The 72,089-nt window shown below is 37.9% G+C and overlaps 2 protein-coding genes and 2 non-coding genes across 4 annotated transcripts; 3 read left to right on the forward strand and 1 right to left on the reverse strand.

The window, feature by feature from the left end:
- Positions 1 to 31,455: 31,455 nt before the first annotated feature.
- On the forward strand, positions 31,456 to 33,904 carry LOC130967229 (60S ribosomal protein L18). Its single transcript, XM_057892042.1, has 5 exons — positions 31,456 to 31,660; positions 31,782 to 31,871; positions 32,994 to 33,122; positions 33,218 to 33,400; positions 33,517 to 33,904. The coding sequence occupies exons 1-5, from the start codon at positions 31,658 to 31,660 to the stop codon at positions 33,673 to 33,675; spliced, it is 564 nt and encodes a 187-aa protein (XP_057748025.1). The 5' UTR covers positions 31,456 to 31,657; the 3' UTR covers positions 33,676 to 33,904.
- LOC130972367 (small nucleolar RNA snoR69Y) lies at positions 31,950 to 32,053 on the forward strand. Its single transcript, XR_009083550.1, has one exon. It is a non-coding gene; the product is annotated as a small nucleolar RNA snoR69Y (small nucleolar RNA).
- LOC130972379 (small nucleolar RNA snoR53Y) lies at positions 32,687 to 32,770 on the forward strand. The gene has a single exon (XR_009083561.1). It is a non-coding gene; the product is annotated as a small nucleolar RNA snoR53Y (small nucleolar RNA).
- A 3,066-nt stretch (positions 33,905 to 36,970) lies between the features above and the next one.
- On the reverse strand, positions 36,971 to 52,885 carry LOC130968196 (uncharacterized). Its single transcript, XM_057893350.1, has 3 exons — positions 52,272 to 52,885; positions 37,455 to 37,699; positions 36,971 to 37,338 (listed from the first exon to the last, which is right to left on the reverse strand). Exons 1-3 carry the CDS (start codon positions 52,743 to 52,745, stop codon positions 37,089 to 37,091), a joined length of 969 nt encoding a protein of 322 aa, XP_057749333.1. The 5' UTR covers positions 52,746 to 52,885; the 3' UTR covers positions 36,971 to 37,088.
- Positions 52,886 to 72,089: the final 19,204 nt, after the last annotated feature.

A 72,089-nucleotide genomic window follows, 5' to 3' on the forward strand; every position in this document is an offset into this window, starting at 1 on the left:
ACACCAAACTTAGAGATTTGCTTGTCCTCAAGCAAAAGAAAGGAAAGGAGAGGAATAGGAGGAGAGTCAAATTCGAGTGGTGGAGGAGAGGGGGAGGCCGAATGGGAATTTAAAAGGGAGCGGGTGGGCAAAAATTTTGACAAAAAGATATGATAGAAGATATGATTTAGAAAAGACAAGTATGATATTCAAAAGATGTAATTTTAAAATTGAAAAGATATGAGAGAGTTTTGAAAAAGATAAATCTAAATTTGAAAAGATAGTATGATGAGTTGAAAAAGATTTAAAAAGATATTAGAAAGATAGATAAGTTTTGAAAAAGATTTGAAAGGAAATTAAAAAGATATATGAATTTGGAAAAAGATTTGAAAAGAAGTTGAAGAAAGATTTTTTTGGATTAAGATTTTTTTGAAATTGAAATTGAAAAATTAGGATTTGTAACATGTTCATGCAAGAAAGTATGGATGAAAACATGAAATTTGAAAAAAAATTGAGTTGGAAACAAAACTTCCTCCCTTCCACATTCCTGGCGTTAAACACCCAGAATAGCATCCATTCTGGCGTTTAACACCCAATTGTTGCTTGTTTTGGGCGTTAAACGCCCAGCCAGTTACCCTGGCTGGCGTTAAACGCCAGAAAGCCTTTATCATTGGGCGTTTTTCTAAACGCCCAGGATGCTGCAATTATGGCGTTAAAAGCCCAGAATGGTACCCATTCTGGCATTTAACGCTTAGAAAGGTATCTTCACTGGTGTTAAACACCCAGAATGGTGCCCATTCTGGCGTTTAACGCCCAAAATACCCCTTACTGGCGTTTTTGTGCCAGTGAGCTCTTTTTTCTCTACTTTATGCTCTGAATCTTTCTGTAACTCTGTGAACTTCTGTAATTAAGAATCAATGTTGAAGAGAATTTATATCAAACTCCTATAATTATTATTTAAATAATAAATAAACTATGCCAATGGCTGGGTTGCCTCCCAGCAAGCGCTTCTTTATTGTCTTTAGCTGGACCTTACTGAGCTTTAATCTAGTCTCAGTTTTAAGCATTCTTGCTCAACATTACTTTCAAGATAATGCTTGACTCTCTGTCCATTAACAATAAACTTTTTGTTAGAGTCAATATCCAGAAGCTCTACATATCCGTATGGTGATACACTTGTAATCACATATGGTCCTCTTCACCGGGATTTTAATTTCCCAGGGAATAGTCTGAGCCTAAAGTTAAACAGCAGAACCTTTTGTCCTGGCTCAGAGACTCTGGATGACACTTTCTTATCATGCCACCTTTTTGCTTTCTCTTTGTAAATTTTTGCACTTTCGAAAGCATTGAGTCTGAATTCCTCTAGCTCATTCAGCTAGAGCAATCTTTTCTCTCCAGCTAATTTGGCATCAAGGTTCAGGAATCTGGTTGCCCAGTAGGCTTTGTGCTCCAGTTCTACGGGTAGATGACAGGCCTTCCCATACACAAGCTGGTATGGAGAAGTTCCTATAGGGTCTTGAATGCTGTTCTGTATGCCCAGAGAGCATCATCCAAGCTCCTTGCCCAATCCTTTCTACGGGCAATTACAATCAATTCCAGTATTCTTTTTAGTTCTCTATTAGAGACTTCAGCTTGCCCATTTGTCTGTGGATGATATGGAGTTGCCACCTTGTGGCTAATTCCGTATCTGACCATAGCAGAGTAAAGCTGTTTATTGCAGAAATAAGTGCCTCCATCACTGATTAGTGCTCTAGGAACACCAAATCTGCTAAAGATATGTTTCTGGAGGAACTTCAGCACTGTCTTAGTATCATTAGTGGGTGTTGCAATTGCCTCTACCCATTTAGATACATAGTCTATGATGAGCGGATAATTTATACGCTTTTTGGCATTGTTTTTACATAGTTTTTAGTAAGTTCAAGCTACTTTTAGGGATGTTTTCATTAGTTTTTATGTTAAATTCACATTTCTGGACTTTACTATGAGTTTGTGTGTTTTTCTGTGATTTCAGGTAAATTCTGACTGAAATTGAGGGATTTGAGCAAAACTCTGAAAAAGGCTGACAAAAGGACTGCTGATGCTGTTGGAATCTGACCTCCCTGCACTCGAAATGGATTTTCTGGAGCTACAAAACTCCAATTGGCGCGCTCTCAACGGCGTTGGAAAGTAGACATCCAGGGCTTTCCAGCAATATATAATAGTCCATACTTTATTCGAAGAATGACGACGTAACTTGGCGTTGAACGCCAAGTACACGCTGCTGTCTGGAGTTAAACGCCAGAAAAACGTCATGATCCGGAGTTGAACGCCCAAAACACGTCATAACTCGAAATTTAACTCCAAGAGAAGCCTCAGCTCGTGGATTGATCAAGCTCAGCCCAAGCATACACCAAGTGGGCCCCGGAAGTGGATTTATGCATCAATTACTTACTCATGTAAACCCTAGTAGCTAGTCTAGTATATATAGGACATTTATCTATTGTATTAGACATCTTTGGTCTCAGTTTTGTTTTATTCTTCATCTTAAGAGACTATTGATCACGTTTAGGGGGGCTGGCCATTCGGCCATGCCTGGACCTCTTTCACTTATGTATTTTCAACGGTGGAGTTTCTGCACACCATAGATTAAGGGTGTGGAGCTCTGCTGTACCTCAAGTATCAATGCAATTCTATCTTCTTTTATTCGGTCTCTATCTTATTCTTATTCCAAGATATTCATTCGTACCCAAGAACATGATGAATCTAATGAGTTAGATAACCCTCATTATTATTCTCACTTATGAATGCGTGTGATTGACAACCACTTCCGTTCTACATGCAACAAGGCTTGAATGTGTATCTCTTAGATTCCCCAACAGAATCTTCGTGGTATAAGCTAGATAGATGGCGGCATTTATGAGGATCCGGAAAGTCCAACCTTGTCTGTGGTGTTCCGAGTAGGATCCTGGGAATCCGGAAAGTCTCACCTTGTCTGTGGTATTCCGAGTAGGATTCCGGTAATGAATGACTGTGACGTGCTTCAAACTTGCAACCTGCTGGGCGTTAGTGACAGATGCAATAGAATCAAGGGATTCTATTCCAGTAGGAGCGGGAACCAACCGGTGATTGGCCGTACTGTGACAGAGTGCGTGAGCATTAGCTTTCACTGCGAGGATGGGATGTAGCCATCAACCATGGGTGATGCCTCCAGACTGATTAGCTATGCGAGTGACAGCCGCATAGGATATTTTCCCGAGAGGAATGAAAGTAGCCACAGCTGATGGTGAACCCCTATACAAAGCTTGCCATGGAAAGGAGTAAGAAGGACTGAGTAGAAGCAGGAGAAGAGCAGGCGTCCTTGAGCCATACAGCATCTTCATATACTTAACTGAAATTCCTATGCACTGTTCAATGAATCTACATAAGTATTCTATCCCTTTTATTATTTCTTATTTTATTATTAATCTTCGAAAACCCATTATCCAATTTTAATCTGCTTAACTGAGATTTACAAGGTGACCATAGCTTGCTTCATACCAACAATCTCTGTGGATTCGACCCTTACTCACGTAAGGTTATTACTTGGATGACCCAATACACTTGCTGGTTAGTTGAACGGAGTTGTGAAGAATGTATGTAAGCCGTAGTATTGTGCACCAAGTTTTTGGAGCCATTACCGGGGATTATTCGAGTTGTGTGAAAGTATAAGTCACAATTTCGTCCACCAGTCTACAGCCACCAGAATATAAGTGTTTGAGTATGATGGTGGGAAAGGCCCCATGAAGTCAATACCCCATACGTCAAACAACTCAATCTCTAAGATCCCTTGTTGAGGCATGGCATAACCTTGAGGCAGATTACCAGCTCTCTGGCATCTGTCACAGTTACGTACAAACTCTCGGGAGTCTCTATAGAGGGTAGGCCAGTAGAAGCCACATTAGAGGACTTTTGTGGCTGTTCGCTCACTTCCAAAATGTCCTCCATATTATGATCTATGACAATGCCATGGGATCTTCTGTGCTTCTTCTCTAGGCACACATCTATGGATTATTCCGTTTGCACATCTCTTAAAGAGATATGGCTCATCCCACAAGTAGTACTTTGCATCAGAGATCAGTTTTTTTGTTTGCTGCATGCTGTACTCCTTGGGTATGAATCTCACAGCCTTATAGTTTGCAATGTCTGCAAACCATGGCACTTCTTGAATGGCAAAGAGTTGCTCATCGGGGAAGGTTTCAGAGATCTCAGTGGAAGGGAGGGATACTCCTGCCACTGGTTCTATTCAAGATAAGTGATCAGCCACTTGGTTCTCTGTCCCTTTTCTGTCTCTTATTTCTATATCAAACTCTTACAGAAGCAGCACCCATCTTATGAGTCTGGGTTTTGAATCCTGCTTTGTGAGTAGATATTTGAGAGCAGCATGGTCAGTGTACACAATCACTTTTGATCCTACTAAATAGGATCTAAACTTGTCAATGGCATAAACCACTGCAAGCAGTTCCTTTTCTGTGGTTGTTTAGTTCTTCTGTGCGTCATTTAGAACACGGCTGGCATAGTAAATGACATGCAAAAGCTTGTTATGCCTCTGTCCCAATACTGCACCAATAGCATGATCACTGGCGTCACATATTAGTTCGAATGGTAGTCTCCAGTCTGGTGCAGAAATGACAGGCACTGTGACCAACTTAGCCTTCAGAGTCTCAAAGGCCTGCAAACACTCTGTGTCAAAGACGAATGGTGTATCAGCAGCTAGCAGGTTACTCAGAGGTTTTGCGATTTTTGAAAAATCCTTTATAAACCTCCTGTAGAATCCTGCATGTCCCAGAAAACTTCTGATTGTCTTAACATTGGTGGGTGGTGGTAATTTTTCAATTACCTCTACCATAGCTTGATCCACCTCTATTCCTTTGTTTGAAATTTTATGCCCAAGGACAATTCCTTCAGTCACCATAAAGTGACATTTTTCCAGTTTAAAACCAGGTTAGTCTCTTAGCACCTTTTCAGAACAAGTGCTAGATGATCAAGACAGGAGCTGAATGAGTCTCCAAACACTGAAAAGTCATCCATGAAGATTTCCAGAAATTTTTCTACCATATCAGAGAAGATAGAGAGCATGCATCTCTGAAAGGTTGCTGGTGCATTGCACAAACCAAAAGGCATCCTTTTGTAGGCAAATACTCCAGATGGACATGTAAATGCTATTTTCTCTTGATCCTGAGGATCTACTGCAATTTGGTTATAACCTGAATAGCCGTCCAAAAAGTAGTAATAGTCATGACCTGCTAGTCTTTCTAGCATCTGGTCTATGAATGGTAAAGGAAAATGATCCTTTCTGGTGGCTGATGAGCGGATAATTTGTATACTTTTTGGCATTGTTTTTAGTATGTTTTTAGTATCTTTTAGTTAGTTTTTAGTATATTTTTATTAATTTTTAATTAAAATTCACTTTTCTGGACTTTACTATGAGTTTGTGTGTTTTTCTGTGATTTCAGGTATTTTCTGACTGAAATTGGAGGTTCTGAGCAAAAATCTGATCCAGAGACTGAAAAGGACTGCAGATGCTGTTGGATTCTGACCTCCCTGCACTCGAAGTGGATTTTCTGGAGCTACAGAAGCCCAATTGGCGCGCTCTCAACGGTGTTGGAAAGTAGACATCCAGGGCTTTCCAGCAATATATAATAGTCCATACTTTGTCCAAGATTTGATGGCCCAAACCCGCGTTGCAATCCGGCCTCAGAAATTCCAGCGTTAAACGCCGGAACTGGATTAAAAGTTGGAGTTAAACGCCCAAACTGGCACCAAAGCTGGCGTTTAACTCCAGAAAAGGTCTCTACACGAATTTCCTTGATTGCTCAGCCCAAGCACACACCAAGTGGGCCAGGAAGAGGATTTTTCTGTCATTTACTCATTTCTGTAAACCTTAGGAGACTAGTTTACTACATATAGGACCTTTTTACATTGTAATCGGTACCGAATGCTACTCTAAGACATTGTACACGTTTCTTCCACAGTATGAGTCTCTAAACCCCATGGTTGGGGGTGAGGAGCTCTGCTGTGTCTTGATGGATTAATGCAATTACTACTGTTTCTTATTCAATCATGCTTGCTTCCATTCTAAGATAACACTTGTTCTTAATCCGGATGAATGTGATGATCCGTGACAATCATCATCATTCTCAACCATGAACACGTGCCTGACAAGCACCTCTGTTCTATTTTAGATTGAGTAGTTATCTCTTGGATTCTTCGGAGTCTTCGTGGTATAGGCAGGACCTGATGGCAGCATTCAAGAGAATCCGGAAGGTCTAAACCTTGTCTGTGGTATTCTGAGTAGGATTCAATGATTGAATGACTGTGACGTGCTTCAAACCTGTAATCTACTGGGCGTTAGTGACAGACGCAAAAGAGTGATTCTATTCCGGTAGAGGAGGGAACCAAACCGGTGATTGGCGGCACTGTGACAGAGTGCTCTGCATTAGCTTTCACTGCGCGGATGGGAGGTAGCTGCTGACAACAGTGAGACCCTACACGAGCTTGCCATGGAAGGAGACATGCGTGTTTGATGAAGAAGACAGTAGGAAAGCAGAGATTCGGAAGATGGAGCATCTCCAAATCTCAACCCATTCTCCATTACTGCAGTACAAGTAATTATTACATGTTCTTTTGCTTCTTACAATCAATCCTGATACTTTCTAATCTCCTAACTAAGATTTACAAGATAACCATAGCTTGCTTCAAGCCGACAATCTCCGTGGGATCGACCCTTGCTCACGCAAGGTATTACTTGGACGACCCAGTGCACTTGCTGGTTAGTTGTGCGGGATTGCAAAAGTGTTATTGCAATTTCGTGCACCAAGTTTTTGGCGCCGTTGCCGGGGATTGTTCGAGTTTGGACAACTAACGGTTTATTTTGTTGCTTAGATTAGGACTGTTTTCTTTTTGGTGGTTTAGAGTCTTTTAGTTGAGTCTAGTTCATATTCTAAGTTTGGTGTCAATTGCATGCTTTTTGTTTTTCTTTTAAATTTTCGAAATTTTCTTGTTCTTAGTCCCTTTTTGATTCTTAAAAGTTCTAAGTTTGGTGTCCTCTTTGTGTTTTTCTCTCTAAAATTTTCGAAAAAAATTGTGTTTGATCTTCTAAAATTTTAAGTTTGGTGTCTTTTTGTGTTTTTCTCTTTCCTCTTTTTAAAAATCAAATCTTTTCATAAAAATTTTTCAATCATATCTTCTTAATTGCTGTCTTCAAAATCTTTTTCTTTACTAATTGATTCAGTTCTCAACTTGCTCTGATCTTATTTTATTTTTTATTTTCGAAATTTTATTTTATTTCCCTTTTAATTTTCGAAATTTTTATTTTAAATTTCTTTTTATTTTAATTTTTTTCGGTTATTTCAAAATAAAAATAAAAATAAACAAAATTCATCTCTTTGCAATTATTCTCATTTCCCTTTTGTCTATTATGGACTCAAGTGGAATTAACCAGTCCAAAAGGACTCTGGGGTCCTATGCCAACCCCAGTACAGCTGCATATGGGAGTAGCATCTGTATACCTCCCATCAGAGCAAGCAGCTTTGAGCTAAACCCTCAACTCATTATCATAGTGCAGCAAAATTGCCAGTATTCCGGTCTTCCAGAGGAAGAACCTACTGAGTTTCTGGCACAGTTCTTACAAATTGCTGACACAATACATGATAAAGAGGTAGATCAGGATGTCTACAGACTGTTACTGTTTCCATTTGCTGTAAAAGATCAAGCAAAAAGGTGGTTAAATAACCAACCTACAGCAAGCATAAAGACATGGAAACAGTTATCAGAAAAATTCCTGAATCATTTTTACCCTCCAAAAAGGATGACACAGCTAAGGCTGGACATCCAAGGCTTTAAACAAGAGGATAATGAATCTCTTTATGATGCCTGGGAGAGGTATAGAGGTATGCTAAGAAAATGTCCCTCTGAAATGTTTTCAGAGTGGGTACAGTTAGACATTTTCTACTATGGGCTTACAGAAAAAGCTCAGATGTCTTTAGACCACTCAGCTGGTGGATCTATACACATGAGAAAGACAATTGAAGAAGCTCAAGAGCTTATAGACACTATTGCTAGAAACCAATACTTGTATTCTAGCAATGAGTTTGTTCCAAAGGAGGAGGCCATGGCATTAGTCACTGATCCTAATCCTCAGGAACAGATGAATGAGCTCAATCAACAATTGCTCCTGATGACAGAACAGTTAGCAGAATTTAAAGAAATGCTCCATGATACTAAGGTTGCTAACAAGAGCATAGAACTGCAGTTGAATCAAGCAAAACAGCAAATATCTAAACAAATAACAGAAGAATGTCAAGCAGTTCAACTGAGGAGTGGGAAAACACTGAAAGCCACTGCTCAAAAGAGCAAGAAGTCAATTAAGGAACAGTTGACAGAGGATGACCAAGCCACTGTTCAAAATCCCTCTGAGGACATTGAGAGCCCAGAGAGGAATATTGGCGTTCAAACGCCAGAAAGGGAAGGGAACTTGGCGTTAAACGCCCATTCCTTGCCCAGTTCTGGCGTTCAAACGCTAGAAAAGGGGGAAAAGCTGGCGTTTAACGCCCAAATTCCTCCCAATCCTGGCGTTCAAACGCCCAAGGAGAATCAGGCACCTGAGGGTCCTGATGATTACTCCCCTAACAAGGCTTCTTCAACCATTTCTGTAAGGAATAAACCTGCAGCATCTAAGGTTGAAGAATATCAAGCCAAGATGCCTTATCCTCAGAAACTCCGCAAAGCGGAACAGGATAAGCAATTTGCCCGCTTTGCAGACTATTTAAGGACTCTTGAAATAAAGATTCCTTTTGCAGAGGCACTTGAGCAAATACCTTCTTATGCTAAGTTCATGAAAGAGATCTTAAGTCATAAGAAGGACTGGAGAGAAACTGAAAAAGTGTTTCTCACTGAAGAATGCAGTGCAGTCATTCTAAAAAGCTTACCAGAAAAGCTTCAAGATCCTGGAAGCTTTCTGATACCATGCACATTGGAAGGCACTTACACCAGGGTGGCCTTATGTGATCTTGGAGCAAGTATTAATTTAATACCTGCATCCACTATCAGAAAGCTTGGGTTGATTGGAGAAGTCAAACCAACCAGGATATGCCTCCAACTTGCTGATGGTTCCATTAAACACCCATCAGGCATAATAGAGGACATGATTGTCAAGGTTGGACCATTTGCCTTTCCAACTGACTTTGTGGTGCTGGAAATGGAGGAGCACAAGAGTGCAACTCTCATTCTAGGAAGACCTTTCCTAGCAACTGGACGAACTCTCATTGATGTACAAAAGGGAGAAGTAACCTTGAGAGTCAATGAGGATGAGTTCAAGTTGAATGCTGTAAAAGCAATGCAGCATCCAGACACACCAGAGGACTGCATGGGCGCTGACATTATTGACTCTCTGGTAGAAGAGATCAATATGGCTGAAAGCCTAGAATCAGAGCTTGAGGACATCTTTAAAGATACTCAAACTGATCAGGAAGCGCCAGAGGAGGCAATGGAATTTTCGAAAATTCCTCAGGAGGAAGATAAGCCTCCTAAGCCTGAACTCAAACCATTACCATCATCCCTGAAATATGCATTTCTGGGAGAGGGTGACACTTTTCCAGTGATTATAAGCTCTGCCTTAAATTCACAGGAAGAGGAAGCACTAATTAAAGTGCTAAGGACACACAAGACAGCTCTTGGGTGGTCCATAAGTGATCTTAAGGGCATTAGCCCAGCCAGATGCATGCACAAGATCCTATTGGAGGATAATGCCAAACCAGTGGTTCAACCACAAAGGAGGCTAAATCCTGCCATGAAGGAGGTGGTGCAGAAAGAGGTCACTAAATTACTGGAGGCTGGGATTATTTATCCTATTTCTGATAGCCCCTGGGTGAGCCCTGTCCAAGTTGTTCCCAAAAAGGGAGGCATGACAGTGGTTCATAATGAAAAAAATGAACTGGTTCCTACAAGGACAGTCACAGGGTGGCGCATGTGTATTGACTACAGAAGACTCAATACAGCCACCAGAAAGGATCATTTTCCTTTACCATTCATAGACCAAATGCTAGAAAGACTAGCTGGTCATGATTACTACTGCTTTTTGGATGGCTATTCAGGCTACAACCAAATTGCAGTAGACCCTCAGGACCAAGAGAAAACAGCATTCACCTGCCCTTCAGGCGTGTTTGCCTACAGGAGAATGCCTTTTGGTCTGTGCAATGCACCTGCAACCTTTCAGAGGTGCATGCTCTCTATCTTCTCAGATATGGTAGAGAAATTTCTGGAAGTCTTCATGGATGACTTTTCAGTATATGGAGACTCATTTAGCTCCTGTCTTAACCACTTATCACTTGTCCTGAAAAGATGCCAAGAGACTAACCTGGTTTTAAACTGGGAGAAATGTCACTTTATGGTGACTGAAGGAATTGTCCTTGGGCACAAAATTTCAAGCAGGGGAATAGAGGTGGATAAGGCAAAGGTAGAGGTAATTGAAAAATTACCACCACCTGCCAATGTTAAGGCAATCAGAAGCTTTCTGGGGCATGCAGGATTCTACAGAAGGTTTATTAAGGATTTTTCGAAAATTGCTAAACCTCTGAGTAACCTGTTAGCTGCTGACACACCATTTGTGTTTGATACACAGTGTCTGCAGGCATTTGAGACCCTGAAAGCTAAGTTGGTCACAGCACCAGTTATCTCTGCACCAGACTGGGCATTACCATTTGAATTAATGTGTGATGCCAGTGATCATGCCATTGGTGCAGTGTTGGGGCAGAGGCATAATAAACTTCTGCATGTCATTTGTTATGCTAGTCGTGTTCTAAATGATGCACAGAAGAACTACACAACCACAGAAAAAGAATTACTTGCAGTGGTCTATGCCATTGACAAGTTTAGATCCTACTTAGTGGGGTCAAAGGTGATTGTGTACACTGACCATGCTGCTCTTAAATACTTACTCACAAAGCAGGATTCAAAACCCAGGCTTATCAGATGGGTGTTGCTTCTGCAAGAGTTTGATATAGAAATAAGAGACAGAAAAGGGACAGAGAATCAGGTAGCTGATCATCTGTCCAGAATAGAGCCAGTAGTTGGGGCGTCCCTCCCTTCTACTGAGATCTCTGAGACTTTCCCAGATGAGCAACTCTTTGCCATTCAGGAAGCTCCATGGTTTGCAGATATTGCAAACTATAAAGCTGTGAGGTTCATACCCAAAGAGTACAGTCATGTGCAGAGAAAGAAACTAATTTCAGATGCCAAGTACTACCTTTGGGATGAGCCATATCTCTTTAAGAGATGTGCTGACGGAGTGATCCGCAGGTGTATACCCAGAGAGGAAGCACGAAAGATCCTATGGCACTGCCATGGATCACAGTATGGAGGACATTTTGGAAGTGAGCGAACAGCCACTAAAGTTCTCCAGTGCGGCTTCTACTGGCCTACTCTCTATAAAGATTCCCGAGAGTTTGTGCGTAACTGTGACAGTTGCCAAAGAGCTGGTAACCTGCCTCACGGATATGCCATGCCTCAACAAGGGATATTAGAGATAGAGCTGTTTGATGTATGGGGAATTGACTTCATGGGGCCATTCCCACCATCATACTCAAACACTTACATTCTGGTGGCAGTGGACTATGTATCTAAGTGGGTAGAAGCAATTGCTACACCCACTAATGATACCAAGACTGTGCTGAAATTCCTCCAGAAAAACATTTTCAGCAGGTTTGGCGTCCCCAGAGTGCTAATCAGTGATGGAGGCACTCATTTCATCAATAAACAGCTATACTCTGCTATGGTTAGATATGGAATCAGCCATAAAGTGGCAACTCCATATCATCCACAGACAAATGGGCAAGCTGAAGTCTCTAACAGAGAGCTAAAAAGAATCCTGGAACGGACTGTGATGTCCCGAAGAAAGGATTGGGCAAGGAGCTTGGATGATGCTCTGTGGGCATACAGAACAGCATTCAAGACCCCTATAGGCACCTCTCCATACCAATTGGTGTATGGGAAGGCCTGCCATTTGCCCGTGGAACTGGAACATAAAGCCTACTGGGCAACCAGATTCCTAAACATGGATGCACAGTTAGCTGGTGAGAAAAGACTGCTCCAGCTAAATGAGCTAGAGGAGTTCAGACTCAATGCCTTTGAAAATGCTAAAATCTATAAGGAAAAGGCAAAGAAATGGCATGACAAGAGATTGTCAAACAGAGTCTTTGAGCCAGGACAAAAAGTTCTGCTCTTCAACTCTAGGCTCAGACTGTTTCCAGGAAAACTCAAATCCCGTTGGAGGGGTCCATATGTGATTACAAAAGTGTCACCATATGGATATGTTGAGCTTCAGGATATTGATTCTGACAGTAAGTTCATTGTTAATGGACAGAGGATCAAGCACTATCTTGAAGGAAATTTTGAGCAGGAATGCTCAACACTGAGACTTGAGTGATTCTCAGTGAAAGTCCAGCTAAAGACAGTAAAGAAGCGCTTGCTGGGAGGCAACCCAGTCATAAGAAAGGTGTATGAATTGTTCTTACAGAGGCAAGTATCAAAAATGAAGGAATTCACAGAGTTACAGAAGGATTCAGCTCAAAAAGCAGAGAAAATGAGCTTACTGGCGAAAAAACGCCAGTAAGGGGCATTTTGGGCGTTAAACGCCAGAATGGGCACCATTCTGGGCGTTTAACGCCAGGAATGGTACCTTTCTGGGCGTTAAACGCCAGAATGGGCACCATTCTGGGCGTTTAACGCCAGGAGTGCAGCATCACTGGGCGTTCAGAAAAACGCCCAGTAAGGAAGGTTTTCTGGCGTTTAACGCCAGCCAGGGTACCTGGCTGGGCGTTAAACGCCCAAAAGGGGTAACAATTGGGCGTTAAACGCCAGAATGGGTGCCATTCTGGGCGTTTAACGCCAGCTTGGTGGGGGGACCACTTTTTCGTTTTCAACTCAATTTTTTTTCAAACTTTCCTTTTCTTACCCAATCTTTTCTACATAAATGCACTTCAACCTTTCATCATTCACTTTCAAATCTTCACAAATCAAAACCATTCTTCAAATCTATTTCAAAATAATCTCAAATTTTCTTCAAAAACTCAACCTTTTCTCAAACTTTTTCAAAATCTTTTCAAATTTCCTCTCAAATCTCTCTTTTTTCGAAAATCTCTCCCCCCCACTCTATAAAGGAACGTCCCTCACCCTTCCTTCCTCACACCATTCGAATTTCCTCTCTCTCTCTCTTCTCTTCTTTCTTTTCTTTTTGCTTGAGGACAAGCAAAACCTCTAAGTTTGGTGTGCTTTTCCGTGATCACTAAGCCAAGATCATGGCTCCTAAGGGAAAACAAACCAACTCAAGAGGAAAGAAAGAGACTAATCCAAAGAATACTTGGAATGAAGAGAAGTTCTTAACCAAAGAACATGAAGACCATTATCACAAAATAATGGGTTTGAGATCAGTGATCCCGGAAGTTAAATTTGATCTGAAAGAAGATGAATATCCGGAGATCCAAGAGCAAATTCGAAACAGGGGTTGGGAAGTTCTGACCAATCCTGAGACAAAGGTTGGAAGGAACATGGTTCAGGAATTCTACTCAAATCTGTGGCTGACAGATAAGCAAAGAATGACTGGAACCGCTTACCATACCCACAAAACCATGGTCAGAGGGAAAGTTATGTACTTCCATCTGGACCAAATAAGAGAAATCTTCAAACTACCTCAACTACAAGATGATCCTGACTCCTTCAAAAGGAGGATGGTGAGAGTAGATAAAGGGTTGGATCAAATCCTAGAGGACATATGCCTCCCTGGGACTAAGTGGATAACCAATTCAAAGGGTGTCCCAAACCAACTCAAGAGGGGAGACCTCAAGCCAATTGCAAGAGGTTGGCTAGATTTTATTGGGCGTTCCATATTGCCCACTAGCAACCGTTCTGAGGTCACCATCAAGAGAGCAGTGATGATTCATTGCATCATGCTTGGAAAAGAAGTGGAGGTTCATCATGTGATTGCTTGTGAGATCTACACAATAGCAAATAAGAACTCCACTGAGGCCAAACTAGCTTACCCAAGCTTGATTTCCAAGCTCTGTAAAGAGGCTGGGGTGAAGATGGGGGTAGATGAGTTCATACCCATTGAACACCCAATCACCAAGAAGTCAATGGAAGGACAAGTGCAAGACAACTCCATCAAGAGGAGGGCGCAGGAATTCCTCCCTGAATTCCCAAGAATTGACTACTGGTCCAGCCTAGAAGCATCTATTAACAAGCTGCAAGAGACTATGGAGCAACTGAAGGAAGAACAGCAGAATCAGAACTGCATGCTCTGCAAATTGCTAAAGGAGCAAGAGAAGCAGGGGCGTGAGATCCAAGAGATGAAACGCCAAAAGCTCTCCTCTCAAGCTGAGGGAGCATCCACTTCTCAAAATCAAGGTTGTTGAGTCCTAACTCTGTGAACACCTCTATCATTAGAAGCCTCTGTTTTTCGTTTTTTTTTTTTTTTTTTTTTTTTTCCATTCCTATTTTTATTTTTTTATATCTATATTTGAGTCTTGTTCTTAGTTAATAATTAATAAAATTTGAGTTTATGCCTTAAAGCTATGAATGTCCTATGAATCCATCACCTCTCTTAAAAGAAAAATGCTTTAATCACAAAAGAACAAGAAGTACAGGATTTCGAAATTTATCTCTGAAACTAGTTGAATTAGTTTGATGTGGTGACAATACTTTTTGTTCTCTGAATGAATGCTTGAACAGTGCATATGTCTTTTGAATTTGTTGTTCTAGGAATGTTAAATTTGTTGGCTCTTGAAAGAATGAGGAGAAAGAGAACTGTTATTGAGGATCTGAAAAATCATCAATTTGATTCTTGAAGCAAGAAAAAGCAGTGAAAAAAAAAAAAATTTCGAAAAAAAAAGGGAAAAAGAAAAGAAAAAAAAAGAAAGAGAAAGAAAAAGAAAAAGAAACGGAATAAAGTGGTGATCCAAAGCAATAAGAGTGTGCTTAAGAACCCTGGACACCTCTAATTGGGGACTTTAGCAAAGCTGAGTCACAATCCAAAAAGGTTCACCCAATTATGTGTCTGTGGCATGTATGTATCCGGTGGTAATACTGGAAGACAGAGTGCTTTGGGCCACAGCCAAGACTCATACACTGGCTATGTTCAAGAATCAATATACTTAACTAGGAGAATCAATAACATTATCTGAGTTCTGAGTTCTTATAGATGCTAATCATTCTGAACTTCAAAGGATAGAGTGAGGTGCCAAAACTGTTCGGAGACAAAAAGCTACTAGTCCCGCTCATCTAATTGGAGCTATGTTTCTTTGATATTTTGGAGTCTATAGTATATTCTCTTCTTTTTATCCTATTTTGATTTTCAGTTGCTTGGGGACAAGCAACAATTTAAGTTTGGTGTTGTGATGAGCGGATAATTTGTATACTTTTTGGCATTGTTTTTAGTATGTTTTTAGTATCTTTTAGTTAGTTTTTAGTATATTTTTATTAATTTTTAATTAAAATTCACTTTTCTGGACTTTACTATGAGTTTGTGTGTTTTTCTGTGATTTCAGGTATTTTCTGACTGAAATTGGAGGTTCTGAGCAAAAATCTGATCCAGAGACTGAAAAGGACTGCAGATGCTGTTGGATTCTGACCTCCCTGCACTCGAAGTGGATTTTCTGGAGCTACAGAAGCCCAATTGGCGCGCTCTCAACGGTGTTGGAAAGTAGACATCCAGGGCTTTCCAGCAATATATAATAGTCCATACTTTGTCCAAGATTTGATGGCCCAAACCCGCGTTGCAATCCGGCCTCAGAAATTCCAGCGTTAAACGCCGGAACTGGATTAAAAGTTGGAGTTAAACGCCCAAACTGGCACCAAAGCTGGCGTTTAACTCCAGAAAAGGTCTCTACACGAATTTCCTTGATTGCTCAGCCCAAGCACACACCAAGTGGGCCAGGAAGAGGATTTTTCTGTCATTTACTCATTTCTGTAAACCTTAGGAGACTAGTTTACTACATATAGGACCTTTTTACATTGTAATCGGTACCGAATGCTACTCTAAGACATTGTACACGTTTCTTCCACAGTATGAGTCTCTAAACCCATGGTTGGGGGTGAGGAGCTCTGCTGTGTCTTGATGGATTAATGCAATTACTACTGTTTCTTATTCAATCATGCTTGCTTCCATTCTAAGATAACACTTGTTCTTAATCCGGATGAATGTGATGATCCGTGACAATCATCATCATTCTCAACCATGAACACGTGCCTGACAAGCACCTCTGTTCTATTTTAGATTGAGTAGTTATCTCTTGGATTCTTCGGAGTCTTCGTGGTATAGGCAGGACCTGATGGCAGCATTCAAGAGAATCCGGAAGGTCTAAACCTTGTCTGTGGTATTCTGAGTAGGATTCAATGATTGAATGACTGTGACGTGCTTCAAACCTGTAATCTACTGGGCGTTAGTGACAGACGCAAAAGAGTGATTCTATTCCGGTAGAGGAGGGAACCAAACCGGTGATTGGCGGCACTGTGACAGAGTGCTCTGCATTAGCTTTCACTGCGCGGATGGGAGGTAGCTGCTGACAACAGTGAGACCCTACACGAGCTTGCCATGGAAGGAGACATGCGTGTTTGATGAAGAAGACAGTAGGAAAGCAGAGATTCGGAAGATGGAGCATCTCCAAACCTCAACCCATTCTCCATTACTGCAGTACAAGTAATTATTACATGTTCTTTTGCTTCTTACAATCAATCCTGATACTTTCTAATCTCCTAACTAAGATTTACAAGATAACCATAGCTTGCTTCAAGCCGACAATCTCCGTGGGATCGACCCTTGCTCACGCAAGGTATTACTTGGACGACCCAGTGCACTTGCTGGTTAGTTGTGCGGGATTGCAAAAGTGTTATTGCAATTTCGTGCACCAGTGGCTGTATTGAGCCTTCTGTAGTCAATACACATACGCCACCCTGTAACTGTTCTCGTAGGAACCAATTCATTCTTTTCATTATGAACCAATGTCATGCCTCCCTTTTTGGGTATAACTTGGACAGGACTCACCCAGGGGCTATCAGAAATAGGATAAATAATCCCAGCCTCTAGTAACTTAGTGACCTCTTTCTGCACCACCTCCTTCATGGCTGGATTTAGCCGCCTTTGTGGTTGAACCACTGGCTTGGCATTATTGATGAGCGGATAATTTATACGCTTTTTGGCATTGTTTTTAGTATGTTTTTAGTACGATCTAGTTAGTTTTTAGTATATTTTTTATTAGTTTTTAGTTAAAATTCACTTTTCTGGACTTTACTATGAGTTTGTGTGTTTTTCTGTGATTTCAGGTATTTTCTGGCTGAAATTGAGGGACCTGAGCAAAAATCTGATTCAGAGACTGAAAAGGACTGCAGATGCTGTTGGATTCTGACCTCCTTGCACTCGAAGTGGATTTTCTGGAGCTATAGAAGCCCAATTGGCGCGCTCTCAACGGCGTTGGAAAGTAGACATCCTGGGCTTTCCAGCAATATATGATAGTCCATACTTTGCCCAAGATTTGATGGCCCAAACTGGCGTTCAAAGTCACCCTCAGAATTCCCAGCGTTAAACGCCCAAACTAGCACCAAAATGGGAGTTAAACGCCCAAACTGGCACAAAAGCTGGCGTTTAACTCCAAGAAGAGTCTCTACACGAAAAATGCTTCATTGCTCAGCCCAAGCACACACCAAGTGGGCCCGGAAGTGGATTTTACTCATCTTTGTAACCCTTAGGCTACTAGTTTCCTATAAGTAGGACCTTTTACTATTGTATTTTTCATCTTCTGATCTTTGGAATCTTTTGATCACTTTAGATCTCTAGATCATCTTTGGACATCTAGTTCTTAGATCATTTGGGGGCTGGCCATTCGGCCATGCCTAGACCTTGTTCTTATGTATTTTCAACGGTGGAGTTTCTACACACCATAGATTAAGGTGTGGAGCTCTGCTGTACCTCGAGTATTAATGCATTTACTATTGTTCTTCTATTCAATTCTGCTTGTTCTTTGTCCAAGATATCACTTGTTCTTCAACTTGATGAATGTGATGATCTGTGACACTCATCATCATTCTCACCTATGAACGTGTGACTGACAACCACCTCCGTTCTACCTTAGATTGGGTGAATATCTCTTGGATTCCTGATACACGATGCATGGTTGATCGCCTGACAACCGAGTGCTCGCCTGACAAACGAGCCAGCCATTCCGTGAGATCAGAGTCTTCGTGGTATAGGCAAGAACTGATGGCGGCATTCAAGAGAATCCGGAAGGTCTAACCTTGTCTGTGGTATTCTGAGTAGGATTCAATGATTGAATGACTGTGACGTGCTTCAAACTCCTAGCAGGCGGGGCGTTAGTGACAGACGCAAAAGAATCAATGGATTCTATTCCGGCCTGACCGAGAACCGACAGATGGATAGCCGTGCTGTGACAGGGTGCGTTGAACATTTCCACTGAGAGGATGGGAGGTAGCCACTGACAACGGTGAAACCCTTGCATAAGCTTGCCATGGAAAGGAGTAAGAAGGATTGGATGAAGACAGTAAGAAAGCAGAGAGACGGAAGGGAAAGCATCTTCATACACTTATCTGAAGCTCTCACCAATGATATACATAAGTATCTCTATCTTTATCTTTATGTTTTATTCATATATCATCTATACCCATTTGAGTCCGCCTAACTAAGATTTACAAGGTGACCATAGCTTGCTTCATACCAACAATCTCCGTGGGATCGACCCTTACTCGCGTAAGGTTTATTACTTGGATGACCCAGTGCACTTGCTGGTTAGTTGTGCGAAGTTGTATTGATCACGATTTCGCGCACCAAGTTTTTGGCGCCGTTGCCGGGGATTGTTTCGTGTATGGACAACTGACGGTTCATCTTGTTGCTTAGATTAGGTATCTTTCAGAGTTCTTAAGAATGAATTCTAGAGTTTCATGATGATCTGTTGAAGTCTGGCTGGCTGTGAAGCCATGTCTAATCTTATTGGACCGAGGTTTCAACTGATCATCACAAGAGCTTGTTGATCTCTATCAATCTTGCTATTGGAGCAATGATCTGCTAAGGCTTGGCTGGCCATTGGCCACGTCTAGTGTTTTGGACCGGAGCTTTCTTTGAAAGCTTGGCTGGCTGTGAAGCCATGTCTAATTCCTGGACCGGAGTCTTAGACTAGCATTGCAATGATTCCTGGAATCCAAACTGAGAATTTTGAAACCTTCATTTTCTATTCCCATATAATTTTCGAAAAAGCACAAAAAAAATTTCAAAATCATAAAAATCAAAAATATTTTATGTTTCTTGTTTGAGTCTAGTGTCTAAATTTTAAGTTTGGTGTCTTGCATGCATTGTTTATTTGATCTTGGTTCTATTTTCAAGTCAAAAGTACAGGGAACTGAAGATTCAGAACATGCAGCAGAGGAATTACACAGAAAAAGCTAGGCGTTCAAAACGCCCAGTGAAGAAGGACAGACTGACGTTTAAACGCCAGCCAGGGTACCTGGTTGGGCGTTTAACGCCCAAAAAGGTAGTGCATTGGGCGTTAAACGCCAGAATGTGCACCATTCTGGGCGTTTAACGCCAGGATGGCACAAGAGGGAGGATTTTGTTTTCAAATCAATTTTTTTTCAAGTTTTCAAAGTTTTTCAAAATCAAATCTTTTTCAAATCAAATCTTTTCAATCAAATCTTTTTCAAAATCAATTTCTTTCCTTTTTCAAAGATACTTACTAACAATTAATGATTTGATTGAACATCTCAAATTTGTTGCCTTTTCTGTTGAGAAAGGTTTAATGTTTGAATCATATCTTTTCTTGTTAGGCAAGTCATTAATTTTTAAAATCAAATCTTTTTAAATTATTTTCAAATCATATCTTTTCAATCATATCTTTTTAAAACCATAACTTCTCAATCAAATCTTTTTAATCACATCTTTTTCAAAATAGTTTTCAATCATATCTTTTTGATCTCTAACTTCAAAACCTTTTTCAAAAATTACTTGATCTCTTTCTCACTCTTGATTTTCAAAAATCAAATTAAAGTTTTTCAAAATGTTTTTAAAATCTTTTTATTAATTTTCAAAAATTTCTTCCTCTCTTCTCACATCATTCTATTTATGGAGTACCACTCCCCCTCAATGCACAATTCGAACTCTATCTAACTAAGTTCGAATTCTTCTCCTTCTTCCTTCTAATTTTCTTTTCCTCTGACACCTCAAGGAATCTCTATACTGTGACATAGAGGATTCCATATTTTCTTGTTCTCTTCTCTTTCATATGAGCAGGAGCAGAGACAAAGGCATTCTTGTTGAAGCTGACCCTGAACTTGAAAGGACCTTGAAGCGAAAGCTAAGAGAAGCTAAGGCACAACTCTCTGTAGAGGACCTAACAGAAATCTTCAAAGAAGAAGAACCCATGGCAGCCGAAAACAACAACAATGCAAGGAAGGTGATGGGTGACTTTAATGCACCTACTCCCAACTTCTATGGGAGAAGCATCTCTATCCCTGCCATTGGAGCAAACAACTTTGAGCTTAAGCCTCAATTAGTTTCTCTAATGCAACAGAATTGCAAGTTCCATGGACTTCCATTAGCCACTGACAACGGTGAAACCCTTGCATAAGCTTGCCATGGAAAGGAGTAAGAAGGATTGGATGAAGACAGTAGGAAAGCAGAGAGACGGAAGTGAAAGCATCTTCATACACTTATCTGAAGCTCTCACCAATGATATACATAAGTATCTCTATCTTTATCTTTATGTTTTATTCATATATCATCTATACCCATTTGAGTCCGCCTAACTAAGATTTACAAGGTGACCATAGCTTGCTTCATACCAACAATCTCCGTGGGATCGACCCTTACTCGCGTAAGGTTTATTACTTGGACGACCCAGTGCACTTGCTGGTTAGTTGTGCGAAGTTGTATTGATCACGATTTCGCGCACCAATTATCCTCCAGTAGGATCTTGTGCATGCATCTGGCTGAGCTAATGCCCTAAAGATCACTAATGGACCACCCAAGAGCTGTCTTGTGTGTCCTTAGCACCTGAATTAGTGCTTTCTCTTCTTGTGGCTCTAAAGCAGAGCTTATGATTACAGGAAAAGTGTTACCTTCTCCCAGAAATGCATATTTCAGGGATGGTGGTAATGGTTTGAGCTCGGGTTTAGAAGATTTCTCCTCTTCCTGTGGAGTTTTCAGAGGTTCTTTTATTTCCTCTGGTACCTCTAGATCAGGCTGAACATCTTTAAAGATGTCCTCTAGCTCTGATTCGAGACTTTCAGCCATACTGATCTCCTTTACCAAGGAGTCAATAATATCAACTCTCATGCAGTCCTTTGATGTGTCTGGATACTTCATTGCTTCAACAACATTCAGCCTAAACTCATCTTTATTGAATCTCAGGGTCACTTCCCCTTTTTGGATGTCAATGAGGGTTCGTCCAGTTGCTAGGAAAGGTCTTCCTAAAATAAGGGTTGCACTCTTGTACTCCTCCATTTCCAGCACTACAAAGTCAGTGGGAAAGGCAAATGGCCCAACTGTGACAATCATGTCCTCGATTATGCCTGATGGATATTTAATGGAGCCATCAGCAAGTTGAAGACAAATCCGGGTTGGTTTGACCTCCTCAGTCAAGCCAAGCTTTCTGATCGTGGATGCAGGAATTAGGTTGATACTTGCCCCAATGTCACATAAAGCTGTCTTGGTACAAGTACCCTCCAATGTGCATGGTATCATAAAGCTCCCAGGATCCTTAAGCTTCTCTAGTAAGCTCTTTAAGATGACTACACTGCATTCTTCAGTGAGAAAGACTTTTTCAGTTTCTCTCCAATCCTTCTTATGACTTAAGATTTCTTTCATGAACTTAGCATAAGAGAGTATTTGCTCAAGTGCCTCTGCAAACGAAATCTTAATTTCAAGAGTCTTGAGATAGTCTGCAAAGCGGGCAAATTGTTTATCCTGTTCCGCTTGGTGGAGTTTCTGAGGATAAGGCATTTTGGCTTTGTATTCTTCAACCTTGGTTGCTGCAAGTTTATTTCCTACAGAGACAGGTTGAGAAGCCTTTTTGAGGGAGTTATTATCAGCACTTGTAGGTGTCTGATCCCTCATTGGCGTTTGAACGCCAGAATGGGAGGAGGAATGGGCGTTTAACGCCAGAACTGGACATGGATTGGGCATTCAACGCCAACTTTTCACCCTTTTTTGGCGTTCGAACACCAGAACTGGGTATCCACTAGGCGTTTAATGCCAGTTTTTCACCCTTTTTCTGGCATTTGAACGCCAGAATCATTCCTCTCTGAGCTCTTACTGTCCTCAGAGGGATTTTAGGTGGCAATTTGCTCATCCTCTGTCAGTTGTTCTTTTCTTGGCTTTCTGCTGCTTTGAGTTGAGGTATTTAATGTTTTTTCACTTCTTAATTGAACTGCTTGGCACTCTTCTGTTATCTATTTTGGTAACTGCTATTTTGTCTGATTCAATTGTGATTCTTAGCCTTATTAGCATTTTTGGTTTCTTGTAGCATCTCCTTAAATTCTGCTAACTGTTTTGTTATAGAAGATAGTTGCTGATTGAGTTCAGCAGCTTGTTCCTGAGGACTAAAGTCAGTTGATACTGCCTTAGCTTCTTCTTTCATGGAGGACTCACTATTTAAGTACAGATGTTGATTTCTAGCAACCGTATCTATAAGCTATTGAGCCTCTTCAATCGTCTTTCTCATGTGTATAGATCCACCAGCTGAGTGGTCTAGAGATATCTGAGCTTTTTCTGTAAGCCCGTAGTAGAAGATGTCTAGCTGCACCCACTCTGAAAACACTTCAGAGGGGCATTTCCTTAGCATCTCTCTGTACCTCTCCCAGGCATCATAAATAGATTCATTATTCTCTTGTTTAAAGCCTTGGATGTCCAGCCTTAGCTGTGTCATCCTCTTTGGAGGGAAATATTGATTCAGGAATTTGTCTGACAACTGTTTCCATGTTCTTATACTGGCTTTGGGTTGGTTATTTAACCACCTCTTAGCTGGGTCTTTTACAGCAAATGGAAACAGCAATAATCTGTAGACATCCTGATCCACTTCCTTATCACGTACTGTGTCAGCAATTTGTAAGAACTGTGCCAGAAACTCAGTAGGTTCTTCCTGTGGAAGATCAGAATACTGCAATTTTGCTGCACCATGATAATGAGCTGAGGATTTAGCTCAAAAGTGTTAGCTCTTATGGGGGGTATACAGATACTACTCCCATATGAAGCAGTTGTGGGGTTAGCATATGACCCCAGAGTCCTTCTGGACTGTTCATTTCCACTTAGGTCCATGATGAAGAAAGGGAGATGATGTGGATTTATTTTATTTATTTTATTATATAATAAAATGGATATTAAAATAATAAAATAAAATAAAAAAAGAATTTGAAAATATTTTATGAGGATTTTCAAAAAAGAATGAGGAGAGAGGAAGTGGTTAGGAATTTTTGAAAAAGATATAATTTTAAAAATTTTGACCAAATCAACCTAATGAATTCGAAAATTATGAGCAATTAAAGGAAAAGATATTTTTATTTTTGAATTTTATTATGAAAGAGAAAAACACACAAAAGACACAAGACTTAAAATTTTTAGATCTAATGCTCCTTGTTTTTGAAAATTTTGGAGGGAAAACACCAAGGAACACCAAACTTAAAAATTTTAAGATCAAAACACAAAGAAGACTCAAGAACACTTTGAAGACTCACAAGAACAACAAGAACAAAAAGAAAGAACACCAAACTTAAAATTTTAAGAAAACCAAAATAAAATTTTCGAAAACTAAAGAAAAATTAACAAGAGAACACCAAACTTAAAATTTGACATAAGATTTAATCAAAGAAAAATTATTTTTGAAAAGAGGATACCCAAAAACATAAGCCAACGCTCTAACCAACTGAGTTATAAAAGAAAAAGTATTTTCTTGAAATATCTTTTTGAACTTTTCGAAAATCACAAGAAAAACAAGAAAAGACACAAAACAAGAAGAACTAAAGATCAAACAAAAAATAAACAAGAACAACTTGACGATCAAGAAAGAACAATGGACACAAATTCGAAAATATGAAGAACAAATAAGGACATGCAATTGACACCAAACTTAAAATATGAAACTAGACTCAAGTAAAAATAGAAAATTAACTAGGAAAAATAAGATTTTAGAAAATTTTTGAAAAGAAAATAAAGAGACTCTAAACTAACAGAAGACAATTTTTCCTAATCTAAGCAACAAAATAAACCGTCAGTTGTTCAAACTCGAACAATCCCTGACAACAGCACCAAAAACTTGGTGCACAAAAATTATAATCACAATTTTGCAATTCTGCACAACTAACCAGCAAGTGCACTGGGTCGTCCAAGTAATACCTTACGTGAGTAAGGGTCGATCCCACGGAGATTGTCGGCTTGAAGCAAGCTATGGTTATCTTGTAACTCTTAGTCAGGATATCAATAATGGTTCTTAGTTTTAATTGCGAAAAGTAAAACAGCATGAAATAAATACTTGTTATGCAGTAATGGAGAATAGGTTGGAGTTTTGGAGGTGCTTTGTCTTTTGAATCTCTGCTTTCCTACTGTCTTCTTCTTCACGCACGCAAGGTTCCTTCCATGGCAAGTTGTATGTTGGTAGATCACCGTTGTCAATGGCTACCATCCGTCCTCTCAGTGAAAATGGTCCATGTACATGGCTAATCATCTGTCGGTTCTCACTTGTGTTGGAATAGGATCCAGTGATCCTTTTGCATCTGTCACTACGCCCAACATTCGTGAGTTTGAAGCTCTTCACAGTCATCCCATCCCAGATCCTACTCAGAATACCACACACAAGGTTTAGACTTTCTGGATCTCAAGAATACTGCCAATTGATTCTAGCTTATACCACAAAGACTCTAGATTCACGGATTGAACGCTCTGTTGTCAAGAGAGGCAGTCAAACTCATGAACCAGGAACCCAAGAGATAAACACTCAATCTAAGGTAGAACGGAAGTGGTTGTCAGGCACGCGTTCATAGGTTGAGAATGGTGATGAGTGTCATGGATCATCACATTCATCATGTTTAAGTGCGAGTAAATATCTTAGAATAGAATCAAGCGTGATTGAATAGAAAACAGAAGTAATTGTATTAATCCATCGAGACACAGCAGAGCTCCTCACCCCAACCATGGGGTTTAGAAACTCATGCCGTAGGAAATACAAATTCAGATGTAAAATGTCATGAGGTACTGAATGAATCTCTAAAAGTAGTTTTTATACTCAACTAGTAACTTAGGTTTACAGAAAATGAGTAAGCTAAGATAGATAGTGCAGAAATCTACTTCTGGGGCCCACTTGGTGTGTGTTTGGGCTAAGCAATGAAGCTTTCATGTGTAGAGGCTATTCCTGGCATTTAACTCCAGCTTTTGTGCCAGTTTGGGCATTTAACTCCAGCTTGTATCCTGTTTCTAGCGTCTAACGCCAGAATAGGGTAGAAAGTTGGCATTAAACGCCAGTTTGCGACATCACAGCTTGGAAAAAGTATAGACTATTATATATTTCTGGAAAGCCCAGGATGTCTACTTTCTAACGCAATTGAGAGCATGCCAATTGGGTATCTGTAGCCCTAGAAAATCTATTTCGAGAGCAGGGAGGTCAGAATCCAACAGCATCTGCAGTCCTTTTTCAGCCTCTGAATCAGATTTTTGCTCAGGTCCCTCAATTTGAACCAGAAAATACCTGAAATCACAAAAAAATACATAAACTCATAGCAAAGTCCAAAAATGTGATTTTTGTATAAAAACTAATAAAAATATACTTAAAAATAGCTAGATCCTACTAAAAACTATATGAAAATACCCCTAAAAAGCGTATAAAATATCCGCTCATCAACGGCTTCGCACTTGTCTGGGTTAGCCTCTACCCCCCCCCCCTTTGTGTTATCATGAAGCCTAGGAATTTTCCGGCCTCCATGGCAAATGCACACTTGAGTGGGTTGAGCCTCATGTTGAATTTCCTTAGTGCTTTGAAGACAGCTTGGAGGTCTTCCATAAGGCTGCTTGGTTCTGCCGTTTTTACTAGGACGTCATCGACGTAGACCTCTACCGTCCTGCCGATGAGGTCATGGAAAACCTTGCTCATTAGTCTTTGGTAGGTGGCCCCTGCGTTCTTTAATCCAAATGGCATTACTTTGTAGCAATAAGTGCCTCCTGGTGTTATGAATGCTGTCTTTTCCTGATCAAGTCGGTGCATCGGGATCTGATTATAGCCGGAGTATGCATCCATGAAGATGAGGAAACGATATCCAGCTGCCGAGTCTACCAAGGCGTCGATGTTGGGAAGGGGAAAAGAGTCTTTGGGACATGCCTTGTTCAAGTCAGAGTAGTTGACACACATCTTCCATTTTCCACTAGCTTTTTTGACCAGGACGACGTTGGATAGCCATGTCGAGTATTCGAGTTCTTTGATGAACTCTGCTTCAAGTAGCCTGGCTGTTTGTTTGGCCAAGGATTCGAGTTCTTTGATGAACTTTGCGGCCCCTGTGGGTTCTTGCCTTGCTTTGACGGTCCTGCTTCGATCTTCTTCCGAGCGCTCCCGCTCTCGTCTTCTTGGCTCTCGGATAAGTCGAGAGAACTCATTCAACCTTCCTTCTCGGATGGCCTATTCTAAGGCATCTTTGAGGTCAAAACATTCTTGGGTCTTGTGCCCGAAACCCTTCTAATAGTCGCAGTAGAGGCTTTTGTTACCTCCCGTTCTCTCTTTCAACGACCTGGGTCTGGATAGGATTCCCTTGTCTGCGATTTGCTGGTAGACTTCCACTATGGGCACCGTGAGTGGCATGTAGTTCGTGAACCTTCCCACCCGTGAGGGTTGTTTGTGCTATTTGGCTGGGGTTCCATCCCTGGGGGCCTCCTTGTATCTATCGACCTGGGTGACCTGCCGGGCTGGAGGGTTAGGGAGCTGCCGTTTATTAGCGGCTACAACCTGACTGACTTTCTCATCATATATGTATTCCTTAGCCACACTTTGAATTTCCTGCATAGTCCACACAGGCTTAGTTATGAGGTGCTTCCTAAAGTCCTTATTTAGCAGGTCGTTTGTTAGGCAAAGACTAGCGACCGAGTCTGTGAGGCCATTAATTTCCAAGTTTTTGGCATTGAACCTGTCTAGAAACTTTCTGGTCGGTTCCCCAGGTTTCTGGGTGACCCCTAGCAAGTTAATCGGGTGTTTTGCCTTGGCTATACGTGTTCTGAACTGAGCCAGAAAGCTTTGGAAGATGTCCGCAAAGGCCATAATGGACCCTTGTGGGAGGGCGTTGAACCATCAAATCGCTGGGCCGGCCAGCGTCACATGGAATGCTCTACATCTAACCGCGTCGCCTACTCCTTCCAAGTTCATTCTTGCTTCAAAAGCTGTTAGGTGCTCCTAGGGATCCTTGGTTCTGTCGTACCTCATGTCCGTCGACTTGTCAAAGTTCTTCGGAAGCCGGACCTTGAAGATCGAGGGGTGGAAAGGGGTGGCCCCCATGATTATGGGTTCTTGTTGTTTCATGGCTTTCCCTCTTTGGGATTCTCCGTGACCCTCGGACCTGCCTTGGTGAGGTCGGGAGGTCACCTGTGTGTGTGCCTCGTCGCATTTTGTTGGAATCCTTTCTCGGCTCTCTAGTCTTCAAGAAGGAGAGCAGGTGCGGGTGCGAGATCGGCTGGCATTGCCGCGGGAGTGGCTGACGTCTCCGTGGGGTCGGCTCCTCGCCTCCAGCTCTCGTTCTAGGTTTTGCACTCTGTGTCTGAGTTCTTGCATGATCTTGGCGCTATCGGCTCCTGTCCCCCCAAAGGGACGCCTTTCGGGGGTTTTGGTGTAGATCTATTGATTAGGCTGAACGGAGGATTGCGGGTGTTCGACGGTACGGGCCGTCGAACTTGCCCTACTCAGGCGAGCCCCTCCTCCTTCGCGAAGCTCCTCCGACGTGGGAAGTCACTCCATGTCTGCAGGGTCCCCACAGACAGCGCCAATGTTCGTTACCTGATGATCTCAGGTACTCGGTGGGTCGAGTGGTGATGAGAATATGAGCAGGTGAGACCCTGAGCTAACGTGGAGCAAAGACAGAGATGCGTGCTGGTGACGTCGGAGGCGGTGTGAAGCATGGGGGTGGCCACCTACCAGGACACTCTGACGATCAAGTCAGCGTCCGTACGATGTGGTAGCCGAATTAGGTAAGAATGTTACGTACCTCGAGGGGAGAGCTGACCTCTCCCTTTTTATACTGTGCGGGGTGGGCCCTGAGAATGACCTAGCCCACTGCCCAAGAAGCTTCCATGAGCTGTCGTAATCCACGTGGGAAGGACAGGTCGTTCCGGATTCCGAGTCGGGGCTTCGGGTCATGATCCGAAGGTATCGGCCCGAACGATGTCCTGGGCTGTACGGATGGTAAGTCGAGTATGCCTTGGGTCGGGAGTTCTAGGACCCGACCCGTCGGACTCTCTTTGTGGGGGGTGCCTTGGGCCTGGGTCAGGGGTGGTGCCTTGACCCGACGGCTAGTGGGCTGGACTCGGCGGTCCGTAACAAAAAAAAATCATTTTGTATAAATTTTTCATTTATCAATAAAGAAACAAAAAAAAATAAATAAAATGAAAGAGTTTGCCTTAATATCTTGAAGCACCATCTCTATATTATTAACTTCTTTTTTGTTGTACCTATTTGGATTTTCCCATATATGAACAACACACACCTTAAATTTTCATTCAAGTTTCTTGGCATTCACATCCATTAGCATATCATATCCTTTAGACATCTTTATACAGGTCTGATGAAAATGGATTGTTCTTTATTTATTGTAGCCTCTACCCTATTCAACAATGAGTGTATCAAGAAATTAGTGAGGAAAAGTTTCACTACCTTTTATTCTATTATTTCAATTATTTAAATCACAAAAATCCATTTCTTTGAGTACCCGCTGGATTGGTCTATTACTCTATGCATTGGCCTATTTTATTTTGTTTTCTTAGGTTGCCAATTGTCATTTAATTGGGAGATACACTTGTCGAGCAAAGGATGATCCACCTGTCAAGTAAAAATTAATACTACACTTTTATTATATATTAATAGATAAATAGATAAATAACCAGAAAATTATCATGAATTATTCTAAAAGGTTCTTTTTGTCATTTTTCTTAGAATTCCAACTACCTAAATCAACGCTCTTCTACATAGAAGGATCGTTGCCGAATAATAATTTATTAGTTGCTAATTTATTATGCGAGAAATGGAGTGATTTACTCCCTAAGTGGCTTGAGGGATAAAAGAATGAAGATCATGAGATGCAAGAAAAAAATGGTTAAGTACTTTTTTCGTCCTTAACGTCTTGGGTGAAAATAAAATCGTCTCCGACCTTTTTTCCTTATTAAAATCATCCCCAACGTTATAAAATCGTCATTTTCTACTTTAATTTCATTTTCTTAACCAAATTACCCTTAAAATTAATAAAAATAATATTAAAAAAAATAACCCCCAACCCAACCCCCATCCCATCTCCGTATCTCTTCCCTTTTTTCCCTCTCATCCCCTTCTTCGTACCCTTCCTCCTACCCCTCTCTTTGGAACCTCCCTCCCAACCACAACCCCAATTCTTCTTCTCTCTCTTTTCACCACCGTATCATCTCCGCCCCCACCTCCTTCTCCACTTTCTTCTCCCTCTCCATCACTAACCTCAACCCTTCCTCCATTGACGTTGGCCTCACCTTCCTCATCTTCCACGACGACCACTTTCTCTCCATCTCCATCGCGCTCTTTCTCTCACAGCGCCGGCATGCGTTCTTCCTCTCGCAGCGCCTTGCCTCCGTTCTGCCTCCTGCAGTGTTGTGCCTCCGTTTTACCTCCTTGTCGTATCGCGCCTCCTTCCAGATTCAGATATATTCTTCTTCCTGTTCTGCTTCTCTGATTCTCTGTTTTGCTTCCTGGAGCTCACCTCTTTCCATGGGGATCGATGGGGGTAGGAGGAGTGGGGTCAGTTGTGAGAGGTTGGAAATGTGGAGAGAAGAGGGTGGTGGGATTGATAGAAGCGTTTTTGAGTTTGCATCGAATCCGTCTTCTTTTTTTTCTTCCTTTTTTTATTTTTATTTTTATTTTTGAAGAACATAAACTGATAAATATCATTTCTTTATTTTTAGATTTTTTTAATTTCTGTTATTGCTGATTTTGGATCTGAAGTTGCAGTTGATGATTGTTGAATTGTTGTTAAATTAAAAATTTTTGTTGATTTATTTTGTGGATGTTGTAGTTGCTGTTGTTCATTTTGTTATTGCTGTTGCTGAAAGTGTGTTAATATTGCTGAATTTGTTGCTAAATTTGTTGTTGTTGTTGTTACTGAATTTAGTTTGTGGGTGGGTGATAGTGATTTAGAGAGAAAGAATGTGTGATGGTTATGGTGGCAGTGGTGATGGCCATGAGAAAAGGAAGAGGGAGAGGGAGAGAGATGCGTAGGGATGATGAAGATGATGCAGAAGTTAGTGGTGAGGGTAAGGAGGATTTTTGAATTTTTTTTTCAAGGACAAAATAGTCAACAAAATGTTATTTATAGACAAAGGACGATTTTATAATGTTTTAAAACGTTGGGGATGATTTTAATACAAAAAAAGGTCGGGAACGATTTTGATTTTGATCCAAAACTTTAGAGACGAAAAAAGTACTTAACCCAAAAAAAATACACAATAGCTAAAATTTATAATGAGAATTGGTATTTTTTATAGTTGTTAATTAAAATAAAATAAGAGAAATGAGGATAAATGAAAGATTCAAATGATATATTTAAAATCTTTAGAAAAAGATTAAAACTTTCTCAAAAATTTTTTGCAAAAAAAAAAGAAAAACTGTAGACACAATTCTAGAGCTCCTTCTTTTATCAAGAGGGACTATAAGTGAAGTTCAAAAAGTGAATATTTTTTTTTTCTTAAGTGTTACTTGTTATGCATTGAATCTTAATGTTTGTCAAATATAGATATATTATACCTGTCAAATATATAACCATACATTATTTTCCTATTATATATAAAATAGATAGATAGATAGATAAATCTAGTATATACTAAAATTAATTATTAAATTAGTTATTAATATAGAATATATATTAAAAATATAAAATATATATTAAAATTAAATTAAATTACATATATATTTATAAAAAATATATAGTAGCTAATTTTAAATAATTAATTTTATTGTATAAATAATATTTTTATAGATTAAATAGATTTCACAAAAATTATGACTTTCCAGTCTCCACTTAATTATATGTTTAACTTTTTTTTTTTTTTTTGGTTTGCACCAGGGTATCCATCAGGCCGGAAGCCCAATGACTAATCCCTCAGGTACTGCAGAGGCACACAAAGTGGGCAACCCTCCCAAACAAGCAAGCTCCATTCCCATAATTGACGTTTATTAGTTGCTATTGCGAACGAGGAGGACAGAACCCCGTTGACATCCCTTCCCCAAAACGACAAATAGGTCATGCTTTCATTTTTTTTTAGTTTCAGGATAGCCCAATAAATTGAATCCAAAATTGAAGCCTGGCCCATTTCATCCCTCCATCAAGAGAGCACAAAAAGCAACTCGAAAACCCTAACTCCATCTTAAATCCTTCAGTCGCATCAGCAGCAGCTCCTCCATCTCCCGAAGCAGCCATGGTTCTTTCTCTCTCTCTCTCTCTCTCTCTCTCTCTTCTGTTGCAATTTATTTATTCTTTCCCGTTTTATCTGTCACATTTTCTGATCCAATCTTCATTTTGAATTGAACACACACTTACAGGGGATCGATCTGAAGGCTGGAGGTAAGAGCAAGAAGACCAAAAGAACAGCACCAAAGTCCAATGATATCTACCTTAAGCTCTTGGTCAAGGTAACTTACCTGTTCATTTTCGCATATGCCTTTTATCTTTTGTTAATTTTTTATTTTCAATTTGCTATTGTGTTTTATTTTCGTGACGATGATGATAAATGTGATCCCAGCTCATTATGAGACCTTCGAAAATTCGTTAGGTCTGGGAATATATCTTTCCACACATTTGTCTGAGCCCTAAAATTCATGTCTTTTTTTATTGGTGATGAATGATTTTAAATCCAATTTAGCACTGATGTTTTTTATAGTCCTTTTGTGTGTTTTATTTATGTTTGTATCCCTAAAGTGCGCTTTGATTTTTTGTTGAGGTAGGATGTTAATGAAAATGTTGTCCTTGTAGAGGAGAAAAGGTTCCCAATGATGCATTTTGTTATATTATGCTAATGTATATCTGAAGCTATATGATTGAGATTTGGTTTATTATACTGAGGGAACTAGTTCTGCTCTCTATTTCATTGTCATGTATCATTAGCAATGTAAAAGTAAAATAATCGTTTTTGGAGATACATTATTTCACAAGCAATATTGTTATGCTTCCATGCATACTTTTCAGAGATTAAATAATTTTAAATCCATTTTAACACTAGTTATTTAAATATTTGTCTTATCAGTAACTCTAATCTTGGTGAAACTGCAATACTTCGCTTTGTAGTATGCATTGTTTTGGTAATGGTAGTGCAGATTTTCTGCATGATCGAAATATGTCTGTTTCTTGTGTTTCAACTATATTTGGCTGACCCTAAGCCACTTTGTTGTTACTTGAACCAGTTAACTAAGCTATCGATGAGAATTTTGTTCTTGTAAAGGAGAAATAGGTTCCCTGTGATGCCCTTTTTCAATACCATGCTAATGCTGATATCAGATGATTAAGACATTCAGTTTATTTTACTGAGGGAGCCAGTCCTTTACATTATTTCGCTGTTTTTTTCTCGTTTCCAATTTAGTAGTCATGCATTTGGGAGATAACTAGTTTCAGAACCAGATGTTACGTGCTATATTAGTGTATTTTGTTCTTATGTCTTTAGTACAATATTATTTATTATTTGAATCTGTGGTTTTCGTACTTTCTTGATATTGTTAAATGCATTGATTTATTTTTTATGGTGGTTGTTACATGATCAGCTTTACCGGTTCCTTGTGAGGAGAACTAACAGCAACTTCAATGCTGTAATATTGAAGCGCTTGTTCATGAGCAAGGTTAACAAGCCTCCACTATCTTTGTCAAGGCTGATTAAGTATACCAAGGGGAAGGTGTGTATTATTATTATTATTATTATTATTTGGTTTTTTACGTACTTTTGTGGTGTTATTGTGGATTGATTTAATTATGGAATTAATTCATGCAGGAAGGTAAGATTGCAGTGGTGGTTGGGACTATAACTGATGATATTCGTGTATATGATGTTCCACCCTTGAAAGTTACCGCACTCAGGTTTACTGAGACTGCTCGTGCAAGAATAGAGAAGGCTGGTGGTGAATGCATTACATTCGATCAGTTGGCTCTTAGGGCTCCTCTTGGACAGAACACGGTATGTGTGGATACTGTTCTATGCCAATCGTCATTATATTTTGTCGAATTTGTCGCATATCTAACACGTATCACTTTTATGAATGTCAATTTTTAATCTAAAATTCTTGGAAGCAGGTCCTTCTTAGAGGCCCGAAGAATGCTCGAGAAGCCGTGAAGCACTTTGGTCCCGCACCTGGTGTGCCACACAGCCACACCAAGCCTTATGTGCGATCAAAGGGAAGGAAGTTTGAGAAGGCTAGAGGAAGGAGGAACAGCAGAGGGTTTAGGGTTTGATATGATGATCTTTCTATCCCTATTTCTCTACTTGTGCTATTATTTTTGACATTCATATTTTTCCAATATCATAGACAGTGATAAGAGTGTTCAAGTTGTTGTTTACGTTCTTAACTTATGATTTTTTTGTTTCTCGCCTTCCTCTCTCTTGAAGTGTAACGTATGCTTACTATCAACTAAGTTTTGATGTTGAGAGTTTGGAATTCAGACGTAACTAAACGTTGACATACTAACTTGGAGCATGTTTGGGAACCCATGAAAACAAAGCATTCATTCATATTTTTTTGGCTAATTAGGTGACGGAGGTAGTAAAACTAGAATTATTAGTAGCTTTCTTAGTCATGAAGAGTTTTTATATTCAAGTTTTGCTTTAATCATTGAAGGGTATAGAGCGAAAAATGGGTTTTACTCTAGGAACAGATGAAGACAATAAGTTTATCGTTTTATACTTTGCTATTCAGTGCCCAAATCAAGTTTTGAAATATGGGTTGACAAATCATTTGATTAAAGGATATCAAACTTTCTAAGATTATTTATTATTACAGTTTCTTGGTCGTCTTTCAAATAGTGATTCGCTAGGAATATTTTTGAGTAATTTGCAATTGCATAAAATTATCTTGGTTTAATAAAAGTATCAAAGCTGTCTTGGTGGCGGCTTTTTATTAAAATAGAGGTAATGACCAAAACAGATTTCGAAAGATTCAAACGTTGAAATTTTGGTACTTCATTATTGTTATTGACAAAATGGTCCTTAAAAGGTTTTAAAATTTGACAAGCGTATCCACGAGTGTATCGAAGCACATTTCTGGCAAGCACAATGCTGATGTGGCCACCGTATTTTGGTGACTTGGCAAACCACCCTCAAAGTTTTCTCCCCAATGCACACTCCCTCCTCTTTCCTCTCCCTCCTTGTTGCAGTCCCCATCCCCAATGTACACTTCTTCCTAATCGCAGTCTCTGCCGCATCACAAGCCCCTCCCCAACGTACACTTTCCTTTCCTCCCTCAACACCACCATTCACAGCAACAACAACTTTAACATCAACAGCAACAACAACCTCCACCACTCTCTCTTTCTCCACCACTCTTCCTTTCCCAACGCACACTTCCCTCTCCCTCCCTCAACACTACCATTCACAGCAACAACAACCTCAACATCAACAGAGTTGCCCCAAATCATGAATTATCCCAAATTTTTAGGTTAAATTATCATTCAAAAAGATTAATCACAATAAAACACAGAAAAAACAAACAAATTCATATACAATAATCAAAATAAAATAAAATAAAATAAAATAAAACTTAATATAGACACCACCAAAGCAAAAATAGAAGACGAACACCAGACACAGAGGGGGCAGGACACGATAGAGCCAAAATGGAACCCAGACAGAGGAGGCATGCAACGACTGGGGGCTAGCAGCAAGCAGATACAAGTAGTGAAGGCGACAGCGGTGAAGGCGTGCAGACAACGCAATGCTACGAAGGAGACATTGGCGGACGCAGAAGACCCGGCGACGAGATGACAGCAGTGCGGTGTCGATGACACTGGCTCTGTAAAACTGAGAAGGTTGAGCTCTACTGCTATTTTGGGGGAGAGTGAGTTGAGAGTGTGAGACACTGTGTTGGAAATGGGATTAGAATTCAAAGAGGCAAGGGAAGGGGATTAGGGTTCAGAAAAGGAAATTTTGGACTGAGGAGGGGGGAAGTGCGTTGGAGATGGGGAATTAGGGTTAGAGAGGGGGAGGGAAGGATTAGGGTTAGGGAGGGGGGAGAACGCATTCAGGAAGGGGAAGATTTTAAAATCTTTTAAACACCATTTTGTCAATAACAATAGTGAGATACCAAAATATTAGCGTTTGAATATTTCGGGTACTGATTTAGTCATTACCTCTAAAATATATTAATTTCAGTCATTTGAACCTGACGAATTATGCATTTTCTTTATTCATATAATAATAATAAAAATTTAATTGATAATGAATTAGTGTCAACTAAAAGTAGTTGTTCTATTCTAGGTGTTTTTTTAATTTTATTTTTTATGATGTTTTTTAATTCGATAAGTCAGATTAATATGTGAAATTGAGATCCAGTTTTTTTTAGTTACTGAGTTTTTTAAACTGGACTAGTGAGTTAGCTATATGACTAACTCAAGTTAGTTTCTATGATAGGCTTCTTGCCTCTTTATTTATAGGAGAAACTTATAGTGAAATAACGAAGTTAATCCTCAAAATTAACCCTTAATGAGCTCAAGGAAATGTGAATAAAAGTAATTATCTTACCCCTTTATTAATAGTATGAAATTAAAGCATTTAAAATATCTATTTAGTTCTTATAAATATAAAACTTTACTTATGTTCCTATTAAGTTTTTATAATATCAACGACTAACTATAACATAAACCTAGATGATACTTTGAAAATACCAACTATCATCAGGTCCATAGTTGAAGACAAGTTGATGAAAACATGTTTCTATTATGGGCTCTTTTTTTTTTTTCGATATGCCAGCTCTTTTTTTTTTTTCGATATGCCATCGGTGTGTGAGTTGTATTTGGTTATGGAATACAATAGTGTTAGACATAAGTGTGGGACATAAATTTTTGAACAATGGCAGAAAAAAATCGGACCGTCCAATTTCTTTAATAAGAAACCAATTGGACGGTCCGAGTTGGTTCGAGGTCGTACTGTCCGATTAGCATTTTTTTATTAAAAAAGAAAATTCGAAGGATCCGAGTTGCTTGTTTTTTAATTTGCTTGTTTCATCACTGGACTAGTTCCTCCTTCTTGCCTGCTTCTTCAAGCTCTTTCAACCCTCCAACCTTCTCTTCTATCTCTTCTATCAACTCCTCACGCCACAACGCTTCTCTCGCTTCTGCTTCCATGATCACTTGCTGCATGCATTCATATTCGTATAATGATGTAATGTAATATCGATCACTGAGTGCAGCTATTAAATTAAATAAAAGCTTACCTTCTCATAAATCCAGTTTTCAGTACCATCTCCTCCATCTCCCCTATACGTCTCTGAGTTATAATTTGGCTAATATTAATTGGTGGGAAGCTGCAAATCGGACTGTCCGTTTTTTCTTCTCCTGTCGCACCGTCTGATTTCAGTTGGCCTGACACTACACCCCGGTAAAGCTCACATGCATCCCATATGTGTGGCCTACTCCACCAACGGTGCAATATGAAAATTAAAAAGCGTCCATTATGGCGTTGGCTCGTCAAACAAGAGTACAACAACAAGAAATTAAAAAAAAAAAGGAAATAAAAAGAAAAGAGTTCAGATGAAGCTAAAAGCAAAGAGGTTGCCAATGCAAACGTAACTGGCAATCACAACTTATTCAAGAAAGCATCAGAAAATGTATCTAAAGTCTAAACATCAAGTATGAACCAGATGAATGGTTCAAGACTAGAACTTGTTAATAAACTGGTAAATGTGGTTGTTCACATCCTCTGCTGCTTCTTGATTATTGAAGTGAGCCACTCCGTTTTGCACAACCACTTCCTCTAAATTAGGCACGTCTTTCTTGAAACCACCGTTGTGAATATACTCTTTCACCCCTGGGAAATTGTACACCAAATCCACACTACCTATGATGAACTTCACTGGCACATTGCTGATTCCTACCCCGGTCCATGGTGCTGTTAGTTCCCAGTTTCTGCAACAAAATTGAATTTGTTATTTAACATAAATACATGACTAATTCTTTTGCTTTTATAGAAGTTCTGATCTTAAACTATTATACTAGAATAAAGAGGAGATGAACACACTTACATGTTGAGATTTCTATAGTAGTTTATAGCTCCAGTGAAGCCTGTGTTCTCAAATTTAGAGACATAATAAGCAATATCTTGTTCTGAGAGCCAAGAGGGTAATGTCTCTTGAGGATTTGGATTAAAACCATTTCCGTATTCTCCCTTTGGAAATATTGGGGCTTCAGTTAAGCGGGTTGTAAGTATGTTCTTGAACAGATAAGCTGTGTCAACTCGAGCAAACTCAGATTCCATCTTCTCTGGTTCCTGTAAGGTCAATATTCAACAAAATAGAAGGAAAGAAAAAGTTATTTTTTTGTAGAATATTTTTCCCATCAAATAATGAGTTTAATTTTGATATATATTATCGTCTAATTAAATTTATGTGTTTAAATAATTTTTTTAAGTAGTAAATATAAGAATTAATTATTTTTACTGATATAAAAATACGCAATTGATTATATGTATTAAAACTTATTTTTACATTTATATAATACATATAAATAAACTTATCTAATAATTACCACTTATCTTCAAATAAATTTCTATTTTTAAACTTTTATTTGAATTAAAAAATGTTAAAGCCACAAATATTTAAAATAAATTTGCAAATAAAAATATTATTTGTACACCAAAATCAACTATTAAAATCAGTCATCAATGTATTTGTGTATAAATACATATATAGTTTAATTTATTTTTAATGTGTATTTATATTTAGCATATATTTTATACTGATAGTTAATTTTGATGACTGATTTTAGTGTACACGTAACATAACTCATTTGTAAAATTATCCTGTAGAAAAATATAGGGTGGAGAGGGGAATAAGATGGTCGTGGTAGAAGAAGGGAGTAAGAGGAGGCAATATAGGAGAGGACGGAGGCGATAGTGAAAAAGAGAAGCAAGGAAATGGAGGAGTATAGAAAGGAGGTTGGGGATAGGGAGGAGGTGGCGGCGGCAACAATGACTGTTGTGGCAAAGAAGAGTGTCTCTAAGAAGATGAAGCTTGTGGTGATTGAGAAACTGATATGTCTAACTCATTTTAAAGATTGATTTGTTTATTGTTCTCTTTCCGAAATTAATTCGTCTATCTCATTATTGAGATTGATTTGTATAACTTGTAACACAAAAATATTTAACGACCACGAGTTAATACTATGTTAGTATTTTTTATTATTGAGTAATAAATTAAACTTTAAAGATCAATTTATATATTTTAAAATTTGAGAGATTAATTTTTAAAATCTCATAAACTAATTTGGATAATTATTTTAAATTATTTTATCCATTTATTCCCTCTAATCTCTATGATTGATTAGAGTAATACTAATAGAGAATGACTGAAAACAAATAGTAATGTTACATTAATGAAAACTTATTGGTAAAACGGAGGAATAAAATAAGTCACAAGTTAATAATTATAAAATAAAATATTTTTTATTTTATAATAATTATAAAATAAGGAGTTTGTCGATATTTTTTATGATTAATAATTATAAAATAAAATATTGCAAATATTTTTAATAGTTACCTCATATCAATTTTTTTACAATATTTTTATTGAGATTTAGATAATTATTGACAGTTGTTCATATCCTGACTCAATATCAAGGTCTAGATCTAAATAAGATAAAAAAAAGGCCCAATCCACAAGATTGGTCTTCTCCTGCAACCGACCTCCTCGCAAGAGGTCGGGTTCGACACAGGTTCCACCACAAGAAAGTCGGGAACAAGAGTTAGCTGGCAGATAACACTTATTCAAATAAGTAACTGCCCCTAAAATCTCTCAACACACTTACAGGAGTCATATCTTAACTTTCCTAAGATAAAGGGACAGTTATCCTCCTTAAGAGGTGGAACCACTCCAACGATGGTTATGGGTTCACCACTATAAATATACTGACACCCCTCAGGTACCTCTAAGTTCCCATACTCTAAAAACTTGCTTATACCCTTGCTGACTTAGGCATCGGAGTGTCTTTGCAGGTACCAGCCCCTATTCACTCACATGCAAACAAGTCTGACGAAGGCTTCTAGATGCTAACCCGGTCAAAGGGCCCCTCCTTTGAGCGATTGGGCCAACCTAATAAGTCCAGCCCACTAATCTCTGGTTACCCATCGTAACATTGGCGCCGTTGCTGGGGACCCAAGACATCAACCAGTAATGGCGGACAATTCACTTGAAGATGGCCACGCGACGCCCGATTCTGAACAAGAGAATCTGGACACTGGGAACAACGATGCAAACGTAGCCCCTCACCAAGAGATGAGCCACAAGCACAGAGAAGGTACCTCTAGGTTAAAAGACCCAAAGGTAAACTCTTCTGAAGGGTGCGAATCAGGAAAAGAAGGACAGCCCCATGCGGCCGACTTCATGGGATTGTTCTACGGCCACCAAGGGCGTCTAGCAGGGATGGATGTATGTACATGAGTGTGGGGCAATCGCCCCCACTACGATTTAAAAATTTTTTTGAGTAGTATATGATAATAATATTTATTTGTCCCCACTAAATTATTAAATTTGACCCAACAATAATTTTTTATTCAACTTTTGGTACTTCATAGTCAATTTAAAAATTTTATATTAGATGTCATTAGAATGATCAATTCTCAATTTAAATAAAATTTGTGTTTTTTCTTAGAAATTAACTTGAAAAAGTGTTATTTATCTTTTTTATATTAGTTTTAATTTTTTTCCTGTAACAACTACATTAATTGAAAGAACCTTTTCAACTATAAATCTCAATAAGAATTGACTTCTAATTGTATAAGAAGTAAATTTTTAAATAAGTATTTAGTTATATATATGTAAAAGAAATACTATACATCCAAGTCTTTTTATGAACTAAGTCTAACCAAGTTAAACAATAAAACTTAAAATAATATTAGTCATTACTGATTTTTGTTATTTTAGACAAATTTAATTGGACCTGGTTAACAAAAAATATGAATATGTAGCATTATCCTATATAAAAAGACAGATATTTATAAGGGTAAAGTATATTTTTTATCCCAAAATTTGGCAAAAGTTTTAAAAATATCCCTAAATTTTATTTTGTTTCAATTTTGTCCTAAAAGCTTTCGATTTGCATCAAATATACCCTCGGAGGCTAAATTTTCAAAAAATTTAAGACCAATATAATAATAATGCATGAAAATTATGCTTGATTTGCTTGTGTTGAGGAGTTGTTCTTATGAAATTGTTGTTGAATCAATCTTAAATTTTTTAAAAAATTTGGGGTATATTTGATTCAAATCGAAAACTTTTGGGACAAAATTGAAACAAAATAAAACTTAGGGATATTTTTGAAACTTTTCAAACTTTAAGGATAAAAAATATACTTTATCCTATTTATAAATGATTATTTTAGTATTTTAATTTGTAAAATTGGATATTATAAAAACTAATCATGTTATATTTACATCGAAAATAACTATCTGTGTAATACACATTAAAAATAAATTAAACAATACATATATTTATATACGAATACATAATAATTAATAAATAATTTAATAACTAATTTTTATATATGCATAATATTTTTATTATAAAAATTATATATATATATATATATATATATATTTTTGCCCCCACTATCAAAATTTTTTGGATTCGTCACTAGCGTCTGGAGCAGCTGGAGCAGGAGCTAGAGTGACAGCGAGAGGCAGAGAGGAACTTGAGAAATGAGATAGAGCGACGAAAAGAGTTAGAAGAAAAACTCTTAAGGCTGGAGTCCTCCCTCAAAAGTCGAAGCTCTCCTAACGACCGAGTAGATTCACCCTTGGGAGTAGAAGACCCGTTTAGTGAGGACATAATGAGAGCAAAAGTTCCAAGAAACTTCAAAAGTCCTGACATGGACCTCTATGACGGGACCACGGATCCAAAGCATCATCTAAGCAACTTCAAAAGTCGGATGTATCTGGCCGATGCTTCTGATGCTACTCGCTGCAAAGCTTTCCCGACTATCTTAACAAAAACAGCGATGAAGTGGTTTGATAGTCTCCCACCCAGGTCGGTCACTAGCTTCAACGACCTCTCACGGAAATTCCTGATCCGGTTCTCCATCCAGAAGGATAAAGTAAAACACGCACCGAGCCTCCTGGGTGTGAAATAGGAGGTCGGGGAACCTTTAAGAGACTACATGGAAAGGTTCAACAAAGCGTGTTTGGAGATTCAAGACCTGCCCACAGAGGCAGTAATAATGGGCCTAGTAAATTGACTCAGGGAGGGCTCCTTCTCCTAGTCCATATCAAAAAGGCACCTGACCTCCTTGAGTTATGTACAGGAAAGAGTTGAAAAGTACATCAACATGGAGGAAAAAACTAGACTGCGAGAGCCGAACTGGCGACCTAGGCACCCTCACTCGCTAAAAGAGAAAGAAAGAGACCCCAAGAAAAAAAAGAGGAGGTTGGCCCTGAAAGGCCGAGGAGATATCACTCTTATACTCCTCTAAGAGTTTTCCTAGTCGATGTGTACAAGAAAATTTGCCATACTGAAAGGCTACCACCCCTAAGGCCCATCAAAAATAAAAATGGGGGGGGGGGGGAGTCGCGGCGACTACTGTGAGTACCATAAGATGTATGGTCACTCAACAAATGACTGTTACGACCTTAAAAATGTGATAGAAAAGTTGGACAGGGAAGGTCGGCTTGATAGATATCTCATGGAAAGGTCGGACAATCATGGAAAATGAAAGCGAGATGACGGCGACTGAAGAGATCTACCACCACAGACCCCAGAAAGACATATACATATGATCTCAGGAGGATTTGGGGGAGGTGGACTCACAAAGTCATCTCGCAAGAGACACTTGAAGGAAGTCTACCAGGTCGGGAGCGAGGTCCCCAACCTCCCAACCATCTCATTCACTAAAGAAGAAGGGCAAGGGATCATCCCTGGACATGACAACCCAGTGGTAATAACCATGGTCCTTGCCAACGCCCATCTTCACAGAACCCTGGTAAATCAAGGGAGTTCAGCTGACATCCTTTTCAAGCCAGCGTTTGATAAGCTGGGGTTGGAGGAAAAGGAGTTGAGAGCTTACCCCGACACCCTATACGGATTAGAGGACACGCCAATAAAACCACTAGGATTTATACCTCTCCACACGACTTTTGAAAAAGGGGGAAAATCTAAAACTCTGAGCATCGACTTCATAGTCGTCGACGTAGGGTCAGCATATAATGCCTTAATCGGTAGGACTACCCTAAATCGACTCGGAACAGTGGTGTCCACCCCTCATCTTTGCATGAAATTCCCAACACCTGAGGGAATAGCAACCGTCTGAGGAGACCAGAAATTGGCAAGGAAATGCTACAATGAAAGCCTGAACCTGAGAGGAAAGGGCAAGAAAGTTCACACCATAGAACTCGGCGGGGTCAGAACTAAAGAAGAGCTGCGGCCGCAACCGGGGAGAAAACTGAGGAAGTGCAGGTCGGAGAAGAGGAAGGAAAAAACACCAACATAAGAGCCAGCCTAGACGGAGACCTAAAGCAGAGGCTGATAAAGCTCCTACAAGATAATTTTGACCTCTTTGCCTGGAAAGCTTCCGACATGCCAGGGATAAACCCCGAACTCATGTCCCACAAGCTTTCAGTATACCCCGGATCGCGACCTGTACAGCAGCGCAGGTGGAAGCTCGGACCAAAACGAGCTCAAGTGGTGGAAGAGCAAGTACAAGCCCTCTTAGAAGCCGGCTTCATCAAAGAGGTCAAGTATCCGGCACGGCTGGCAAATGTAGTGCTGGTCAAGAAGCAAAACGGTAAGTGGAGAATGTGCATCGATTACACTGACCTGAACAAGGCGTGCCCCAAAGACCCATACCCACTTCCCAGTATCGATACCCTAGTAGACTCTAGCTCAGGGTACCAATACTTGTCGTTTATCCGCCTACTCGGGATACAACCAAATCCCGATGTACAAGCCGGATCAAGAAAAAACATCTTTCATCACGCCTAGAGCAAACTACTACTATGTGGTCATGCCTTTTGGATTAAAAAATGCTGGAGCCACATACCAAAGGCTAATGAATAAGGTGTTTGCTCCTTATCTTGGGAATCTAATGGAAGTCTACACCGACGACATGGTAGTAAAAACCAAGGAGGAGACTGACCTCTTGACAGACCTCTCGCAAGTCTTCAACACCATAAGGTTGCATGGGATGAGGTTGAATCCTGCAAAGTGCACCTTCGCGAAAGAGGCTGGAAAATTTCTGGAATTTATGCTGATACAAAGGGGGATTGAAGCAAATCCCGACAAGTGCAAAGCAATCCTAGAAATGAAAAGCCCGACTTGCCTAAGAGAGGTCCAACAGTTGAATGGCCGACTTGCCGCCATCTCCAGGTTCTTGGCAGGATCAGCACTAAGATCCCTTCCACTCTTCTCTCTACTAAGAAAAGGATGCAAGTTCGAATGGACTCATGAGTGCGAAGAAGCATTCCAGGAGTTCAAAAGATTTTTAAGCCAACCTCTAATTCTGACCCGACCTATAGTCGGAGAAGAACTCGTCCTGTATTTGTCCGTAGCAGACAAAGCTGTAGCATCAACTCTAATACGGGAAGACGAGGTCAGGCAACATCCTGTATACTTCACCAGCAAAGTTCTACAAGGCCCCAAACTAAGGTATCAAAAGATAGAGAAGTTTGCATACTCCTTAGTAGTAGCCTCACGGAGACTACGACCTTACTTTCAAGCTCACATAATAAAAGTTCGAACGAACCAACCCATGATGCAATCCTCCAGAAGACGGATATTGCGGGTAGAATGGTTCAGTGGGCGATAGAGCTATCCGAGTTCGACTTAAAGTATGAAACTCGGACGGCAATAAAAGCCCAATGCCTCACCGACTTTGTAGCAGAGTATGCAGGAGACTAAAAGGAAAAATCCACTACATGGGAACTATATGTAGATGGATCCTCAAACAAAATGGAAAGCGGCGCAGGCATAATACTGGTCAACAAAGGGGGAACCCAAGTAGAAGTCTCCCTTAAATTTGAATTCCCAACTTCCAACAATCAGGCAGAGTATGAAGCCTTGATTGCATGACTAAAGCTGGCAGAAGAAGTCGGTGCGACAAAAGTAGTGATATTCAGCGACTCCCAACTGGTGACCTCCCAAATAAATGGGGAGTATCAAGTTAAAGACCCCAATATAAAGAGGTACTTAGACAAAACGCTGGAGTATCTCGGGTGCTTCGCAGAATCCGAGATCAAACATATAACTCGGGACCTCAACAGTAGAGCAGATGTCCTCTCCAAGTCAGCAAGTACCAAACCAGGGGGAACAATAGAAGCTTGATCCAACAAACTCTACAAGAACCCTATGTAGTTAAAACAGAGGTCAAGCAAGATGTCCTTGAAATCTCCGGATTAGGCCTCGGATAGATGAACCCTTCGTTGAATACCTAAAATTTGACATCCTGCCCAAAGAGGAAAAAGAGGCTAAAAAGATCCGGAGGGAAGCACAAAACTACATTTTGGTAAAAAAAAAAATATTCTCTACAAAAGGAGAATATCAACACCATTATTAAAGTGCGTCCCGACCTCAAGGTCAACTGAAGTCTTAGAAGAGGTCCACAATGGTATCTGCGGAAACCATCTTGGAGCCAGATCGCTAGTAAGGAAGGTTATCCGAGCAGAGTTTTACTGGCTTACCTTACAAAAGGATGCGACAAAATTCATGAAGAAGTGCTAGCCATGCCAAATGCATGCAAACTTCCACGTTGCTCCCCCCGAGGAGCTCATTAGTATAACTTCTCCATAACCTTTTGCAAAATGGGGATTGGATTTGCTAGGACCATTTTCCCAAGCGCCTGGACAAGTAAAATACCTAATAGTGGGGGTAGACTACTTCACGAAGTGGATAGAAGCAGAACCATTGGCCACCATCACCGCTCAAAGAAGTCGGAAGTTTCTCTACAAAAATATTATCACAAGGTATGGAGTACCTCACTCCATCACCACTGACAATAGCACTCAGTTCACCGACTCAACCTTTAGAAGCCTAGTAGCCAGCATGAAAATCAAGCATCAATTCACCTCAGTAGAACATCCACATGCAAATGGGCAAGCCGAGGCAGCTAATAAAGTCATACTAGCAAGATTAAAGAAAAGGTTGCAAGATGCAAAGGGAGCCTGGGCTGAGGAGCTCCCACAAGTACTTTGGGCTCATCGGACTACACCTCAGTCTGCCACAGGGAAAATACCCTTTCGACTTGCTTATGGCATAAAAGCCATGATACCAGTTGAAATCAGCAAGCAAAGTCCAAGGGTGAGCTTCTACGACGAGGTCAGAAATATACAGGGGCACAAAGAAGAACTTGAGTTACTCCCTGAAGTCCGAGAACGAGCCCAGATAAGAGAAGCAGCGTTGAAACAAAGGATGACAAATAGATACAACAAAAAGGTCATTCGGAGAAGTTTCATCCCAGACGACTTGGTTCTAATCAGAAACGACATTGAAGTCAACAAATCCGAGGATGGAAAGCTTGCTGCCAATTGGAAAGGACCATACAAAATTAGAGAGGTCTTAGGAAAATGCTACTATAAGGTGACCGACTTGAACGGCACCGAGCTACCTAGGTCGTGGCATGCTTGTAATATGAAAAGGTACTATAGTTAAAAGCGAACTCCACCCCCTGATGTACTCTTTTCCCGACTCCACAGTTTTCTCTCGAAAGAAAGGGTTTTCCTAGAAGGAGTTTTTAACGAGGCATCAAGGTGGGGACTAAGGAGCAAGGAATTGTCAAAACCCTTAGTAGCAAAAAAAAGTACCCTTGCAAATAAATAAAGATCTTTCTTCCAATATCTCTTTATAAAATTCCTTTTTACGTTATTCTCACTTTTTCTACGAAACACGCCGACTTAAGCTCGACAAAACGTAAATATCCCATGAACCGACCCAGATGGTCGTCAGGATAAAACGACGAAGTACAAGTCGATGTAAAGAGGTTATAAAAGTAGATCATGAAAGAACTCGGAAAATATTCGAATTATAAATCATAAAAACCGAGAAGAAATGAAATGCATCGCAAAAATATACTAAGTTATGGAAACTCAATAAAAAAAAATCGAGTACAAGGAATACCAAAAAGAGATAAGAAAATCCATCAAAAAACCAAAGGCAGAGGCTATCCCAAGTCTTTGAGAAAATTCAAAGTAACTTAGACAAAGGACAGCCAGCCAAGACAAAAGGTTTTTAAAAAGCAAAAAGATCAAAAAAGTTTTTCAAAACCTAAACAGAAAGCATGCACGCAACACAGATAGCCTAAAACCCTTATCCAAAAAAGGGTATTTTTAATTTTCGTTTACGGCCGCAAAGGGCCAAGAAATGTCAACAACCACCACCATAAAACAAATATAAAATTTTTTTAAAAAATAGAGGACCCACAGGCTGGGCCCTATATAGCCATAATCAGTTAGAAGAAGGAAGGTCATTACCACCGGGAGAAGGGCCATCACCACTAAAACCAGGGAGAGTAATCGGAGCACCATCAGAACTAGGAAGATTAATCGAAGCACCATCAAGACCAGGGAGAGAAGTCGGAGCAGCGCCAGGGGAGGACAGAGCAGGTTGATCAGGACCCTGGGAATGAGATCCTGAAGAACTCGAAACATCTTCTGATCGGGGAGGGGATTCTATTATTTTTTGCCCCCGAGTCTTCAGGTCGGAGTCCGTCTCACGTCGGGGAGGATAGACGATGGCCGCATCAACCACGATCTTGTTGGGGTCTAATGGAGAAAGATCCAGGTCAGGAGCGATAAGTCCGACCTGTTCCATGAAGATCCTCCACGCCTCCTCGGCACCTTTAGCTATAGAGTCCTCTAGATCCTGGAAGGCCTCCCGACATCCCGCCAACTCCTTCTTTAGGTCTAGATTCTCCCTAAATAGCCTCATGTAACTCTGCTCCGCCTTCTTCTTTAGGCCCTCCGACATGGCACACTGGCCTAGCAACCTCTTCTCCCTCTCCTGGAGGCGATCCCTCTCCTCCTTCAACTCAGCGACCTCCTCCTTCAGCCTCTTCTCATCTTCTTGATATAAGAAAATTCTCCACTTTAACTCCTCAACCTTTAGGGAAGAACCCAAAGAGCTGAGGGGAGTCTTTTCAAAAATATCCAGAAGTTTTGTACATACTCCAGCCGCCCGGACACTCCCCTAAACCAGAACATTAAGGTGGTTTCGAATGAAAGCATCATCCATACTTATACGAGTATGAGGATAGATATGATTTCGAAGGAACTGAGTCCCATTAAACTTAGCCTCACCCTCAAAAGAAGAGCCAGACTATAAAGTCTTGCGCTTCTTCTAATCTAGCTCAGGGGAAGATCGGTGCGAAGGAGACGGAAGAGAAGAAGCAGAGGAAGATATAACAATAGGGCGGGAGGGGGTCCCTAAGTTGTGAGGAGGAGGAGGAGGAGGAGGAGGAGGAGGAGGAGGAAGAATGCCAGCAGCCCTGGCGGCACTCACTTTGGCACGGAACCTCGACTTGGCATCCTGAACTCTTTGATAGGAGGAGCTGGAATTATTCTTCGCCATTTCTGCAAAAACCATTAGGTAATAGAAGAATCAGCCTACAAGTCAGAGAAAACAGCTCGAAAATCAATCAGATCGGAAAACAATATAAAAACAACAATAAAGCTACCTAATTGAGTCTGTACAAAGGTCGGAGACCCCTGGAGGAACCTTTTTGTACCAAGATAAGGGGCTCTCCCCCATACTTCTTGGAAGAACCCCACAATAGCCGCTTCTACCTCATTCAAATCATCCAGATTATATTTTTCTACGGGAGAGGCCTCTAACCAGTATAGGAGAAAACGAGAAGAATTCTGGTCCAGGAAAAAGGGGCGGTGACCCTCTACGACTTGAACTTTAAAAAAGAAATTTTTGAAATCATGGAAGGATTCATCAAAAAGAGTAAAAACCCTCCGGCCTTAGATGTCCCGGAAAGACACCCACTGCTATTTATTATTTTGCCCACTAAAGGGTTTGGTCATGTAAAAAAGAAAAAAGAAAACCTTCAAAGAAGTCAAAAAATCTAATGCATGGCTAATAAATTGATAAATTTTCAGGAAACCCCAAGAGTTGGGGTGAAGTTGAGTAGGGGCGACACGGCAATGAGATAAAACAACTATCTCAAAGTCGGAAAAAGGAAGAAAAATACCCAAATGGGTAAAAAAGCTTTCATACATAAAGAAAAAAATGGGGGTCTGCATCAGAAGCTCTCCCAAAACAAACCCGGTCTTCTGGACCCGGGACAATCAGTTCATACTTCGGCTCATCCTCATCAAAAGCACAGATTCTATGATGAGTACGTAGGTCAGTAAGATAGTCGGTATCTATCAGGGGGCTCTCCCCAAAAACGGTGCCATCGACCCAAAATGAAAGAGACTCTAGGAAAGACATCTTTTTTTTAAAAAGGGTGACGAATCGTACAAAGAAAAAAGAAAAAGAATAGAAAACAGGGTCTCTAAAGGGCCTAAGGCAAGTTTCTCAAACAAACAGAATCACTAGGCCTACAGTCAACGCTCCTCCAAACAAAAACATGCAAGTAAAAGCGTTTTGTAAAAAGAGGAGAAAAGAAAGGAACTGACCTCGAAATGAAAGGAGTTTCTTCTTTCGAATAGAGGGTGCAAGTGAGAAATTTTTCAGAAACGAAACAAGGAAAGAGATGGAAAGTATTTATAAACACGTTAGGGGCATAACAATAAAACGACGCAACCATTTAAGAGATGCACTGTTATCAATGTAACTGCTCCCCGTGTGTAAATGCTAAAACCTCTGAAGAGACGCGACGTTTGATTAGACGCGACGGTTGAAAAACTTAAATCACGTCGGTTCTTGAAGAATCACGTCGGTTCCTCACCAAGTCGGCTAAGATCCCGAGTTGTATACTCGAGCCCAACTCACAAAACGAGTTTGGACTCAAGTAGGGGCACTGTTCATACCCTGACTCAATACCAAGGTCCAGATCTAAATAAGATAAAAAAAAAAGGCCCAATCTACAAGATTGGTCTTTCCCTGCAACCGACCTCCTCGCAAGAGGTCGGGTTCGACACAGATTCCACCACAAGGAAGTCGGGAACGAAGGTTAGCGTGCAGATAACACTTATTCAAATAAGTAACTGCTCCTAAAATCTCTCAACCCACTTCCAGGAGTCATATCTTAACTTTCCTAAGATAAAGGGACGGTTATCCTCCTTAATGGTGGAACCACTCCAACGGTGGTTATAAGTTCACCACTATAAATACACTGACACCCCTCAGGTACCTCTAAGTTTTCATACTCTAAAAACTTGCTTAGACCCTTGCTGACTTAGGCATCGGAGTGTCTTTGCAGGTACCACTCCCTATTCACTCACACGCAAACAAGTCGGACGGAGGCTTCCAGACGCTAACCCGGTCAAATGGCCCCTCCTTTGAGCGATTGGGCCAACCTAATAAGTCCAATCCACTAATTTCCGGTTACCCATCGTAACAACAATTAAACTTATAATTTCTATATAATGATTGATCTTAAAAATACTTAAGAACGGTTTTTGATAATTGTCAAATATAGAAAATTTTTTCAATAAAAATATATCAACATTTAGTAAATGACTATTAAAATGAATAGTTAAAGATAATTCTTTTTTCTTTATTGTCTTTTACTAGAAGTATTTATACGCATATAAAAGTGGCTCAATGAAATTAAAATTATTAGCTTCTCCCAGATCTAGATATGATTATATCATTAATTATGTTAGGTTATCAGGTAATGAGAAATTATTAGGAATTTAGGATAATAAAAAATGAGAAATTATTGGTTATCTTATATTCATTTTGATGTATTTATATAAGATAACAAACATTTATTATAAGGAGAAACGAATATTTATGATTTATAAAAGTATATTCAATGTTATAAAAAAGAATATGTAGTACAAAAACATATGTAAAACTACATAACATTTATAAACCATTTATATTTTTGTTCATAATAAATTTATGTTTGAATAAAAATATTTATTGGTAATATGAATATAAAAAAAATGCACATGCAGCAGTATTTTAAAACAAGCGGCACCGCTCTTCTGACAAATTGAGGAGGCAAAATAAATATATAAATCATAAAAAAATCTGGATGTTCCATAAGGCTGCGTTTGTTTCCAGAGACAGGACAGAATATGACATTGAGACAGAGACAATAAGATGGAGACACTAAAAATTATTGTCTGTGTATTGTGTTTGGATACGATGTACAAGACACTAATGTAATGTCCAGTATTATGTTTGGATACATATGGACAAGACTAAAATATTATATGAAATGACTAAAATAACCATATAATTCAAAATTTTCTACATCAAGTATAAACTAATTTAATAGAGAATACGAAACTTGAAAAAATGTTTGAAAAGACCAAAAATTTTAATAAAAAAATATATAATTGTATTTATATTAAAATAAAAATTATAAATATATTTATTTTATTTTTAAATTTATTATTAATATGTAGGAATACATCTGGTTAAGATTCATAAAAAAATAGATCTGAGTTTGATTAATAAAAAATTTTATTTAGGTTAATAAGCCAAATTAATTTTAAATAAAAAATCAGTTTTAAAAAAAATCCGTTTTTACATGAAAAAAAATAGTTTTTACATATCAAAATCTATTTTTATTTAGAAAACTAATTTTTTTTATCTAAAAACTGATTTTTCTTTAAATTATATAAAATCAATTACAACTTATAAATTATTTTTAGCATTTTAAAGATCAATTTTACTTTTAATAATATTTATCTTTCAAAAGTTTCAAGACTAATTATAGAAAAAATAAAAAGGGATAATAGTGGAATAATAAAAAATATCTATGGATAAAAAGGGAAACAAAATTTATAAGAAGTCCGTGTCCACTCTTCCGAATCCCGTGTCCATCATTGTCCTTCGTAAGAGAATGAACACAAAAATGTAAAAAACTGTCTCAGAGACAATGTGTTCCGTGTCCATGTCTCTACTTCCAAACACATTTTAAATATGTACTGTCCATGTCTCTGTGTCCTGTCTCCGAAAACAAACGCTACCTAATTTACGTTGGTGGGGTAGTTTGATTTACTTTTTAGTAGAGACTTCAATCCATTCACGTCTAGTTAATTGTTATACGGTTTAATTATTTTATTGAATTTTATATAATTTTATTAAATTTTTAATTAAATTTTTATATTTATTTTTTAATTTTTTAATTAAATTTTTTATAATATAAAAAATATTACAATTTATTGTATATTTTTTTATAAATTAAAAATATTTGTAATTAAAAAATTATTCACATAATTTTTTTAAAAAAAATATTCAGTTAATTTTAATATTTTTAATATAAAAAATTTAATTATAAAATTAAAAATAATAATAAATTAATTTAAAAAAATATATAATTTAATAAAATTATAAAAAATAATAAAATAATTAAACCTTCTTATAATAATCTAACGAGGCCCCTTACTATTCCTATTATCTTCTTTACTTTTTTTTTTGTTAAGTTCTCTTAATAATTATCAAATATTTAAGTGAACATGTGCTCTACATTTTCTTTAAACAAATAACCGACGAATAAAATAAAAATAAAAAAAATTAAAGGATCTGAGTTGTACTTGTTATTGTAGAGAGAAGTAAAAATTAAAAAAAAAATAATTGTAGGTTAAAAAAATTGATTTCTAGATGTTTTCCAAATATATATGCAAACTTGCAATAATTTAGAAGTTAGAAAGAATATTAAAAATATCAGTGATAAACAATGCAATTTACTCTTCTACTTTAGATTTAAAATTAATAAAATCATCTCCTCATGTATATTACCTGGAACCTGCATATGTAAAAATCATCTCCACATGCGGCTCGGAAAGCGTCAACCGTCTTGATTTTTGGGTCTCTTCCAAGAAACGGTCGGAAAGGGACACTGAGGCAAACATAAGCCTTAACTCTGTCTGGTCGGAACAAGCAGAGGTACCAACCGATGATGGCCCCCCAATCATGTCCGACCACAAACACTTTCTCTACGCCAAGAGAATCAATCAGAGCTACCACATCACCCACCAGGTGGAAGCACGTGTAGCTCGTCACCGACCCCGGTGCTTCCGTGTCGCCATAGCCCCGCAGGTCTGGGGCTATGGTGCGGTAGCCCAGGGAGCTGAGGCCAAGTATCTGGTGGCGCCACGAGTACCACAGCTCCGGGAAGCCGTGCAGGAAAAGAACCACCGGGCCTTCTCCTTTCTCCGCCACGTGCATCTTTATGCCGTTGACTTCCACCGTTCTGCGCTTTATGGTATCCATAGCTGTGTTTTGTTTCTTTCTCTTTTTCTGTGTGTGTTTGGTATTTACTTTTGACGAACTTCTGCGTTGGTATAATTTGTCATAAGTACGTACAGAAACCAATGAGATCTAAAATAGACTCGTGAGTCGTGACAGCAAATTTGTTCGATGTTAGTATGTTATCGGTATGGAAAAGTATATCTGAATAATCAAAATATTAAACAATGTAAATAATAAATATATCATATGTTTATTTTATTAGTGTATAGATTGTTATTTTAATATTAAAATTTAGAAGATTAATTTAAAAGTATAGTATATTTTTATTTGATTGGTGGTTGTTCATATTATTCAACAAAGTTATTGTCCTCCTAACATTTTCCTACCAGTATTTTCCACGCCAAATATACAAGAAAAAAAGAAATAAAAGTAAGGCAATGCTAGAGTGAGGAAAGTAAATTTTTTTTCACACTTGCTCAAATGTGTTGGAAGAAGGAGAAGGAGAAGGAAATGAAGGGTATTTACAAATTTGATTAATTAATATTATTAATATTATTAATATTAATAAACGGTTATTAACCGTTTTGTACCATTTGGTTGAAGGGACACAACTTTTTAAGGATTGTGTATGTTCAAAACATTGTGTCTATTGGATAAAGGGACACAACTCTTTAAGAGTTGTATATGTTCAAAACATTGTATCTATTGGCAATAGAAATGACACAACCATTTGTATACGTAACTAATCATAATTGTTACGTGCAATATGTATAAATAAGTCCTTATCCACTATTTCAGATATGAAGTACTAAGCATACAATTTACACTACTATTAAGAGATTTTCTTTGTTCAAGAGAGTTGAGAATTTCTTACTATTACTAATTAAGAAATTCTTAGGTTTCATTGTATCCTGGGAGAGTGTTGTCATCAACCCTATAGCAACTAAGTGTGGGGACAAATATCTCTCTAAAGAAAGCGATCTAATCGTGCCTTGAAACCACTACACAAATATAAGATTTTGTCATCTTACCATCTTCATATACCCAACAATTTTAGAGAGATATTTCTTGAAGATGGCACAAGATCAAAACACTACGTTCAAGGTCATGAATCAAGAGTTTGTCAAATTAGATCGCTTTGATGGAACGAACTTCAACCGTTGGAAAGACAAGATGATGTTTCTTCTTTCAGTTCTCAATCTTGCATATGTGATTGACCCAAAGACTACACCAATTGCCGATGCCGCTGAAAATTTCACACCGGAAGAGAAAGAAAAGATTGTTCAATTGAAAAAGAAACGTGATGAAGATACTTTTGCATGTCGAGGTCATATTCTCAATACTTTATCCGACCGACTCTACGATCTCTACATGTCAATTCAATCACCATCAGAGATTTGAAATCTTTGGAAGAAAAGTACAATACCGAACGACAAGGAACAGATAAGTTTATTATGATAAAATATTTTGAATTTATTATGAATGATACTATGCCTGTCATGGATCAAATTCATGAATTACAAATCCTTGTAAGTAGACTTCGTGATCTACAAGTGGTGATCCCTGAATCATTACAAGTTGGAGCAATTATTTCAAAATTGCCTTCATCTTGGAATGGTTATAGGAAGAAACTTTTACATCTTGGTGAGGACTTCACAATTGAGAAATTACTAAGGCATATACGTATAGAGGAGAAAACTCAAAAACGTGATGCTGTGTATCTTTCTCAAAGTTCTAAAGTGAATCATATTGGTGAAAACAACACCAATAAGAAGAAAAGAAAGTTCTCTAAAGATTCAAAGCAAGATAAGAAGAGACAAAGAGAGTGTTATCATTGTCACAAGAAAGGATTCAAAGTTGTTATGGAATCCGATAAAGTGATCTTGCTTAAGAATGATGTATTCATAGGAAAAGGATATTGTACTGAAGGCATGTTTAAACTTAGTATTAATAAAGTGAATGTTTCCTTGTATGTTGTTGATTCTTGTGATTTATGGCATAGTAGATTAGCACACTTAAATTACAAATCAATTGAATATATGCAAAAGAATAACTATATTGATCTTAGTAACAAGGATTTTAGTAAGAAATGTGATATTTGCATACAATCTAAAATTACTAAGAAACCTTTTCCTAAGGTTGAAAGAAATACACATTTATTAGAATTGATTCATAGTGATATTTGTGAGCTAAATGGCAATATTACTAGAGGAGGAAAAATATACTTTATAACCTTCATTGATGATTGTTCTAGATTTACTTATGTGTATTTGCTTAGAAATAAAGATGAAGCTTTTGAAATGTTTAAGAAATATAAAATGGAAGTAGAAAATATGCATGATAAGAAAATAAAAGTTCTTCATAGTGATCGAGGTGGAGAATATTTTTCTAATGAATTTGATCACTTTTGTGAATTACATGGTATTGTGCATGAATCTTCCGCTCCATATACTCCGCAACAAAATGGTTTGGCGGAAAGAAAGAACCGTACCTTAGTGGATATGGTTAATTCAATGTTACTAAATGCAAAATTACCTTACAATTTGTGGGGTGAAGCATTATTGACATCATGTCATATCCATAATAGGATACCATCAAGACATAGAAAGGTTTCTCCTTATGAAATTTGGAAAGGAAGGAAACCTAATTTAAATTATCTTAAAGTGTGGGGGTGTTTAGCCTTTTATCGAGTTCCTAATCAAAAGAGAACCAAATTGGGGCCAAGAGCCATAAAAGGCACTTTTATAGGATATGCTCAAAATTCTAAAGCATATAGAATATTAGACTTAGTGTCTAATGTAGTTGTTGAATCAAGAGAAGTAGAATTTATTGAAAATAAATTTATCAATGATTCAACTTCTAATTAAGAGTATCCCAAAATGATACTAATATTTCACAAGAAATAAATAATCAAAATAATAAACATCTAAGCGACAAAGAGTTTATTGAACCAAGGAAGAGCTTGAGAGTAAGAAAAGAAAAGGACTTGGATCCAGATTTTATTTCTTCTCAGGCTATCATCTTTTTGGTAGAAGGAACTAGGAATTCTGTAACAAACAAGATTCCTATTGTTATGAACATAGAGGGTGATCCTCAAACATTCAAAGAGGCTATGGCTTCAAGGGATTCTGCTTTTTGGAAAGAAGCAATAAATGATGAAATGGACTCAATATTATCTAACAATACTTGGGTCTTGGTTGATTTGCCTCCAAGATCAAAGCCTATAGAATGTAAGTGGGTATTTAGAAAAAAGTATAATACTGATGGTTCATTACAAACCTTTAAAGCAAGGTTAGTGGCCAAGGGGTTTAGACAACAAGAAGGTCTAGACTATTTTGATACCTACGCACCTGTGGCAAGAATGACTTCTATTAGGGCTCTTATAGCATTAGCATCCATACATAAGCTTCCTATACATCAAATGGATGTTAAAACGGCTTTTCTAAATGGAGATCTTAATGAAGAAATTTATATGGAGCAACCGGAAGGCTATGTGCTACCCGAAAATGAAAAGAAAGTTTGTAAATTAATTAAGTCTTTGTATGGGCTAAAACAAGCGCCTAAACAATGGCATGAGAAGTTTGATTCAGTGGTGTTATCAAATGGCTTCTCACATAATAGTGCAGATAAATGTATTTACTCAAAATTTACTAAAGATTATGGAGTAATTATTTGTTTATATGTTGATGATATGTTAATCATCGGAACAAATTTAGAAGGAATTCGTATAACGAAGGAGTATCTAACTTCTAAATTCAAGATGAAGGATTTGAATGAAGTTGATACAATATTAGGCATAAAGGTACATAAGAATGAAGTTGGCTTTACCTTAAGTCAATCTCATTATATTAAAAAGGTATTGAAAAAGTTTGATCATCTCACAATTAAAGAATCCAATACGCCGTATGATCCTAATCTTAAATTAGAAGGAAACATGGGAAGATCTATAGCACAATTAGAATATGCTAGTGCTATAGGAAGTTTAATGTATGCAATGCATTGTACTAGACCTGATATAGCATTTGCTGTGTGCAAATTATCAAGGTTTACAGGAAAGCCTAACAATCAATATTGGAAAGCTATAACAAGAGTTCTTGGTTATCTCAAGAAAACCATAAACTTGGGATTACATTATAGTGATTATCCCGCAGTTTTAGAAGGTTATTCCGACGCAAGTTAGATTACAAATCTTAGTGATAACAAATCCACTTCAGGATGGATTTTCACCATAGGTGGTGGAGCAATAAGTTGGGCCTCAAAGAAACAAACATGTATTACACATTCTACTATGGAGGCTGAGTTTGTAGCTTTATCAGCCGCAGGTAAAGAAGCGGAATGGTTAAGAAATTTGTTATATGATATAAAGCTGTGGCCACAGCAGATGACAGCCATTTCAATCTTCTGTGATAGTGAATCAACCATGTCTCGAGCATATAATAAGAAAGTCTAGACATATAAGTTTGAGACATGAATTTGTGAGGCAACTAATAGATGATGGTGTAATTACCATCACTTATGTAAGATCTCAAGAAAATTTAGCAGACCCTTTGACTAAAGATTTGTCAAGGGATAAAATCAAAGAAACTACTGCTAAAATGGGATTAAAACCTATTATTGCTAAATGATGGGAACCCAACCTTATTCTAGTAGACCACTAGTTTCAAGGTTTAATGGGTAATAACAAGTTATTTAGCAATTGGAGCACTAAGGTATAGGATTTAGTGCTATTTACAATAAATTAGGAGGGTGAGTTTAAACTCTTAATGGAATGATAATATTATCTATCAAAAGATTCCACCTTTATGAATATAAGAGTGGTGCCGCTCTAATCGAGAGTTTTAGAGGTTTTATTCTCGTAAATATTCATGAAACCAGGATGAGCACAAGGCCATATAAGTGCTTAAAATTGTAAACTCTTAAACTTGGAGGGTATAAGTAATGTGTGTGATTTTTGGTACTAGCATATGGAGTATAGGTTTAATCGATTAGACACCTATTACTTCGTTAGAACTTTAAAATTTACACTAAAAGAATGTTTAATCTTAGTGACACATTCTTTATGCATATACTTGTCTGACATTTAAATTTTGTAAATAGTGGGGGATTAAAAGGTATTTACAAATTTGATTAATTAATATTATTAATATTATTAATATTATTATTAATATTATTAATATTAATAAACGGTTACTAACCGTTTTGTACCATTTGGTTGAAGGGACACAACCTTTTAAGGATTGTGTATGTTCAAAACATTGTGTCTATTGGATAAAGGGATACAACTCTTTAAGAGTTGTATATGTTCAAAACATTGTATCTATTGGCAATAGAAATGACACAACCATTTGTATATGTAACTAATCATAATTGCTACGTGCAATATGTATAAATAAGTCCTTATCCACTATTTCAGATATGAAGTACTAAGCGTACAATTTACACTACTATTAAGAGATTTTCTTTGTTTAAGAGAGTTGAGAATTTCTTACTATTGCTAATTAAGAAATTCTTAGGTTTCATTGTATCCTGGTAGAGTATTGTCATCAACCCTATAACTAAGTGTGGGGACAAATATCTCTCTAAAGAAAGCGATCTAATCGTGCCTTGAAACCACTACACAAATATAAGATTTTGTCATCTTACCATCTTCATATACCCAACAGGAAACACGTGGAATATTGGTTTTCTTTTATTTGATAGGTACTATGACATTTGCTAAGTGATATAAAATATAGATAAGACTGTAGTTTATTAATTGAAGTTAGTTTTATACAGTGGCGGAGGTTGAAACGAAATTTTGGGGGGCCAGATAAAAGATAGTTGTCAAAATATTTTTGATATGGACCCATTTAAGATAAACCCGTCTAACCTCATCTCTCTGATTTGGGTGATATTGCCAAATTTGAAGCCATTTTCAGAGTATCGTTCCAAAGAATAAAGGTCAAACTCATCAGATACAACTCTTTAAACTTTTGAAGGTTGTATCTTACTTTCTTCGTGATTCATTAAAGTAGAAGAACTATCTACAGGTGTTGATATTGTAAAAGTTATATGTTTTCCTTCTTGAATATTAGCCTTCCTCTTAAAAAATGCATCATCAACTCTTTGATTTTTTATGATTATTTTATATAAAAATTTGAATATATATCCGGTAAAATATGTAAAAAAGAAATTAGAAGGTCAAATATTAAAATTTATAATATTTATTAAATTTTTTTATCAATTTATACAAATACAATAATATCAATACTTATTGAATATTCTAATATTTTTTATCATATAAAAAAATTAAATTAAATAAACAGTAAAATATAAAATAATATTAAATTACATAAATAAAAAAATCTAATTTTTTATATTTGAACTCAAAGATAGAGGGAGTGTTGCTTATTGAATAGAGAGCTGCTAAATATGAATACACTCAATTCAGTCCAAATTTGATATGTTTTGAATGTTTAAAACTAAAAACTATTGTGCAATAAAAGCAAAAGATGAAGATTGAACTTTGGTATTTTAAATTATAATAAAATATTTGAGCTAACTAAACTATTTTTTATTTTTTAAAAAAGTATTACTAATTTTTTTAATAAAAGTTTGGGGGGGCCGTGGCCACCCCTTATCTGAACTAAGCTCCGCCACTGGTTTTATATATAATAATAATTCTTGAGCTTATTTTTTAAATAAAAAATAATGTTAATTTTAAATTTTTATGAAATTTATCATGATAATAAATAGAACAATAAAAATAATAAATAAAAAATATGAGAATTGTTTATTTAACAAAAACATGAACTTAAGAATTACTATTATATTCAATTTTATTAAAACTGGAAATTTTCTTACTTTTTTATTATTATTAAAACAAAAATTATAATATTAAAATATCGTAATATTATATTCAATTTTATTAAAACTGGAAACTTTCTTACTTTCTCACTTTTAAATAAATATTTTTTTATTTTTTATTTATATTTTTAAAAAATAAGAAAAATAAACAACATTATTTTAAATTTTTTTAAATATAAATTAAAATTTACTTTTACAAAAAGCAAAAAATATGAATGACATGAACATTTAAATTATAGAAATATAGTATGTCCTAACCTAATATTGAGAGTTTAAGAATGAAATTTATAAGATTTATATTATATATGATCTTCAGTTGTTAATCCAACTAATAATCAAATTAAGTGAGAGAAATATAAATAAAATAACTCAAAACATTAAATATTAAATATTTATTTTTTTTAAAAATTAATCTTTCTATATAGTTATATACGTAATCTCTTAAATCAACATATATTTTAATCATATTTGTATAATTTTATATTATGAATAATATTTTTACAAAAATAAACATTTAAGATGTTTTTAATGTTAATATAAAATAATCTATCATCTGTCAATTAATACAAATAAAATTTAATTATTTTGTCGAGTAATATAAAATAATTTTTGTAATTAAAAATAATATTTTAATTTTATAAAAACTTTACTGCATAATAATTCATTTTAATAAATAAAAATATATTATTGTATACATTTATATGCTTTATATTTATTTATCTAAAAACAAAAAGGTTATACATTTATATGCTTTATATGCTTTATAATATTTATTTACTTAAAGTATTATATATTAAAATATATTTACGTATGCACTAATATGTTCTGTATTTATAAAATCTATCAATACTTTTTTTTATAATATCCTTTGGTTTTTATTTAATAAAATTTAATGATTCATAATAAATAGTACATTTAATGTGTATAAACTTGTCGGATTCGTTTTATAGTAAGATTATTTTTTACAGTTATGTTACACGTACAAGTTTTTTTTGTTATCTAAGTCCAACCAAGTTGGCCTAAACTCAACAAAAAAACAACTCTAGATTAGAGAGCGTGTAAACATGCGCCCGTGTAACTATTCAGTAGAGCAAAAGTTAATATGAAAAACGCTTCATCTATCTCTATCAGAGTTGAAACAAACTTATTTCAAACATCACTCAAAATCTCTAAAAAATCACACAAAATCTTTGCAAAAACTTAAGGAAATATCAAAACTACGTTCGAAATGTTTACCAAAAAACACAAAAACAGAACACGAAAGATGATTGAAGGTATTGTTCACTAATCGTCTATTTTTTTCAATTTTCTCTTTCGCATTTTCAATCGCGAAATACTAAATAATCATATTTCTATTTATTTAGTAGATTCATTTTGTGTTCTTACATTAAAGTAGATATTACTGTTCTCATATACTGTTCATTTGGTGATAACTGTGTTAGATCGGTGAAAAATGTTATTGTAGTGTTTCTCTATAGTTTAACCTATGTTTGCATTTATTTGAGGGATTTAAATGTTTTTTGTGCATGTTTGAGTGTTTGCATATTTTGAACTGAGTTCGTGTGATGTAATCAAGAAATACTTTTGGTGTATTTTATATGAATAGAGGTGTAATTGGTGTTGTTGTCCTTTTTTGTTGTAACTAGGCAACAAAATATTGTTGTAGTGCTTTTAGTGTCATTTTGTGTATGTTTGAGCATTTTGCATATGTTTTTATCCATGTTTGAGGGATTTGCATGTTTTGAAACTGAGTTTGAAGGATTTGTTCATGGATTTGTTGTAACTATCCCATAAAATGTTGTTGTAGTATTTCTGGTGTCATTTTGTGCATGTTTGATTGATTTGCATGTCTTTTTTAACTGAGATTATGTGATGTAATCAAGAAATACTTTCAATGCATTTGGTGTGCCTTTTGGTGAATTTCACGTGAATTGAGGTGTACTTGATGTTACTACCTATTAATCTAATTTTTTATTTCTTACAGAAAAAATGACAATCAATAGAGTTGCTGAGAGGAGCACTACAAAAAATAAAGGATAAAAATATCAAGTAAGCATATATATGTTAGAACAAAAGAATTGTCATATTCATTTGATTTGTACAAAAGCACATTGCACATTGCACACTGGTCCATATGATCGACGCACATTCCCCACTTGCCGTTTTCTTTTTTGACCAACACGACATTTGCTAGCCAAGTAGTTCCCGAATGAATCTGGCCTCCAATAGGCCCTTGACTTGTTTCTTTACTTCATTTGCTCGGTCCAAGGATATTTTTCTTCTTTTTTGAGTTACTGGTTTGGCTTTGGGGTCTACAGCTAGTCAATAGAATATTATTTCTGGGTCTATTTCCGGCATGTCGGTAGGTGTAAAGGCGAACAGGTCTCTGTTCTCTTTTAGCAACTCTATAAGTGGCCCTTTCAAACCGAAGGGTAGGTTTCAGTTGATGTAAGTGAACTCCTCTATAGACTGCCCAATCTGTAATTTCTCCAAATCTCCCTTCGGTTCTGGTCTAGGCAGGTTGTCTTGCCGTGCATCTAGGTCAGTGAAGAAGATTCCTGCCATGTCATGAGACCATTTTCGGAGTGGTAGGCTCGTGTTGTTGCACTCTACTGCTACCTGTCTATCGCCATTGATGGTTCCGATGGTCAGGAACTTTGTGAATATGGAGGCAGAGAAATCATTGATGGATTTTCTTCCGAGAATGATATTATAGGTCATGGAGTCTTTTAAGACCATGAACTCGGAGAGTAGAGTTTTCTTCTAGATACCCGTTCTGATAATAATCGGTAGTACCATGGAGCTGTCCGGTTTGATGAAGTTATTTCCGAGTTTGGCTACCCTGTTAAGGTGGTTTTGAAGGTTGTCATTCTGGAAGCCAAGCTTGTCAAAGGCTCCTTTGAACAGGATGTTCGAATCAGATGCAGTATTTATCAGTATGCATTTTACTATGCATATTCCAACTCTAGCTGAAATAACGAAAAGTGCGTCTTCTTTGGCTATGCCATTCTGGCAATTGCCGGAGGAGAACGTCAAGGTCGGTGTATGAGACCTCTTTGTTCGCCCTTGACAGCTATAACTCGGATGTCCTTTTTCAGCGCAGACTTGGATTTCTCATGTGTGTTCTTTCCCGTGATGACGTTTACCACTATGGTTGGGTCAACATTTGGACTATCACGGCATACTGTTTTTACACCTCTAGGATTTCACCCTTTCTGTTCTGGGGATTTTTCTCTCTCCACCCTCCTAGGTTCTTGACAAACCCCAATTCGACGGTTTATCTTGTATTGAATTTAGGGAATTTTATCACCTTTTACCCACATTTATTCAATGAAATAGCATGGTTTTGTATATTCTCCTTTAATTGTGCTTAAGAGTGAAAACATGCTTTTTAGGTCTTAAAATAGCTAAATTTAATTCTCCTTGATTCCATTAGATGCCTTGATATGTTTGCTAAGTGATTTCAGATTTAGAAGGCAAAGATTGGATCAAGGGAATGAAGAAAGAAGCATGAAAAGGTGGAGAACTCATGAAGAAATGAAAGAACCGGAAAGCTGTCAAGCCGACCTCTTCGCACTTAAACGACCATAACTTGAGCTACAAAGGTCCAAATGATGCGGTTCTAGTTGGGTTAGAAAGCTAACATCCGGGGCTTCGAAACGATATAAGATTTGCCATAGTTGCCACATGTATGGTGGCGCGTACGCACATAGTACGCGCACGCGCCGTTGCTGCCACCTAGTCCACTTAAAGCAAAACGTGGCCAGCGATTTTAGAAGCCTTGTGGGCCCAATCCAACTCATTTCTGATGCTATTTAAGCCAAGGATTGAAGAGGAATCAAGTTAACTTTTGACCATTAGTTCAAGTTTAGCTTTGTAGTTAGTTTCTAGAGAGAGAAGCTCTCACTTCTCTCTAGAATTAGGATTAGGATTAGGTTTAGTTCTTAGATCTAGATTTTAAATCTTTGCTTTCTTCTACTTCTACATTTCAATTCTTTGTTGTTAGATTCATCTTCTTCTACTCTTTTGTTATAATTTCCTTTATGTTGTTCTTACATTTTGTTGTAGATCTAGTATTGTTCCTTCTACATTCTTCCAATTCAATAAGAGGTAATTCATAATAATTGTTTTTCTTTGCTTTTCCATTGTTAATCTCTTGACTTTGTAGTTAGATCTCTCTTTAATTCTTACAATTTATGTTGTTTACTTTTATTGCACTCTATGTGTTTGTTAAAATGTCTCTTTTAGTTTTAGTGTAGATTTTGTTCCTCTTGGCCTAGGTAGAGTAATTAGTGACACTTGAGTTATCTAATTCCCTTGTTGATTGATAATTGGAGAGATTGCTAATTGGTTTGGAGTGCACTAAAGCTAGTCTTTCCTTGGGAGTTGGCTAGGACTTGTGGCTCAAGTCAATTCATCCACTTGACTTTCCTTTCTTTAGTAAGGGTTAACTAAGTGGTAGCAATGAACAATTCTCATCACAATTGAGAAGGATAACTAGGATAGGACTTCTAATTTTCATACCTTGCCAAGAGCCTTTTATAGTTGTTAGTTTATTTTCATTGCCATTTACTTTCATGCCTCTTATCAAAACCCCAAAACAACTCAAACCAATAACAAGACACTTTATTGTAATTCCTAGGGAGAACGACCCGAGGTCCAATACTTCGGTCTATAAATTTAGGGGTTTGTACTTGTGACAAACAAATTTTTGTATGAAAGGATTAGTGTTGGTTTAGAAACTATACTTGCAACGAGAATTCATTTGTGAAATTCTAAACCGTCAAAAATCCAATCGTCAAAATGGCGCCGTTGCCGGGGAATTGCAATGGTGTTATGTTATTGGTTATTGTATATATGTGAATAGTGTAAATATCTTGCTCTTTGCTTTATTTGCTAGTTGTAGAATTTTATTTCTCTTGTTTTCTATTATCTTTTGATTTTTGTTTTCTCTTTCCACTATGAATTCTCATATTGGCTATGAGTGTAGTTACAACTATGTTGTAGGAAGTGGAGATTACAATGAAGAAATGTATCAAGGATGGGATAATCAAAGGTGGGAGGAGCCATATGCTTATGATCAATCCTCATGGCAACAACCTCCACCAATGCACTATGAAGAAGAGCCATTCTATGATGCATACCAATCCAATGGCTATGGTGAATCTCCTTGTGACTTTCAAGAACCACCACCATATGCCTATGAGTCATATCCTCAACATGAATCTCAACCACACTCTCAAGCCTATTTTCACCAAATACCTCCATATGACCATGATTCATATCCACTACACCAACCACCTTTTGAACCATATGAGCCATACATGGAACCACAATTCCAAGATTACTACTCCCAAGAACCACCTCAATACACACCACCACCTTACCAAGAAGAACCACCTTCCTATAATGAACCCTTTCTCCAAGACAATGAACCCTCTTATCCACTCCAATCTTCAATGGATGAAATCCTTAGCCTTATACTTCAAGGGCAAGGAGAAATGCAAAGGGAGACACTAGAATTTATGGCTACTTTGACCAAGGTAGTAAGCAATTTAGTCTCCCAATATTTGAGTACTCAAGGCACTCCCATGGTTACATGTGGAGAATCAATTGAAAAGCATAGCATGAAGGAGAGATTGGAAACCCCGGTGGAGAGTGAGGAATGCTACTTTGTGTTAGAACAATTGGAGGAACCTATGGTCATTGAAGAAGAGGAAGAAGTGGTTGAAGACTTAGGAGATGCGGAACCCCCTTGGGAACTTAGAATTGAAGAAAATCCCTCCAAGAAGATTGAATTTGATGTTGAGGAGGGAAGTGCACAATCTCCAAAACAATTTTTGAATGAAGACTTGGAAGGAATGAAGCAAGAATTGAGTTCCCTTGGTAATGAAGATCATGCATCCAATTTTCTTGGTGGAAAATCCTTCAAATTTGAAGAACCTTCTCCCAATGAATTTGAAAGTGATGTGGAGGTAGATTTCTCTCGTCCTCCAATTTATGATTTGAGTGATGGAGAAGAGCTAGATGAATATGATGAACAAAGGATTGAAAATGAAGAAGTTTATGAAGAGGTGGAAGTTGACAAGGAAGAATACAAGGGAGGAGAGCTTGCAAGCACATTGGAGATACCTCTCCCCAAGCCACCACCATCTATCTTTTCATTCAAGTGGGTAAATTTTTTATACTTAAGCTTTATTATTCCCCTTGAATATGGTTTGCTTGAGACGGATGGTCAACTTAGACATATTTGTGGCTTTAAGAGTAAAAAGGAGATGGTTAGTGGTTTGAAATATCATTCTAGGTTCATCATGGTTGCATACTCAAAGCTTAATTGTAAGAGTTGGTGTAGAACTAGATTGTTTGGGTCTAGAAGGATGTTTGGTCACTCTATTGAGAATTCACCTTGCTCATCACCCACATGGATTAATGATAATAAACTTGGAGATGGGTGTGAAGACAAAATATGGGATCCGGGAACACATGAGGATCAACATTGGGAGCCCATGGTTTGTGAAGAACGCCATCAAAGCTTGGAGATATTAATCTTGCATGATGGAGCTTATTGGAAGTCCAAGCATTGGTGGAAGTTCCAAGATGAGTACAAGCACAAGCCACCTTGAGAGAAGCTCCCCAAAAGTCCAACTTAAGGACTTAAAATAAAAGTGCTAGGTGGGAGACACCCCACCATGGTAACTTCTTTTCATTTTCTCTTTTTGTACATATTGGTAGAATTAGTTTAAATCCTTGTTTTGATTGATTTGATGAGTTTAATTGGTATTTTAGTATGTTAAATAAGGTTTTATGGTATTTTGGTAGTTGTTTGGGGGTTGGAATGCTTGGATTGGTGCAAAAACATAGCAAAAATTTTTGAAAAACAGAGCACCATCCACGCGTACGCGCACTTCACGCGTACGCGTGCATCAAGCATTTTCGACCACCCACGCGCGCGCGCCATGCGTGCGTGCGCGTGGATTGAGAAGTTCCACATTCCATACATTTTTCAGAGAGTTATGCCTACGCCACACCAACGTTGTGCCTTTGGCACAACCCCACTTGCGCGCATGCGCACATGACGCGTACGCGCCACTCTCGAAATAAACCATCCGCGCGCGCGCGGCATGCGCGCGTACGCGTGGATTTCCTTCCTTCACCACATTTCTTTTCTTCTCCTCTTTCTATTTCTTTCCACCTCCTTTCTTTTTCCCTCCTCCTACCCCTCATCCAACACTTCCAAACACCATGGATAACCATTTATTTTAGTTAGTTAATTAGTTAGTCGGTTAGTTTGTTAGTTAGTTGTTAGTTTAGTTTTCATTTTATTTTCTCTCTTTTCATCATAAGTGTTGGATTATTGACTTTGTTTACTATGCATTGCTTCCCCCTTACTGCCTAAATGCTAATTTTGCATTAATGTTTTTAGATAATCTTTGTTGGATCCTATGATTGAGGTTATATTTTGCTACTTGGTCTTGAGTTTTTCATGCTTATCTTTTGAAAAAATATCAAGTGATGAGAATTGCCTTCGAGCTTGTAACTCTTCTTGAATTACATGATTTGGCCACCATGTGATTTGAGCCTTATTTTGTGATTAGGCAACCTCTTGATGGATGATGTTGTGCATTTACCTTAATGCATTGTATTTTATGATTATATGCATCCATATGTGTTCGGCTTGAATGCTTTCATGCTTCTTTAATGCTTGTTTTACCTTACAAGTTCACTTAAAGCATCTCAAGCATAGTAGAATGAGTAAAGTGCATGCTTCTTTTGTGACATAACTTTTATGCTAATGTGTGTTCTAAACCGCGCAATTTAGAATTCACACACTTATTTGTCATTAATGTCACACTAATTCACTCACTCAATTCTAGTGATTTACCTCATTCCAACAATTATGCTTCCTTGCTTTTGTATTACCCTACCTTATGGTGTTATATTTTTGTTTTTCATGATGAATTCACCACGAGCAATAACGGAAGCAAGACTAAGAACACGCAGCAATCCGGAGAGTCGCCGTACCCCCTTGCTCATCTTTGAGTGCACCGAGGACGGTGCAAACTTTTAAGTGTGGGGAGGTCGTCCGACCGTTCGACGATTTTGGGTGACAAGTTTCTAATCCCAACACTTTTGCATTTCATTCTAGGATTTTAGGATTTTTACTTGCATTCTCTTAATTTTTGCATATGTATACACAATAAGCTTAGTCAAAATAATAAAAATTTTCAAGATTTCTATCTATAGGACACCTTAATTGATTTGAGTGAAAACTTTTCATAGAACTTGCTTGAAATATATATATATCTTGTGGATCATTTTCTTGAGCTAAGAACACAAGCAAGTGAGATTTGAGCCTAATGGTGTGGTTACATCTTATAACCACTTATTTTCCTTCTTGTGTGCATTATTCTCTTTCTATGAATGTAATCTTTGATTTGTTTGATTTTTTATGTCCATTATTTTGTGTATACATGCATTTATATGATTGAGGCCATCATTTCATTAGCTCACTTATCCAAATAGCCAACCCTTTTATATTCCTTTGTTAGCCAATTTGAGCCTACGCTTAACCCACTTGTTCTTATTTTAGCACATTACAAGCCTTAAAGCGAAAAACAATAAATGTCCTTATTTGGATCTTTGATTAGCTTAGGCTAGAGTGTGTGAGTATCATTCAAGTGTGGGAACCTTGGGACATTGGGTGAATAAAAGGGTAATTTTGTATTGTTATTGAAAATATTGAGAATTGGGTACATACTCATGTATTGATCAAATGTAAAACCTTATGCATTGAGATTCTTGTATATAGAAAAAAAATGAGAAAAACAAAAGAAAAAGAAAAAAATAATATGGAAAAGAAAAAAAAATATATAGAAAAAGAAAGAAAAAGAAGAAAAAAAAAGAAAGGAATAAAAAGGGGACAAAATGCCCCAAATCAAAGTATAGTCCAATAAAATCAATGCATAGGTGTTGTGAAATTAAAAAGGAATACATGAGTATGTGAAAGAGTGAAAAATGGGTAGTTAGGTTGGAATTTAATTGTATAGGATGTCATAGGTTAGGTGGGAAGTTTAAGCTTATCAAAGATTCAAATTTCAAACTCACTTAACCAAATATGCATCCTACCTTGACCCTAGCCCCATTACAACCTAAAGAAAAGACCTCATGATACTTGTATGCATGCATGAAATATATGTCGATTGTTAGAAGAAAAACAAATCTTAGAAAGCATGATTAGGAGAGAATTGAGTGAATCAACCCTAAACACTTGAGCGAATAGAGTGCAAATACATCCGGTGAGGGTTTGATGCTCAATTACATGTTTCCACCAATGATCATCTCCTTTCATGCAAGTTTGTAAAAATATTTAATAGCTCAATTCAATTGTGGTTTGGCATGGTTGTTAATACCTTTTGCCCTTGTGCTTATATATGCTTCTTGGGAATTAATTTATTTTGACCAAGCAATTGCATTCATGTAGATAGTTGCATATAGGTAGATTGCATTTAGTTAGTTTTCATTGAATAAATGTTGATCCCTTTGCTTTCTCTTGGCTTAAGCATGAGGACATGCTTGGTTTAAGTATAGGAAGGTTGACAAACCCCAATTCGACGGTTTATCTTGTATTGAATTTAGGGGATTTTATCACCTTTTACCCACATTTATTCAATGAAATAGCATGGTTTTGTATATTCTCCTTTAATTGTGCTTAAGAGTGAAAACATGCTTTTTAGGTCTTAAAATAGCTAAATTTAATTCTCCTTGATTCCATTAGATGCCTTGATATGTTTGCTAAGTGATTTCAGATTTAGAAGGCAAAGATTGGATCAAGGGAATGAAGAAAGAAGCATGAAAAGGTGGAGAACTCATGAAGAAATGAAAGAACCGGAAAGCTGTCAACCGACCTCTTCGCACTTAAATGATCATAACTTGAGCTACAGAGGTCCAAATGATGCGGTTCCAGTTGGGTTAGAAAGCTAACATCCGGGGCTTCGAAACGATATAAGATTTGCCATAGTTGCCACACGTATGGTGGCGCGTACGCGCATAGTACGCGCACGCGCCGTTGCTGCCACCTAGTCCACTTAAAGCAAAACGTGGCCAGCGATTTTAGAAGCCTTGTGGGCCCAACCCAACTCATTTCTGATGCTATTTAAGCCAAGGATTGAAGAGGAATCAAGTTAACTTTTGACCATTAGTTCAAGTTTAGCTTTGTAGTTAGTTTCTAGAGAGAGAAGCTCTCACTTCTCTCTAGAATTAGGATTAGGATTAGGTTTAGTTCTTAGATCTAGATTTTAAATCTTTGCTTTCTTCTACTTCTACATTTCAATTCTTTGTTGTTAGATTCATCTTCTTCTACTCTTTTGTTATAATTTCCTTTATGTTGTTCTTACATTTTGTTGTAGATCTAGTATTGTTCCTTCTACATTCTTCCAATTCAATAAGAGGTAATTCATAATAATTGTTTTTCTTTGCTTTTCCATTGTTAATCTCTTGACTTTGTAGTTAGATCTCTCTTTAATTCTTACAATTTATGTTGTTTACTTTTATTGCACTCTATGTGTTTGTTAAAATGTCTCTTTTAGTTTTAGTGTAGATTTTGTTCCTCTTGGCCTAGGTAGAGTAATTAGTGACACTTGAGTTATCTAATTCCCTTGTTGATTGATAATTGGAGAGATTTCTAATTGGTTTGGAGTGCACTAAAGCTAGTCTTTCCTTGGGAGTTGGCTAGGACTTGTGGCTCAAGTCAATTCATCCACTTGACTTTCCTTTCTTTAGTAAGGGTTAACTAAGTGGTAGCAATGAACAATTCTCATCACAATTGAGAAGGATAACTAGGATAGGACTTCTAATTTTCATACCTTGCCAAGAGCCTTTTATAGTTGTTAGTTTATTTTCATTGCCATTTACTTTCATGCCTCTTATCAAAACCCCAAAACAACTCAAACCAATAACAAGACACTTTATTGTAATTCCTAGGGAGAACGACCCGAGGTCCAATACTTCGGTTTATAAATTTAGGGGTTTGTACTTGTGACAAACAAATTTTTGTATGAAAGGATTAGTGTTGGTTTAGAAACTATACTTGCAACGAGAATTCATTTGTGAAATTCTAAACCGTCAAAAATCCAATCGTCAGTTCTCGAATAACCTTGGCAAAATCAGGGAGTTTGCCCTGAGTTTGCCATCTCGGATGGCTTGCTTGATTTCATCCTTAAGGTTGAAACATCCTGGGTTCGGTAACCGTATCCTCTATGGAATTTGCAGTACAGGCTTTTGTTGCCACATGTGCGCTCTTTTAGCTGTCTGGCCTTAAGAAGCACGTCTCGCTCTGCTATCAGTTGGTAAATTTTAGGCTGGTAGTGGGGTGTAGTTTGTGAATTTTCCTACTCGGAGAGGTCAGATGGGGGAAATGCCTTTGGTGTGTTCTTTTGGGGCTTCTTTGTTTGGGGGGTTATATCGTGGTGTTGTGTTGGTGCCGTTTATTGGCCACCACAACTTAACTTACTTCTTCGTTGTTTATTAATTCTCATGCCACATGAAATCCTCGTTCATCAGGACATTAGTTAAGCATAGTCTGGCTATTGAATCCATTAGTCCATCTATCTCCAGGCATTCGTCGTCAAATCTATCCAGGTATTTTCTCATGGACTCGTCAGATTTTTGGGTGACCCCGAGCAGGCTGATCGGGTGTTTTACTTTGGTGATTCATGTGGTGAATTGTTCCATGAACTTTCTGGAGATATCGCCAAAATAGGATATTGATCCATTGGGGAGCCCGTTAAACCACTTGATGGCGGGACCTGCCAATGTTACTAGGAAGGCGCAGCATTCGGCAATGTCAACAGCCCCTTCTAGGTTCATTCTGGCCTCAAAGGCCGTCAGATGTTCTTGGAGATCTTTGGTGCCGTCATATTTTATATCGGTTGGATTGTCAAAACCCTTTGGCAACTTGACCCTAAGGACTCTTTGGTGAACGGGGTGACGCCCATTATCATGTGATCGTTTCTTCTTCGGTTGGACTCTCTTTGGTGTCGTTCTTCGCAGTTCTCTCAGTAACGATTGGACTCTTGGGATTTACTTTGGCTCCTGCGCATCTCACGATTGTGAACCAGAGTTCGCGACCTGTTACCCCCTACAAGAGACGGTTCAGAAGATTGCTTCGAGCGGTGTGTTCCGGTTGGTAGCATTCATTAGTAGCCACTCTGTCTTCTAGGGATTACAATCTATGATAGAGTTATTGGATTATTCAGTTTGTATTTTTTCGAGGCCTTCGAAGGGTCTACCTCTGTTAGATCGGCAATCGTCTCCTTGCGAGCGCAGCCTCGGCTGGCTATATGCTGCATGGTTTTTGCCCTCGGCCTCTGTGGTTTGGATGGTCGTCATGGTCCGGATGCTCGAAGTGGGCGGGTTGATGGTGAGAGACGAACTTTGGCTGGTCTAGGATCCGCTCTTCAAGAATGTCTGCCATACTTGCTGGGATCTTAGTGGATCTCCACAGACAGTGCCAATGTACAT

The sequence above is a fragment of the Arachis stenosperma genome, chromosome 3, assembly GCF_014773155.1.
Source record: "Arachis stenosperma cultivar V10309 chromosome 3, arast.V10309.gnm1.PFL2, whole genome shotgun sequence".
In the NCBI taxonomy this organism is placed as follows: Eukaryota; Viridiplantae; Streptophyta; class Magnoliopsida; order Fabales; family Fabaceae; genus Arachis; species Arachis stenosperma.

What these genes read in the sequence shown, in the direction of transcription:
- LOC130967229 (XM_057892042.1), top strand. An exon ending in ACCTTAAGCTCTTGGTCAAG is followed by an intron (nt 31,872 to 32,993) that starts GTAACTTACCTG and finishes TTACATGATCAG; the next exon opens with CTTTACCGGTTCCTTGTGAG. An exon ending in CTCCTCTTGGACAGAACACG is followed by an intron (nt 33,401 to 33,516) that starts GTATGTGTGGAT and finishes TCTTGGAAGCAG; the next exon opens with GTCCTTCTTAGAGGCCCGAA.
- LOC130968196 (XM_057893350.1), bottom strand. Translation starts at nt 52,745, where the DNA reads ATGGATACCATAAAGCGCAGAACGGTGGAAGTCAACGGCATAAAGATG. An exon ending in TTTACATATGCAGGTTCCAG is followed by an intron (nt 37,700 to 52,271) that starts GTAATATACATG and finishes TTGACCTTACAG; the next exon opens with GAACCAGAGAAGATGGAATC. An exon ending in TACTATAGAAATCTCAACAT is followed by an intron (nt 37,339 to 37,454) that starts GTAAGTGTGTTC and finishes ATTTTGTTGCAG; the next exon opens with AAACTGGGAACTAACAGCAC.